The sequence below is a fragment of the Diospyros lotus genome, chromosome 7, assembly GCF_014633365.1.
Source record: "Diospyros lotus cultivar Yz01 chromosome 7, ASM1463336v1, whole genome shotgun sequence".
In the NCBI taxonomy this organism is placed as follows: Eukaryota; Viridiplantae; Streptophyta; class Magnoliopsida; order Ericales; family Ebenaceae; genus Diospyros; species Diospyros lotus.
This window is the reverse complement of record NC_068344.1, coordinates 12,494,632-12,566,720: the sequence shown is the minus strand read 5'-3', so window position 1 is coordinate 12,566,720 and position 72,089 is coordinate 12,494,632. Positions and strand designations below refer to the sequence as shown.

Here is a 72,089-nt window from a genome sequence, read left to right as displayed (position 1 = left end):
TCCTGTATCCAATACCCATGTGGATGACTTATGTCCAACTAAGTGAACCTCAATCATGAATGCATAATTCTCTTTCCTTTCATTCGAAATGATGGAAGGATAGGTTTGGAACGTTTCCAAGTCTTCTGTTATGTCATTCATATTAATGGAATGTGGTGCCATAATGTATTCTAAAACAAAGAAGAAATGCATGGCAAGTTTCATGTCATGATTAATAATAAACATGGTCTTTAGATTTAATATTATACTCCCACTATTTTACTCAAGTCAATAACCTTCACCATTGGCTTAAGAAGTCCCATTGGAAGACTTTCTAATGGCTAGGATCCCTCTCTAGCTTACCTTGACTTTAACTTTGGCCAACAAGTCAAGACAAATTTGATTAGGTAGGTACTATCACCATTCCCATCTCGCAGAGTAATGTTAAACCATTCGTCCAACCCTAACCTTGACTTTAGCCAACAAGTTATGATAGATTTGGGGGCCATTACCCACTTCATGGAACTCCTAGATAGTTAGGGTGATAACTATTATCACATGCATCTCACACATCTCCCTAACTAAGCCTCTAAAAATCCATTAAACTTGACTTTGGCCAACACATACAAGCAACCAATATCACTCACCAACAGTGATGAGGAACACACTAAGAGTAATGGATCACTAATCTGAACATTACTTAGTATGCATCTATATCAGGACATGTCAACTCTTTGAGGTCGGTTGATCCCTATTGACCTACTAAGAGGATCTCTCCAAATCCTTAGAGCACCTCGAAAGATCCTGGTATCCTCTAGCCAAGACTCAAGGCGATCCTAATGATAATGAAGTCAAACTTTATATGAACCTATTAAGGCTCCTTGATTATCGTGCACTATAGTCCTTGCATTGACTAACATCCTAAATGAGTGAGAGTCATGGATTGATTAAACTCACAAGACTTAGTGAGTATGACAGATCCAGTACGGTGTGTGATATAGGTAGCATGTCATATCCAATCTGACATTAGAACTCTTTCAAATCTCATCCTCACCCTAGCCTGGGGATTTTCAATCACTACCACCAACATAAATCGTATAGGATGTTCGTCCCCATCTAATGGAGATCAATTGATCCCATCAGTGAACATCTGTCTCCATATACCACTGCACAAAGATCGCACAGAGAGCATTTTCACCTCTTACACTTGATGGTTCAGCTCAATGACAAATCCCTAACACTAGTACACAAGACACTATGTTGCCTCTAATCGAAGGACCAGATACACAAATGATAGTCAGCGACAAATCATTAATCCTCAAGCCATGTGATCTATCACAAGTGTCACATTCAGTGAATGTTCTCCAACACCCACCCACATGTCTACTATATGCATCTCATGCAATCTAGCATGTGACTCACCACCCCATCCCATTAGCATCTCCACACTAAACAATGATAGTAGCCCATGTACCAGTTCACTAATCAATAAATCATAGTCCCCTTTTGATAAGTCTATGCACTGGGAATACCTTTAAGAAATCCTGAAATAGGGATCCAAATCATATAGTCTCAACACCTTGAGGGTAGGAAGTTTACCAAGAAGTCTAGGGACTCATTCATAGAAATGAGATAGAGAGATATGAATGAATATATGATCTTATATAAATATAATGAACAATCAACAGCGTCATTCGCATACATCCAATGTAATGTAAATTTAGCTTCTAGGATACTATCACGAATAAATAGGTGTTTGTTAGAGAACAAGTTCACTAAACTGTGACTTGACTTGAGGATCTTGAATGGATCTTGCAAAGAATGTCTAAGGAAACCTCTTAGGGCGATTGTACAAGTGATCCTTTGACTTGAGATCACCATAGTGCCTTGCGCGTGGATTCGTATACTTTGACATTGTTATGGAAGCATTTCAATAAAGGTGTGTGAGTGTGATAGTGATTGGATATGCCATGAAGTATGTGAAAGTTGTGAATGGTCAAAATAGAATTCATCGACCCCAATTAAGGGGAGATATGTCTTATGATCCATTTTGGTGAAAGATAACCTAAAGTCTATAGCCATAGTTGGATGTTAATTCAAAGGAAATCATTCTTTCGAGAGACCAAAAAATATCATGATCAAATTGAAAAAGGACTGACACTCTTTCCATATCCTTGTTTAATCAAAACACTTTAACCGATGAAGAGATTGAATTGCATGGCAAACTAAATAAGTCTTCGAGGGACTGGCCCTTAAAACCTCTTTCGAGAGAAGGCCTTCTCTTGGGTGTGATTACCTTGCCCCTGGGAAACCTCCCCGGAGAACCTCTCCAAAGACCTTTTTAGGGGAACTATCCTAGAGGGTAGGTTACAACATTAACCAAGGAGTAAAGGAGAGAGAGACACTACAAAAAATCAACGTTTTAGCGATGGAAAATTTCGTCGCTAAAATTTTTAGCGACGGATTTAGTGATGAGCACATTTCCATAGCTAAAAAGGGCGTCGCTGAAATTTAGCGACAATATTTTTTTAGCTACAGAATTAGCCATGGGGTTGACCCCATCGCTAAATTTTAATTAATTATTTATTTTTTTTATTTTTTAGCGACGGGATTGATCCTATCGCTAAATTTTATTTTATTTTTTATTTTTTAGCGACGGGGTTGACACCCCATTGCTAACTTTTAATTTTTTATTTAATATTTTTTATTTTTTAGTGACGGGGTCGACCCCGTCTCTAAATTTTAATTTTTTTTATTTTTTAGCAACGGGGTTAACCTTGTCGTTAAATTTGAATTATTATTTTTTTTATTTTTTAGCGACGAGGTTGACCCTATCACTAAATTTTAATTATTTATTTTATTTTATTTTATGTTTTAGCGACGGGGTTGACCCCGTCGCAAAATTTGAATTATTTATTTAATTTTTTAGCGACGAGGTTAACCTAGTAGCTAAAATTGATTTTTATTTTTTTATTTTTTAGCAAACATGATTTCCATCGCTAATTCCGTCGCTAAATTAATAAAATATTTTAAAAAATTAACGACAAAAATTCTGTCGCTAATTAGCAACGGAATAATTTTGTCACTAAATTTCATTGTTAAAAATTATTTTTTGATAGTGAGAGAGAGAGAAAAGGCATTAAAGAAAATAAAGAGGACAGTGTTTGTGATTATGAGGGTGTTTGAAGTGGAGAAGATAAAAAAAGTGTGGACTTTGCTTCAACTCCTACTTTGACTGTTGTGGGCATTGGCTAACATCCATTCGAAGCTCAACATAGTTAATGACTACCACTGTAGTAGTCTATTGTGCCATTATAGAAAGGAGGAGCCCAGTCGTTGTTGATTGATAAATGGAGAGGCAGTCTCAAATAGTTAACCATCAATGGAGGAAGAACATTGAAGAAAAGTGGAGAAACCCATTTGTTTTTGGGTATTTTTGTCATTTCAACACACCTTAGTGTGTTCACAAAAAAATAAGTGTTAATATCACCGCTTTACTAAAATTATGGTTGCAATGTACACACAGTGCCCAACAAAGTTGAAGTGCTCTGATGATGAGTACAATGTAATACATATCATGATCATGCCCACCATTAGTAGCTGAGGGTGGCATTTGAATTTTAGGGCAAAGTAATATATATCAAATATATCTCTACTAAACCATCAATGTCCAATTGAATCATGAAAAATGTGCCCTTTATTTTTTGACATTCTTGTCAAAATCATGTATCTCAATCTAACTTAAGCCAATCATAAAAACTCTTCTAGTTTGCACCCACATCCTAATAATTTTAGGTTAGATTTGATATTACTTATTACACCATGGTTCTTCACCCAAAAATTTTAATTGAAGATGACCTTTTAAGTTTACCATACTCAAAACAACCCAAAATTAGTGTAGCTTATTAATTAACCCCAAATTCTCTTTAGTCAGTTTCATGTGGACCAACATTGGTGGCCCTTGCTATTTCCTCCCAAGTCCAGGTGCTGCATCACGCACGCTGACAAAACGGACGGGGCATGTATAGCTATCATTGGAGACTGTGAATTGAAGCAACGCACGGGGAAAGCAAATATTAATCCGGTTTTATAATTATAGTGCTTAGCGTGTTAATGAATCGTCCAAGGCAGTCAGGATGGCCGAGTGGTCTAAGGCGCCAGACTCAAGTTCTGGTCCTCGTGAGAGGGCGTGGGTTCAAATCCCACTTCTGACAGCAAAACGTTGTGAATACAATTTATTATTGTTATTTTTTATGTTCATTTGAAATAGGTGCATTAGCTGGATCTCCCAGCTCTCTGCCATATATTGGTTTTAAATTCCAACAATATCTGGAAAGTGGAAGACCGGTGTAGGAAAAAGTCTACGTTGTGAAGCTGGATTATTAACACAGCAAGATATATGGCCATTTCTCATAAAAGATGTGCATTGGTTGTTTAGACTAGTGGAATGGTCTTCCCTCGTGAAAGAAGAGATTCTGGAGGGCCAGAAAGCCCTTACCGACGGCTTTACTGAAAGTCTTGATTTGACAAAAATGTCCCTAACAAGTTGGTAATATTTCCCGCAAACCAAATAGGGTCGGTCTTCCTCCTCCTCATCCTTTCAATTCCTAACCAGGAGCGGCCGTCTCTCTCAATCGCACCCCATTCCTTTCCATGCGGCCATTCCCGTCCTCGTCAACTGAAGGACTGTTCTCGAGTCACTCCGTCTCTCTCATCTCCGTCGACGAGACCATCAGAACACCAGGAGCGGCCGTCTCTCTCTCTCATCTCCGTCTGTTGTAGTAGTTTCTGAAACAATGATAAATTTGTGGGTGCGTTTTTTTGTTTCTTAAGACTGAATCTGTTTCTGTAGATTTATCCTGTTCTTTTATCTTACGCATGTTTTGAGGTATCTGTCAATATCCAAAGGAAACTAACAGATTTTTTATGTAAAAAGCTCTCATTTCTAAAATTCTGATGAATAATGGTAGATGCTTTAGTTTGAAATGAAAGATCAATTACAGGAAGCCGTATCATTTCGAAGACATTGGGATTTTCCTGTGGATTTACTCTTGTTCTGATTTTATTCTCTCCCCTTTGTTGACAATCTCAAAAACCCACAGTTTTTTCCTCTTTTCAGCAAGCAGATCTTTTAGATCTAAATAAAATTAGCAACAAATCTCTCTTTTAAGCAGAAGCCTCTAACTAAAATCTAAAGATCTTGACAAACTAAAAGCCCTTGACAAACTAAAATCTTAAGGAAGAAACCTAAAAATTTTCCCGGTAAGCACTAAAAATTTTCCCGCAAGCGCTTCTAACCTAACCAATATCTCGCGATATTTCATCAGTCAAAATATCGCGAGATATCACTTCTGTAAACCCGTCGGTAACCGCGTCTGGCCCTGTAGAAGAGCTCTTTTCCGTGAAAGAAAGATTGCAGTCACTCTGTATTTTCCATCATCACATCACATCACATCACATCACCAGTAGTTGTTGCTTAGATTGGGAGACACTACCAAAACAAAATCACCTCTCTCGTAAGTGATCAGTTTGGAACCCTTTAACGTGGGGTTTATTAAAATTAATAAAATAAAATCATATTAATATAAGATTAGAATCAAAATATAAAATGATTAATATAAAATTGTAAAATATTTTAAAATTTTTATTAAATTTTTTGAAATACAAAGATAAATTTATCTAAAATCCTAAATAAGAAATTCTTTGACTTTTTGCTAAATAAATTTAATAAATATAAAATAAAATATTTTTTTCTAAAATATTTTTTATATTTTATTTTATTTTTTTATTTAATCTTAGTTAACAAATACTATTTAAATTTAAAAGTTTATAAATTTATCAAATTCTCTATTTATCACATCACATCACACTAAACTCATGTCAACATGGGCATAAAAGTCAAAGAAGCTCTCAGTCAAAGAACAAAAAAGGTGACGGGAATTAGAGAGAGAAGCTCTCTCAGTCAAAGAAGGGAATCCTCATTTGGCGGCTCCTTGTGCAGTTGTTTCTTGTTCTTTGTTCAAATTTTGAATTTTGAAGTTCCACCTCAATTGAAGTTTGAAATTTCGTTGAAATTGAAGCTGAAATTTAGTGGTTTAAAGTGATTTTTGCTGAGATCCACTAATAAGTTTAATAGTTTTTTACTTTCCCGATTTCAGCTTTGGCTCCGTGAGAATGTCCAAATCGGCCAGTGGAGGGGTCGGTTCTCGCTTGCAAGTATTTTGAACCTTCTTGTCTGCTTCCTGCTAAGCAGCATTTATTCTTTCCCCTATCTCCGTGATGGGTAGGAAGAAAGTCAAGGCTACAATCAAGGATGTCCCAACTAAAGGGTCTTCGACAGCATCCAGTTCCAAATGTGTTCAGGTGGGGTCTAGATGCGATGGCCCAGAATCTCCGAGTGTGTCCAGAACGCTTGGGGATCTGGATACCGAGTCAGGAGAATCTACAAAAAGCCCTCAGTCTGCTGGAGTAAAGGCCCTCAGTTGAGGTTGTTCAAAGACAATAGGCAGCAAGAACAGGGGCTTTCTCTCCAGTCCATTGAAATCCCAGGAGATGTTGTCGTTCTGGAGGATCTAGACGTTGATGATGTAGAAGTTGCTTGGGGCTTCTGCTTGGCGGGTCTCTTTATGGGTCATTTCCCAGGTAAATCAACCATTCTTAAGCTGTGTGAGTCTTGGAAGGTTAGATTTAATTACTATGCCCACTCAAGCGGATGGTTAGTTTTCAAATTTGAAGATGAAGTATCCAGGGATAAGGTTTTGTCTGAAGGCCCATATTTTGTTTTCGGTCGGCCCTTAATGCTTGAAGCGATGCTGGCGTGTTTTGATTTTGAGGATTCCAACGGCTATGCCATGCCAGTGTGGATTAACCTACCGGGGCTCCCTCTTGATTGTAAAAAAAAAAAAAAAAAATTATGATAGTATAATGATAAATATGTTGCAATAATTCAAAGATTCCAAGACATAAAAACTCGTTTTTCTTAAAATTTTGTTTGTCTCAAAACACAATACACAAGAGATCCAAACAAGCCTCCAAGATATAATAGAATCGAGAATAATGTTTGTCGACGAATGTGCAATTTTCGACAACAAACCCGAACACACGGAATTAATAACAAACACGAGAACCTTTGTATTCTAATTCTACAGTAAAAGAATATAAAGAGTTGGTTTTTGTATACACAAAAATTATGAAATTTTATGTAAGAATGTAAGAGAAGAACAAAGAGAAATGAACTATATGAATTTTCAAGTGTTTTGATCAATAACACTCTAATATATTTATAGATAATGTTACAACCCTTTACTAAAGGTACAATCATTCATATGTATTACAATCCTTCATAAAAGAATATAACTAATTCTTGTGTGTTACAACCATTTACTAAGGGGGCGTTTGTTAAAATGAGCAAGATAAGGTGATATCAAGATAAGATTGGGATACTTTCCGGACCAAGATATGGAATGATCAAGATAAGGCCGGGAAGCATTCCAAGATTTCTATCAGACTGTTTGGTAAATTTTTTAGAATCCATTGGTAACTATATTTTTTCTTTCCACGTGTTTGTTAATACATATGATAAGCACCAAGATAAGGGTTTTTTTACCAAAATATCCCTATTACCAAATTTATGATTAAAATAGTATTTTATGATTAATATGAATTGTCAAAAAAATTAAGATTAAAATTAAAAATAATATTTTATTTTCTAAATTCAAGTTCAAAAATAAATTTAAAAAGAGTTGAAAAGTATAAATAATAATTGTTAGGATTACAATAATTCCACCTACATAATTAAAAATAATCAAAACATATTTTCATAATAGATAATAAAATATAAAATTAAATAAAATAATTTAAAAATTGATGAAATGAATTATATTAGTTAATAAAATATATATAGAGAGAGAAATTTAAATTTTAAAAATTAATGAAATGAATAATATCATTTAAATTTTAAAAATTGTCAAAACATATAATAATTTAAAAATATATTAAATAATATTAATTATAAGAGATAAATAAATAAGCTTTTTAATAAATTTAAATCTTTAAAATGCATTAAATGGCATTAACTATCTTACAAGGGGTAAATAAGTAATTGAGGCTTATCTTGAAAGAGCCAGATAAATTTATCCGATGGGGGAGGTCGGATAAATTTATCTTGAAAGAGGGAGATAAGAGGTCACGTGAGGCCTTTTCCGAAAATGACCAGATAAGCTTAACAAACACGTTGGAAAGACCAAACATCCGGAATGCTTCCCATATCTGACCTTTTCTCCCTCTTATCTTAGTTAACAAACACCCCCTAAAGGTACACCCTTTCACCAAATGTTATAATCACTTAAATTAAATTTAAAACAAGTAAGGCACAACTTTTTACTAAATGTTACAACCATTCATGTGTGTAAATAGAATTTGAAATGTTACAACCTCTAGTTCTTTGACTTGGATCTCTTCCTATACAAGTGAAAGGTTACAACCATTCTTTTGAAAATCTCTCAAACAATCCTCCACTATTTTCAAAATGAATGAAGTTTTGAAAAACTCTTGTGTAAGTTATAGCCAAACTTATGCATAAATGAAGGTGTCTTTTGGACTTGAACCTTCACGTAGTGAAAGCATTTCAAATGTCAACCAAGGTAGCATGGTAGACAAGCTTTGAACCAACAACCCATATCTGATTAATCGAAAATACCTCATGCATTCGTTTGAATGTCCTTATTGTGTTCATAAGTACCGACACGTGAATAGGCCATTTGTCCCATATTTTGGTTTTCCTTTCATGAATACCTTGAGTAGTTTGCCAAACCACATTGGAGACGGCACCATCCCCAATATTCATATAGGTAGGCTTATCAAAAATGCCGACGTATTTAAAGCATTTTATAGATATAAGCCTATTAAGAGCAAATTAGCTCAACCTCCCGTTATTGATACGTTCCCAAACATCTCTACCTTAGGATTAACTTAAATGTTTATAATAACTCATATGACGTACTTTACTCATTAAACCTAAGATCTTGATATTTCAAGTGTTAGGTTGAGTTTCCATCATTGATGATTCTGAATTGGCCACAATCTCATTCCTTTTGACGTTTTAGAAACTAAATCCCTTGTAAGGCCTTTTGTCAAAGGATCTGCCAAGTTTTGACTTGACTTCACATAGTCCACGGTAATGACTCCATCTGAGATCAATCATCTAACCATACTATGTCTTAACCCAACGTGTTTAGACTTGCCACTATATATTTGGTAATACGCTCTAGACAATGTAGCCTCACTATCACAATGGATAGAAACTGGGGGCATAGGTTTAGGTCAAATCAAAATTTCAATCAATAAATTCCTTAGCCATTCCGCTTCTTTACCACATGAAGCTAATGCTATAAACTCAACGGCTGTAATGACCCGCTCCCACTTATGGGTGCCACCAGTAAATAATCGACCAGATTACTCACCCGACAAACCACAACTGAAGGGTTGGACTATGTTTCAATAGAAAACGCCCTAGGTGGGAACTAGGCTTCGTCCTCCCCTTCGCTCCACTCAGGAACCGGTCCCAACTCAAACAAGAAAAATCCAGCGACCGAGACCCGAAACCCGAGTGAGCTTCACCTCTCTTTAGCTCACCCCATAGCAAGCCAGAGGTGACCCAGGCACAAAGCTAGCATACAAACACTTCACTGAGTATTGGGGATTTATGAGAACATACATTGCCGATCTTTACTCAATCTGAACTTGGCTTCAACAACTCAAGCCACATATAATCACACAAACTCACAATCATCTAACACACTGGTGATTACAACAACTAGATACATCTAACGCTCATTAACACATACATTTTACTCACAATGGTATACATACACAATACCACATGGCTACATACAAGAGATAATAAAATACACAACTCGGGCAGCACCGCTAGTTGCCACAACAGCCTCCCGTCACCATCTATGCTTGCATATGGTCTTGCATCATCTACAACACGAGGTAAAACCTTATGAGTCATAAAGACTCAGTAAGGGTGCAATGCATGTAAATATGAATATAATCATATTTATGTATGCCAATGCATGCAAATGAGGCTAGGACCACACATCCTCACAACCCACCAAAGTTTGAAGCATCAACCTATCAGCCCCCACAACACTAGTCCTCCCTACAGCCATAGGTTCACTAGATCTTGCATCACACAAGATATAACCACTACATGCCAATGCAACATAAAAATATTATCAAACACATTTACCAACTTGCAAGGCCACCTCCACATGGGGTCGTTCCTTACTTGGCTCGAAGCTTCATCTCTGTCTCGGCATGAATTCCAGCCTGAATCTTAAGTTCCTCTAGGATCACCGCCTTCTCGGTTGAACCTAGAGACAAATAGACAAAACCCCACCATATCAAACATTAATCAACGTCTTCGATTTTGCTTACACCGCAGAATCACCCATTAACACTATCTCTAAACAACACCAATCACGACTTATACTTGTAACGCCCCAGATTTTTAAACTGAAATATAATGTAATACTTGAGATTTTTAGCTTCTAATACTTGAGGAAATATGTCCTTTCAAGGGATTATAGAAGCCTTGAGATAAAGGTTCAGTTTTTGAGCCAGTGGCAAAATTGTAAATATTGAGATTCGGGATAAAAGTGTAATTTACCTAAAAACCAGGAGTATTAGCATAATTAGTCATTTCTTCGGGGACTAAAATGCAATTAAAAATTGGCCTAGGGACGAAGTTGGAAAGGGTTTAAATGCAATTACCTGAAAAGTTTGGGCCAAAGTGTAATTCTTGAAACCTTTTTACTGAGGGCATTTAGGAGATTCAAGAAAAGCCTCATAAATGATTTTAGAGATAATGATGAAGCCTCATGATGACGTTAGAAATAAGATGAAGGCTCATAATGACTTTAGAGATAAGATAAAGGTTCATGATGACTTTAGAGATAAAGATTAAGCCTCATGATGACTTTAAGGATAAGATTTGATTTGGATAAGATTTGATAAGATCTTATTTAGATAAGATTTGATTCAGATAGGAATGATTACAGAAAATCTAAGAAGATTTGGAATGATTAGAAAATATCTTAGAAGATTTGGAATGATTAGAGAATATTTTAGAAGATTTGAAATGATTGGAATATCTAAAGATTTAGAAAAGATTTGAAATGATTGTGACTTACTTGGTGGCCAAGTTTCCAAGCCTATAAATAGGGCTCATGGCCAAGGGTTTCCTCATTCTAAGTTGGGATAAATTCGTGCTAGACGGGAGTGCTTCGAGCTTTTTGTAAAGGTGAAGCCTTCAACATTCAAATCTCATCAAACCAAGTTAAGGTAAGTACATTATGAACTATTTATGATGTTTAAGCATGACTATGAACTATGTTATGTGGTCCCTCATGTTATGTTATGTTCACGCAAGTTTCAGGACCGGAGCTCAGTAGCGCTACGCGCGAGGGTTCTTACCTCTGCAAGTTGGTGGAACCTCTCGTGTCTCCATATGATATGTTATGTTATGTCATGACTTGTTTAAATACATATGATGGTTCTCTTGTACTTACTGAGATTTGCATAATCTAACCCCCCCTTATGTTCCCCCCCCCCCCAGGTGAGCATGAATGAGGAGATCGGGACATGGACGTGGAGCGTGGTGGCTTGTTTAAAAAGGATTTTCAAGAATTTATGTTTAGTTTCCTTTTGAAAACAATGTTTTTAGGGTTGAACTCTGATCTTTTCCTATATGTATGCCATAAAACATGTCTTGGAATTTTATTTGATTTAAAGGAAGTATGATTTTGGTTTTAAGCTCCGGATATTTTTATATGAATATTATTATCATTAAGCATGAAAGTAAGTTACGGGTGTCACAACACCAGCCGTCTATAATTTCTGAACAACCCCGACCTAAGGGTTCAATCCAACAACACTACACAATTTAATATTTCACATAAAAGAAATATTCTGAAAAGAATTAATTTACTTACCTCAGTTAAATCGGGAAGAGAAAATCGGTTAATCGCCCGCATTGGCGTTGCCTCCTTGACTGACATCTCATACCCAAATCTCTGATTTCAAGCCTCTGGCACGCTTCACAAGCCTTGAAATAATTTCCAGAACTTTTTCAAAATTTTTTGGAATTTTTCTCCTATTTTTCCAGATTTTCCCTTATTTCCGTTTCTTTTTATTATTATTATTTTTTTCTTCTTTTCCATTTCTTCCTCCCCCGCACGAGGCGCCCTGTTCATCGTCTTCTTCACCATTTCCCGCGCGCGCACAGCGCCTGCGCACACCGCCTCTTGCTCCACCAGCTCGCCTTCAACCTCCAGCCGGCTGCTGCTCAACGCGCGACCCCCGGCCATGGCTGCCTTCGGCGCGAACTGCCATGGCTGGACCTCCCCTGCGCACTGTCATGGCCATCTGCCGCTTCGGCCATCAATCACAGCAAGCCACCAGCTCGCTTTCGGTCGCCGGCGTTAGCCCAAGATGGCCCCCACCGCGACCCCTCCATCCGCCTTCGCCATTGCTGCTCCGTCGTTGTTGCCTTCTTCTTCCATCATCGGGCAGCCATGGCCGCTCCCCCGAGCTCCAGCACACGGCCATGGCTACGGCCTTTAGCCGCTGCCACCCTCTCTCTCGCGAGCTCACTCTCCAGTTCGGCCATTACGCCCTCCCTCGATCACGAGCTCTATCTCTTGATCTCTCATTCTCTGTTTCTGATCTCACATTTTCAGAGGCGCACACTATAGAAGGCTTGGCCTCCAAGCACGCGGGTAACCTATATATATATATATATAATTTACACATTAACCCCAATAAACATATTAACTCCACTTAAGAATTTTAATTACACTTGAAAATTTTATTTATTGCACTTGGGATTCTAATAGTTATACTTGGACCCTCCCAAGATTTTAATTAATTTCCCGCAAGCCACCAACACCTTAATTCTCCAAAATTAATAATTGACTTTTACTTGAAAATGTCGATTTCATCCCTGCCCCTACACGGGACTTTTATTCAACCCGAAAGCGCTTAAGGGTTGCCTTACTCAGAAAACCGAACAACCCCTAGGGTCCCCTCAGCTTCTAGGAGGTCCCCTACGACTATTCGGTATTGGCACCCACTCAGGCTTATACAGAATTTATTCCGAAAATTATTCCCGGTCAAACCGCTTCCAGCGTCATTATCCTCATCTCGAGACGCTCACCAATCTCTTGCCCTCTTCCCTAGACATCCAAGTCCTAAGGCACTCCTTGCCACTAATTTGGTAATTTTATTAATTAATTTCTCGAAACCGACCCTTGGGCTTCCCGGATCACCCGAGGTCCTTTCAAAATAATCAAAAATTATTTATTCTCAATACCATGTAATACTGGGTATTACAGCGGCCATAGTGGAATTCGTTATACAAGTTTGTTTCTTTGAATCCCATGATATAGCATCTCCACCAAGTGTGAAAATCCATCCATTTGTTGATGCATAATCTTCTCGATCAGTGATCCAACTAGCATCTGTGGATCCTTCTAAAACTAAAGGATAACTGGAGTAATGTATGCCATAATTCATGGTTCCTTTTAGATATATCAAAATTCTATAGACTCCTTGCCAATGTAATAGGATTGGATTGCTCGTATACCGGCTCATTTTCCCAATGACGAAAGCAATATCCGGTCTTGTAGATGTCATCCAATAACACTAGCATACTCTAATTGAGATATCGTTCTACCAGTGTTAGAATACATTCTAACATTTGGATCAAATGGAGTAGATACAAATTTGCAATCAAAATGATCAAAATTTTTCAACACTTTTTCGATATAGTGTTATTGAGTAAGAATGATCTTGGTATCTTCTCTTATGATTTTAGTTCCCAAAATCACATCCGCAAGTCCCATATCTTTCACATCAAAGTTTGATGATAATAATGACTTAGTAATTTTTATGACTTCTAAATCCGTTCCAAATATTAACATATCATCTACATACAGAAAAATGATAACACCATTGTGCCCATTAAACTTGCTATACATACATTTGTTTGATTCATGGATTTTAAATCCATTGGTAACAACAATTTTTTCAAATAGCTCATGCCATTGCTTAGGTGCCTGTTTAAGTCCATATAGTGACTTAATCAACTTACACACCTTTCTTTCTTGTCTCGATAAGATAAACCCTTCCGGCTGCTCCATATATATTTCTTCATCCAACTCTCCATTTAGGAAAGTTGTTTTAACATTCATTTGATGGATTTCAAAATTATATATGGATACCAAAGCAATCAATGTTCTTATAGTAGCCATCCTAGCAACTGGTGCATAGGTATCAAGGTAATCAAGGTCTTCCTTTTGAGTGAAGCCTTTAGCTACTAACCTTTCTTTGAACTTGTCTAAGGTTCCATCTACTTTCATCTTCTTCTTGAAGATCCACTTACAACTAATAGGTCTAGAACCCAGAGGAAGATCTACCAACTTTCAAGTCTTGTTGTTCATAATAGATGACATTTCTTCATCTATTGTTTCTTTCCAAAAGGCGAAATCATTAGATTTCATTGCCTCTTCATATGTGAGAGGATCAGACTCAATTGATTGCGTAATTGCAAATTGATTTATGTGAGTCCCTAGTACTTTCCACTAAATGCATAATGAAATCGGTCCAAAAGTTTTCTCTTTTCTAGCCCTTTTACTCCTTCTCATGTAACATCCCGTTCGAGCGATAGGAAGATTCAGAACAACTTACCCTGATGGGCCTACCCAAACTTCCCAGGAGGGTCACCCATCCCTGGATTATCCCAGGTCAAGCAGGCTTAACTTGGGAGATCTTTGCCAACATTCAGCCCAAAAGGTATCCAGCTAGTGTTGTTTCCTTTCTTACACTATCCTCGATATATACTAACTTCTCTGGGCTCTCGGGGTATTACATTCTCTCCCCCTTAAGCACATGATACCACCTGTAACATCCCGTTCGAGCAATAGGAAGATCTGGAACAACTTACCCTGATGGGCCTACGCGAACTTCCTAGGGGGGTCACCCATCCCTAGATTACCCCAGGTCAAACACGCTTAACTTGAGAGTTCTTTGCCAACATTCAGCCCAAAAGGTATCCAGCTGGTGTTGTTTCCTTTCTTACACTATCCTCGATATATACTAACTTATTTGGGCTCTCGGGGTATTACATTCTCTCTCCCATTAAGCACATGACATTCTCGTCATGCGACCTTACAACCGGTCTCAGATCTCCCCCCGTTGCATGGCCGATGTGGGATTCGCCTAAGGTGCCTACACGCACCCCCCATAGGGGCCAACACCCCCCCTCGGGACTCGGCCTCCTCGCTGAGGTTTGCCCCACCACCGCGCTTAGAGGCTCGGGGGTCGGCTCTGATACCACCTGTAACATCCCGTTCGAGCGATAGGAAGATTCGGAACAACTTACCCTGATGGGCCTATGCGAACTTTCCAGGGGGGTCACTCATCCCTGGATTACCCCAGGTCAAGCACGCTTAACTTGGGAGTTCTTTGCCAACATTCAGCCCAAAAGATATCCAGCTAGTGTTGTTTCCTTTCTTACACTATCCGCGATATATACTAATTTTTCTGGGCTCTCGGGGTATTACATCTCAACTCTGGAGGTTCTTCATTAGCATTTCTTTTATTATCCTCTTTTACTATCGGTACAATGACATTCGAATTTGTAGGTTTAGGAATAGTAGTAAAGTTATTCTCATAAAATATAATATCTTTAGATTCTATAACGGTATTGACTTCAATCGAACTATTAGGTTCTATAACTAGAAACATATACCTTTACTATGTTTTGCATATCCTAAGAATATGCATTCTATTGAGCCGTTGGAGATCACTGCCTAGGTGATTCACCGCAAGGCCAATTGTAAGGTATCATCGTTGTCCTTCCAGATTAGTTTTGTCTATGCATTACATACTACTGTTAATAGGAGGCCTCTATCTAGTATTGTGACCTTATTCCAGCATGATAGGGCTTCTAGGAAGCCATTCAGATTCTTCAATATGTGGGCTAACCATAAAGATTTTCAGAGCTTGGAGAGCTCGAAGTGGAATTAAAGTGTTATTGGATCTCACCAATACGCTCTCTGTAAGAAGATGCAGTATCATAAAGGGCCCCTTAAGTAGTTGAATGTGAAGCATTTTAGCCATATTTCTGCTCAATTTGAGAGAGCTGTTGTGGACCTAAAGGCTGCTCAAATGGATTTTCATAATAATCCGTTTGATTTAGAGCTCCAGAGTATAGTAGCAGATATGAGGAAGAAAGTTATCTTCCTTAGTGAAGCCGAATGACATTTCTACTTCTAGTAAGCTAAGTGTGTTTTCCTTAAAGATAGCGACAAGTGTATCAAGTTCTTCCATGATCTAGTCAAGAGGAATTATATTTCGGAAGTGTGCAGAATGGATGGATCTATTACCTTCTCCTTCCAGTAAGTCTCTGATGAGTTTATTAGGTACTATGAGAAGTTATTGGGTATAGTTGAGAGGTGTGAGGCTATTGAGTTGGATGTTCTGAGATCAGGTCCACTGGTCTCATAGGAGCAAGCTGTTATCTTGTTGAGGTTCATCTCTCTTAACTAGATTAAGGATGCTTTCTTTAGTATTGGAGAGGACAAGTCTCCAGGTCCAAATAATTACACATCAAGCTTCTTTAAGAAGGCTTGGCACACTATGGGTGAGCAATTTAGTGGAGCTGTGAATGAGTTCTTGTTGTCAAGGTCCCTTCTAAAGCAAATCAATCATATAGCTATAGTGATGAGGTTCGTGTGTCTAATGAAAAGGAACAAGCTCTTGCATTCTTGGTACGTTACGACGGCTGGTGCTTGAAGAAATAGGCGTAACTTTCGCATACGATGTCCATTTTGGGCCCACGACCCCATTTCAGAAAGGTCTCAACGAGACGAATCAGACCCACTGCTTTGCTATGACGTGTGATGGATTTTGGCCGTTTGAGATCGTTTATAGTGTTAAAAATGCATTTTTATGTTTTTAATTCATTATTTTAAATATTTCTTTATTTTGTTTTGAAAATCCTAGCTTGTTAGAGGATTGTGGCCCAGTCGATTTTCAGTTTTCACATATTTAAGGCATTTATTTGTATTGTAGGGTTTTTGGTTGCTTATGAAATAAGAACGATATTCGTTTTCTTAGTGCAATCTGTACTCAAACGTGAACGTTGTAGGTGCGCCTACATCATATAGTGTTGGTGCCTAAGTCTAATCACTCGCAATCTGTGGGAGACTTTAGGCCTATAGCATATTGTAATGTGGTTTATAAAGTCATATCTAAGATCCTCGCAGCTAGGCTAGGTCCCATCCTTGGATCTATTGTGGACAAGGCTCAATTAGCCATTGTGGAAAGGAGATGCATGTTGAAGAATATCCATTTGGCTCAGGAGATGCTCAAGAAATACAATAGGAAAAGAGTCTCCCCTAGATGCTTGATCAAGGTGGACCTCAAGAAAGCTTATGATTCCATCAACTGGAATTTTATCAAGGATGTGCTAATGGGGTTAGGTTTTCCTTCCATATTTGTGCAGTGGGCCGTGGAATGCATTTCTACTCCATCTTATTCTCTAATGCTACATGGCAACATGCATGGTTTCTTTAAAGGGAATAAGGGTTTGCGGCAAGGGGATCCCCTTTCCCCCTTCCTCTTTGTGCTTTGCCTTGAATATATCTCTCCAGATCCTTGAAGGCCTTGACTAATATTTTTGATTTTAACTTCCACCCTAAATGTGGCAAGTTGAAGATTACTCATCTAGCCTTTGCGAATGATTTGATGCTTTTGTCTAGGAGAGATCCTTTATCTGTCAAGATCATTAGGGATTGTTTATCAAGCTTTGGGACTATGTCGGGGTTGCGTGCTAACACTCTTAAATCTAGTCTCTATACTGCTGGGATTGTGGGGCAGGACCTTGAAGCCATCCAGAGGATTACTAATTTCCCTAGAGGCAGCGTGCCTTTTTGGTACCTAGGCATTCCTTTGGCTGTTGTAAGGTTAAGGGTGATTCACTATGCGCCTTTTATCTTCAAAATCGCTACTTTTATAAATTCCTGGCCAACTGTTAGGGTTGAGTTAATTCGTGTTGTGCTACAGGGTATTGATTACTTTTGGCTATCTATTCTTCCTGTCCTGGCTACAGTTATAGATAGGGTCAATCGGCTTTGCAAAAACTTCTTGTGGTAATCTAAACTCTCTCTTGTTCCCTAGAAGGAAGTTTGCCTTCTTAGGAATGAAGGTGGTTTGGGCTTCAAAGACGTCAAGTTCTGGAATTCAGCCCTGTTAACTAAAATCTTGTGGAACATTCATAAGAAAAAGGATTTGCTATGGGTTCGCTGGATTAACCATGAGTACCTTAAAGACGTTTCTATTTGGGATTGGTCTCCCAAGGACACCCCTCTGCTTAAGAAGATTATTGCTACCAGAGACCTTCTCTGTCAGAAAGAGGGATCCATTTTAGCAGCAATTCAGAAGCTCGACAGTTGGGACAAAAGTGGCAGCATATGTATTGTTGGAGTGTGATTATGTTCAGCATAAAGCGCCTAGGAGGGTCTGGGCTCCGTATGTGTGGAGTTCCTATATTACTCCTAAGCATTTGGTCATCCTATGCCTGAGTGCCAAATCGAGGCTGCTCACAAAAGATAAGTTGCTTTTCATGGATATTGCTTGTGCTTTCTGCAGCTGTGCTGACGAATTTGGGCAGCATTTATCTATATATTTACCATTTTTCGGCAAGAAAAAACATGGGCATAAGCTCAATGCCAAACTGGCCTAAGGAATTATTAAAATAGAAAATTCAGAGGGTCTAAAACTGACAAGTACGGGTTCTGGAAGCAGGCAAGCCAACCCACGGTGACCTGGTCCACCGCGAAAGATGAGGCATGCTTTCCAAATATTTTACCTGCCAACTCTGTGCGCGCGCGCGATGGTCAACAGTCGATAGCAGAGCAAGTGACTTTAACGTGGTGGATCCCATTCTAAATATTTATTATTACAAGTTGAAAATGATCCCGACTTGACGTTAATTGAAAATTCTCACTTTCCTTCCTTCTAGTTATTTCCACGGCGACCAATTATCCAAGAGCATGGCGGAGTTGACCATTCACTGATAGCAGTTATCACTAGATGGCTAAAGATCAAGACCCATAAACTTCTTCCCGATTCTTAATCTAGAAACTTGTGTATACAAAGGATAAAACTTGGTTCTATCCTAATCCACTACATCATCGCCCACCCATTTTGAATGGGGCAAAATTAGATACAAAGCACAAATTTATTCTGTCCTTGTTATTATTACAGCTGCAAAAAACAATCTCCAAGTTAAGTGTACTAGTATATCTGTCGTGCATCAATTGTTTTCCATAACAGTGATTTTAAAATGTTTACAGAATATATTATTTATAATATTTAAATAAAAATATATTATATAAATAATATTTTATTACTCATCGATATTGAAAAATGTTATGCCTATTAAAATAATAGTCCAAAAAGAAAAAAAAAGGGCCACATGGCAGTCCTAGGGGTCGCCACATGGCAGCCCATCAGGTTGCCACTTGCAGCTGCAGCCAGGAGGCGGCCTGGATGTAACACACCCCCCCCCCCCCCCCCAACTCACACCTTACATGACGGTATATACACACAAATTGTTTAAGAGGTGTTAGGAAATCCCGATCAAAGAAAGCTATGAATCGAACCTGTCAAGAGAAATAAAAGAGTTTCCTAGGCTGAAATAAGCACATACAGGTCTTTTCCTTCAAGTAGTACCTAAGTCTAATACAAATAGTACATCATTAAACTTATACAAAGTTTTGAATATAACTTGAACAAGACTACATATCAAGTTACAAGTTCTATAAAAACACTAAATGTCCACAACTTCCTTGCCACTCGCCTTTCTTGCCTCATCAGTTCCTAACACGTTAAACATACCTAGAACGTGGAACGTTACAGGGGCATCAACCCAAGTTAGATAATGAATATCCAAATGAAATAGTTTCATGAAAGAAGTAAAACATGTATGTTATGCACATATGCAAAGTGAAATTCTCTTTTGTGGAAGCCATAACAAGGTGTTGCAATCACCCTCGCGCACGTCATTCTCACATCAAACACAAGTATGTGACCCCACAGAGCCACCCATGACGGCCATTAGCTTGCCACAATACCTCATGTTATGTAGTGAAGAAATAAGTAAAGAAACATGCTATACAAGAAAATCAAGTGAGTAGATTCACATCCAAGAACAAATGACTCAATAAATGGTCAGTATGTAACAAGAAATATGCAAGAAACCATTCACCTTGGTTGTTGGCCTTGTTGGGTTACTGTTCACAGGGGTTTCGGTTCGATTTTGCTGCAATTTCACAAAGTTCAAGTTACCAATCTAAAATATTTTTACACAGGATGATAGGAAATAAATTAAAGAAGAAATTTGGAAAATTTCAGAGGGAAAGGCTGTCTCACGAGCCGCCATGCGCCACTAGAAGGGTGGCCACACGCGGCTATCCGCAGCAGTAGCTGGCGCGTGCGATGCACGCGTCGCCTTCTTCCTCGCATCAGACCCTGCTACTGAAGATTAAAAATGCCATAACTTGCTTATTTTAGCTCCGTTTCACCCCCCTCCCCCGTTTGAACCTACGGACTCCCCTTTTCGTTCTCTACAACTCTACGGAAAGAAAACAAACTTACCTTTTTAATTTTCCCTCTACATTGACTAATTTCTGGTGAGACGTTGATTGCTCGCCACCACCTTCTTCCTTCTTTGCTTCTCTTGATTCTTCCTCTTTGTTTCACTTGGAAAATCTCTATACTTAGTACACTCCACTTCCACGGCAAGTCTCCCCCTTTTATAGGCTTTCAAGACATCCATATCTCCTTAAGTAATCATGACATGATCCTTTATTATCTTTAAAATATCTCTTAACTCTAAATTTCTATTTTTCATCCAATCCTAAGCTTCCAAATCATGCCCCATATGTCCTTAAGATAAGAACTCATTATTACCATCATTAACTTCTGTTAAAAACAAACTAACCTTTAACAAGTTGCAATATTTACACTTAGGCTTGGTTCCCTTCTTTCTCTTATTATGTCAACTCCCGAAATCCACTTCTGGTGACATTTTAACCCTCAACTTCCATTGGAAACACTTTTACCCCATTAAACATAAAATCTTACCTTGCAAGCTCTTTCCCCTAGGTTACTTCTAGCCCCTTTTCACATTCACAAGACAATAAAATCAAAGGTTTCTCTATTTTTTTTCCCGAATCAAATACCATTCATTTCGTCACTTCAATTTTCATTACAACTTCCAATTTTCACATCAAGCTTCGGGGTTTTACACTGGAAACCGCATGGAAGCGACCACAGTGGACGCTTCCCCCCTTCCCCACACTACCACTCGGCAACGTGGGCCAAGGGACAGTAAGAGGGGTGCTTCCCCCCTCTCACGCTACCACGCAACAGCTTAGCCAAAGAAAAGCCATACTGCTGCGTAGCAGCGTGGCTAAGCCCCCCCGAGAGACCTCTCTCAGGGGTACTTCACACCCCCGATGGAGGTCCCTCAGGGGTGCCTAATGTGTGCCTTAGCGCGTGCACCCACGTACACTTGCATGTGCGCTCGGCCATGCCCCCTCGCGTCGATAACCCCGCAAGACTTTGTCAAAATTGCCTCCGAGATATTCGCTAAGAAATTGGGTCACTTGACACATGGATGCCCATCCCATCGCTATAAATAAGGGGTCTTTTCCTCTCATTCTCGTACTTACTTTTTGCCTTCAAGCATTTCACTTTTGTGAGGGACTGACTTAAGTATCGAAGGGTCCGCGCGGGGATTCTCACCTGCGTCCCTAACTGATTTTCTTTCCAGCAGGTCATCCATTGCTCTCATCCTAGCCAAGGGACTCATCCATCGCTGTTATGATCCCCGAGAGACTCATCCATCATTATTGTTACCCCTGGGAGCTCATCCATCGTTGTCACTCCACCCTGGGAGATTCACCCATCTCTCCTAATAATTACTCATCATTTGGTCAATCCACATGTCATCCATCCCCCGAGTGAATCATCCATAGCTTAGATACACCACACGAGAGTCATCCATCGCTCGAATCAACCATACGAAGGTCATTCATCGACAGTTTCCCATTTTACAAATTTATTGTTGTAACCATATAACAACAATTGACGTCGTCTATTGGAACTTGAACAAAAAGCTACAGAACAACTCCCTTGCTATGGTACAAACCCGAAGTAATCATCAGACTCTCTCTTGTGGTGTCCAATCGCCCCGATGAGAGACCCTCTCTCGGGTGGAAGAACAATATCAATCTATTCATGAAGATCAGCTACCCCTCATCCATAGGGGCCAACCACCCCTCATCCATGGGGGCCAGCCACCCCTAAAGACTTTGTGAATACTCTAAAAAATTTATACTGTGGACTTGAGCTAAGTTATCTGTTTTTTTTATTGTCTTATTTCGTTTATATTTATTTAGTATATTTAATCTTAAGATTATATTCGAAAAAAGAAAAACATTGTGTACATAATAAATGCTTTATATTTTTTGTCAGTTTATTTTCTGAAAACTTTGTGAATATAATCTTAAAAATTTCTATTGTGGACTTAATCTAACTATCTGGTTTTTTAATTGTGTTATTTCGTTTGTATTAATTTAGTATATTTAATATGAAGATTATATTCGAAGAAAAAAAAACATTGTGTACATAATAAATGCTTTATGTTTTTTTTCAGTTTTTTTTCTGAAAACTTTGAGAATATAATCTTAAAAATTTATACCTTGGACTTAAGATGATATTCGAAGGAAAAAAAAATGTTTTTTTTTATTCATTTTAAATTTATAATATTTTTTCAAATCAGAAGATGAACCCCGCACAATATTTGAAATTTCTGTTTTTGTTTTTACTTATGTTCAAACATTTCTTCATTTCAAATATTCTCGCTTATAGTTCAAGGTGATTGATGTTTGCAAGAATTCAGAGTTTTTACTAAATTTTACAATTATAGTTAATTTGGACATTTCTTTGATGAGCTCCTGAATTCTATTCAAGCGTGTCTTATTAGTTCATATAATTTGGTTCCCATGAGCTTTGTTTAGCCTAATTACTTAATGAATATTTGAGTTATTAGTAGCGGCCAGCATTATGTATTTCTTCGTATGTTATTTTTTTTTAGTAGACTTGAGGTATAACTATCCCTTTGTGATTTATTCTTGATCTAAGCTTTTCCTTTGTTCAGAATCCTATGGAGGCCCTAGAATCTGAGGTGGACTTTGGTTCCTTTAGAATACTACAAGGGAAGTGTCACAAGACTAGCCTTAATTTTGGCCAACAACCTTGTGAAGGCTCTAAGTTCACCCACTTAGATCAGACAACAACCCTCCAAGGTTTATGCACAAAATAAACAGAAGCACACACAAAGAATATAAGAAAATCTCAATTTTATATTCAAATTCGAGAATACAAAAAATGGCTTGGGCTACGCTCTCTAAAGCTCTCAAAATCGCCCCTCAAGTCACATATATATAGAGTACACAATTACAAGTAGTTATGCCCCATAACCATCCCCTCAGATCCAAAGGTTGTATGCACCACGTGGGAAAATCATCTACTAGGTCGCTTGGCTGACACCTGTGGCAACTGCCTCGGCTGCGCGGGCCCACATGGCCCTCGTGGGCACACATTGCACGGCTATGACCGCATGTTGCGAGCATGTGAGGGCTACGCTAGCATGGGGCTGTAACTGTTTTCGCCTGTTGGCCTTGCCTCTTGCCAAGGCACGCATATTGTCCCCTGTCCGGTACATCTCGGCCATCTCAACCCTCCAACGTGCCCTCGTCTCTTGGCCTGTGTGACTGCCTAGTGGCATCCGCCCTACTCAATCGAGTCTAACCGCATTCGTGTGCGTATGCCATGCCAACCGTCGACTGGTGTGCGGGTGCCTTAGCCATTGAGGACCATTCTCCCGCACATGGTTACACGTTGCTACATTCCCTCGCATGCCAAGGTCGACAGCCTTGTGCCATCTAACACTTGAGCTTGCCATCTGCCCATGACATGCCACCCTCGTGCCACGATGCTTCACCGAAGCCAGGCAATTTTCGGTGAGCTTGCTGAAGACGTCACAGACCACCCCCACCAGAAGGTTCTGATGACCTCATCAGAAGTGAAGACAAGTACTATTGTATGATGTTTTCGAACTACCATAGAGTTGTATCCCTTTCCCAACTTTCTTCCCCCTTTGGGGCTCCCTTCCATCTTATTAAGTATTACACACGCCTATTTTTCTTGCTTGTCCCTAACGTGCAATGATCTAAGATTGCCTCAATCTCACGATCATGCTGCACTTGAATTGTTGAAGGGGCCTCTTGGCCTGTACCCGATCAAGTGTGTTGTCTTCATAGTAAGGCTTCAAGAAACTCATATGGAAAGTTGGATGTATTTTGAGCCTCTCAGGTAATAGAAATTTATATACCACAACACCAACTCGTTGCACTACCTCGAAGGGTCTATCAAAACTCAGAATCAACCCACGATGCACCTTCTTGTTGGTGATTTGCTTCCAAATCTAGGGAGTAAGTTTCATCCATACCTTATCCCCCATAGTAAATTCCAAGGGTCGTCTCCCTTGATCCACATACTTCTTTATGCAGCGAGCAGCTTTGTCCAAGTTGTATTGCTCTTCCTCAAGCATGTCCTGCCTTTCTTTGGCCCATTAATATGCAGTAGGGCATCGACTTGTTGCATCTGTCCGAGCCACTTCATGAAGCGTCAAAAGGCTATTGGCCCATGACCAATTCAGACGGACTTCAACCTGTTGCTAAAGACTTATGCAAGTTATAGCAAAATTGAGCAGTGTCCAGGAGATTTACCCAATTTCTTTGTCTTGTTGTCACATAATGTCTGAGATATTCTTTCAATAAAGAATTCACCCTTTATGTCTGACCATCAGTCTAGGGATGGGTTGCTGTTGAAAACTTTAACTTAGAACCCATCATGTTGAACAAGGAAGTCCAAAACTGACTTGCAAATCTTGCATCCTAGTCACTAACCACGTGTTCAGGCAGCCTAAAATACTTGACCACATGCTTGAAAAATAACTCAGCAATGATCTTGGTTTTTCATGTTTTCTATGTAGCCATAAACACTGCATACTTTGAGAACCGATCTACCACCACCATGATCATGTCTTTCCCATCCACCTTAGGAAAACCTGTGATAAAGTCTATCGAAACCGACACCCACGGTCGTTGAGGGACTAGAAAAGGCTACAACAAACCTGTTTCCCTTCTTCTCTCAACTTTGTCCTACTGGCACACCATGCAGGTCCTAACATAGGCTTCTATGCCATCATCCATCTTAGGCCAATAGTAGCTACGAGCAAGCAATACCTTCATCCTTGCGGTTCCCCAGTGGCCAGCCCATGCTGTGTCATGGGTCTCCCATATTAACAGCTGTCGCAAGCCTGCGTTATAAGGCACATACAGCCGATCCCCCTTGGCACATAGCAAGCCGTTACCTACTGCACCAACTTCTGATACTAGCTATCGCCTTTGCCTACTCCCGAACTCAGTCCAAGAACAAAGTATTAAAGCTGTTAATTGTTGTCACAACTGCTTGCACCTGCTTCCTACTCAAAGCATTAGCCACCCGATTGTTGGACCCTACTTTGTGCTACTACACAAAGTCGTATTTTGATAAAAGTTGCTACCAATGTGCCTGCTTGGCTATCAACTTCTTATGTGTTGGGAAGTAAGTGTTGGCCACATTGTCGGTGCTTACCAAAAATATTGTCCCTTGCAAGTATACCCTCCACAACTGCAAGCAATGCACCACCGCCAGCATTTTCTTCTCATATGCTAAGTATCGATGCTCAGTTTCATTTAAGTTTCGACTCTCAAATACCACAAGATGCCCATCCTGCATAAAAAAAAAAAAAAAAAAACCCACCAATGGCCCTATTAGAAGCATTAGTTTGTACCTTAAAGGGTTGCTCAAAGTCAGAAAACTTCAACACCGATTTGAAGCTATAGCTGCCTTCAGCTCGTCAAATTCCTCTTAACATTTGGCAGTCTACTACCATGCCTTGTCATTCTTCAACAGATCGGTTAAGGATGCAACCTTCTTTAAGTAGCCTTGGATGAACTTCCGATAATAGTTCGCCAATCCAAGGAAAGATCTAAGCTTGGACACCTTCGTAGAAGCAAACCAACTGATAATAGATTGCACTTTCTTTTCATCCATCCGGACACGCCCTTTTCTCACACAATGCCCCAAGAACATAATCTCCTTCTGGGTAAACTCGCATTTTTCCTTCTTTACAAAGAGCTGGTGTTCCCTAAGCCGAGAAAACACCTTTCTCAAGTGAAACAAATGATCTTCCAGGGTCTTCCTGTAGATCACAATATCATCCAGATACACCACAACAAACTGATCTATATATTCATTAAGAACATCATTCATCAAGTTACAAAAGGTAGCTAGGGCATTGGTTAAGCCAAAAGGCATCACCAGAAACTCATAGGGCCTATACCTGGTTACACAAGTAGTCTTCCCCTCATCCCCCTCAGCTATTCGCACCTGCTAGTGTCCCAAACGCAAATCTAACTTGGTCAAGAAGGTGGCCATTGCTGGCCTATCAAACAGGTCTGCTATCAGCGAAATCGGATACTTGTTCTTAATGGTCACCTTATTGAAGGCCTTGTAATCCACACACATTCAAAGGGACTCGTTCTGCTTTTTTTGAAAGAGCATAGGGGCTCCATAGGGTCCTTGGATGGCTAGACTAGGCCTGCATCCAACAAATCTATCAGTTGCTTCCTCAACTCGGCCAGTTCCGATGGTGCCATCCTATAGGGAGCTTTAGCTGGAAGTCGTGTACCAAGCAGTAACTCAATGTGATGATCAGTTGGTCTCCTAGGCGACAAGGCCTTTGGCAGCTCGAGTGGTATGAGATCCGCATACTCCGCCAATACGTCTGCCACAGCATCTGGGACTTCCACCCATTGATCCGGCTTCATCTCTATCAGTGCTGCCAAGTAGGTCGTTTCCCTCCTCTTAAGGCCTTACTTGACTTGGATGGTAGAGAGCATGTTGCTCCTGCCCTTATCCTACAACCGGTTGAAATATCATATGTCGTACAAAGCATGGTTACAACTCATCACAAAAGATTACGCCTTCAAGGTGTACCATGGGCGCTGCCTTGACCCACATTAGAAGTCCACTCAAGGATGATGTTGAAGTCATCTAGTTGCACCACCATGAAGGGCAACGTGCCCCTCCATGGATCAACCGAGATAGGCACCTCTAAGGCTAAGCCCAACACACCTTATGCTGCGGAGTTAACGACCTTGATACGATTTTGGCATGGCTCTACTCGCAGCCCGAATACCACTGCCATTCTATTAGCAATGAAGTTGTGCGAGGCTTCACTATCCACTGACACACAGCAATCTTCTCCGTTCATAACCACTTGCACATAGATTAAGCCACCAACTAGAGTTGAGGCTTGGATTGCGCCAATTAGCACCTAGAGGGGGCTCACCCGAACCTGCTCCTCCTCAGAATCATCACTCGAGCCTTGCTTCTCATTAGCAATTAAGGCATTCAACCGCTCCCACCTTGGACACTCGCATGCCTTATGCGACCCATCGCATATGAAGCACCCACCAATCTTGGGTTTTCTTGCTTCGCCCACCACGATCTTCCCTTTGCGCTAAAAGGTGCTCTTCTATTCAGACTTGCGGCCATCCCTCTTCTTCCTTTTGTCCTTCAGCTTGCCACTACTAGCATCGTCTGTGGCTCTCAGGGCTCGAAGGTCAATAAGGGCTTCTGCCATAGCCATTGTCGAAAAGAGGTCCTTCACATCTTGTCTCCTCAATTCTATGTGAGCCTACGCTTGGAGACCCGACATGTAACAACCTGCCTTTCCAAATTCTCGGGGTTTCTTTTTTTTTTTTTTTCATCATAAATTCCTCAATATAGAATCCCCATATATAAACACATTCAACATTCCATATGGAAGCTAAGGAAAGGTAACTTAAACACTTGCGGAAGCAGAATCGAAACCTAACGAAATATTGCAATTTCAAAGGAAGTAAATCCATACAAAAATTGTTCAATAACCACAATATTACAATATTCGACATAAAGTAGCTGAAACATGCTACCTATCTCTGATACTAATTGTAACACCTCACTTTCTCGAGCGTGTTATAACTTAGGAAATTTCGGCTATAGTTTTTTTTTTTTTTTTTAAATAACTCAACATGATATAAACTCCCAAAATTTCCCTTGTACCTACCCAACATTAGTTTCCTAATACATCATATATGCTAGACTAGGTATTCATCAAAACGGAAGTAAGAATCAAACCTAAACATACATCGAATCATAATGACATTACATGATCATTCCTTAAACATCATCCATATAATACAAGACGATTCATTAATGAAACATAAGTTTCTCAACATGACTGAAAATATAACATGACTAGTACATATTTGGATCCTCATGAAGAAGCAAAATACAGGAAATAACTTTATCAAATCCACGCCTTGAGTCATTACATCTCAACCATTTCGGTGCCCTCGCTGCAAACCCCAACTAGAATGTTTGAATATTCTAGGGGCATTAATGTGTGATTTATGCACAATTAATTCAAGCAAGTGTACCCTAGTCAAATATGCATATAGTGATGAAAAGAGTGTCGATCCCATGAGAACTAGATCACAATACTAAAATAATTTTAATTAGCCTAAGTTGAACTAATTAATTAATCAAATAAATAAAAAATAAATGAAAAACTGAATTCTTTGTGAGAAAAATTAATTAATGAATGCACTAAGGTTTAGATTTCATTTAATCTGGGTTATGTAATTATCTATTCAATCCGATTCAACACCGAAAATACCCTTACAGTATTTTATAATTATTTGCATGTGATGGTAGATTTCCCTCAATATTAATTAATAAACTTTCTCAAGTCATATTAATCCTTTATTAATTCAATTTCACTATTAGATTTCTGAACAAATATCAACGAAATAAATAAGCATTAAGTTCTTTGGAAACCTTTAATCTCATGAGGGGATTTGACTCACTAAGCTTCCTTGAGTTCCACACATGAGCTAATCATCTTTCGATCTCATAGTCTATCATGTGATTTATATTGCCTATGGATTTAATTTATAACAATCATTTAGGCAATCATGGATAAATCATTAAATCATTAAAATGTGGCCAATCTTTTAAAGCATTAAACGCTACAATAGAAATTCCTCACGCAAATAATAATCGGGTTTTGAATCGAACTAAACAAATAATCACATAATCCCAAAATTAAAATCTATCCAAACCCTAATTAAAATAAATTAGCTAGACATTATTAAAATAAAAATAAAAACTGAGATTTAATGAAGAAGAGAGGATGCTCCCTGCCCAGATCTAAAATAGATCCAGATCACACTATTCCAACGGATCTGCGCTGTAGCTGATTCAGCCGTCGTGCCTGCCTTTCGTCCACCAAGCTTCGTGTGCGTCTTCTGCTTGGGCTATGCCAGGACGTGCGACTTTGCTATTCCGTTCTTCTTCGCCGCTTTGATTCTCAAAATCCTTCACTGTGCGCCTCAGTGCTCGACCGCTGCTCCTCCAATTTCATTATATGTTATCAGGGGCAGATTTAGGGGGGGCATGCATGGGTTGCAACCTCCCCTAAATTTAGCCCTCCCCCAGATTTGCAAGGCAAATATGGCCTATTTGAAAGGAGGAAGGCTAAAATGGCTTATGGATTTGGGGGCCAACCCTCCCCCAGATCTGCTCATAGATCCACCTCTGTATGTTATAGTATATATATTAACGTGAGATAGCCCTAGCCTAAGTGTCCTCCTCAATTTTAACTTCAATTCAAGTGCTCCTCCTTCATTCACGTGTAAATTTTATAATATAATGTAATATAATATAATATATATTTAATTATTAATAAATAATTAATTAATTATAATACAATATATAATATATAGATAAAGTATTATAATATATCTTTAATTATTAATAAATAAACAATTAATTTTTTAATTATATTATAATATTAGTTTAATATAATATTAACTTTATAAATTACTTTATAATATTTTTATTTTTTTGTGCCCAAATCCTCGAATTTATTTCCTTTGTTGGATTCCTACAAAAAAAAATTAAAATAATGTAAAATTCATATAAACTGTAATACCCCAAGAGCCCAGAGAAGTTAGTATATATCGAGGATAGTGTAAGAAAGGAAACAACACCAGCTGGATACCTTTTGGGTTGAATGTTGGCAAAGAACTCCCAAGTTAAGCGTGCTTGATCTGGGGTAATCCAGGGATGGGTGACCCCCCTGGGAAGTTCGCGTAGGCCCATTAGGGTAAGTTGTTCCGGTTCTTCCTATCGCTTGAGCGGGATGTTACATAAACACACATTTATGTAGGAAAAATAGCACAAGGTTAAGATAAAAATATGTATACAATTAACCTCTATCAAGCATAGCCTGAGTTAGATTCTAAATCATCTAAGTAAGGGTACATTATTTAAAAATTATACGTGTATGCAATGCAATATTTCATCATTACTCTGTGTTTGGGTCGAACGCACCCAACTGTTGCCCATCATTTTTACAGTCTCCCTACCAGGTTGAGGTGTATGGGTGCACCCTTAGTAAAATATCGGCGCCAGTCCCTAATCCCAAACCCATGCGACGTATGACCAAAAATCTCATCGTACACATATGCGTATTTTATTATCAAAAAATATAAATGCACTCTACGTGATGCATAATATACCAAGACATGACAACATAATATCAAGAACGTTTGCATAAAAATGGATTTATTTTGGCAGGACCATTTACCTCGAACGTATCTCAGAATATCTTGATTCTTGTGCCAGACTTCTAACGTACTCAATTCGGAATCTCAACATACATTAACCATCATATTTATTCAAAGATATCAATATTTTATTTTTCCTAATTTTCTTATAACTTTCCTTTATTTCTTCCTATTTTTCCTTAATAATTTTCCTCTATTTCCACACTAGATAATTCCTCAAACATCATTCCAATTTTTTCGCTACATTCCAATTTTTTCGCTACCACAATTCGTAAAAATAATTTCTAAGAAAAATGACTCACCTTAACTTAGCATCTCAGGCTTTCTCAATATGCCTATACTGACCTCGAAAAACATGTCAGAATAATTTTCCTTGCTTTGGCATGCTTCTTTAACTCAAATAAATTCTCTAGAATTTTTTGAAATTTTCGGAGGCTTTTTCTAATTTTTCCCACATTCTTCCATTTTTCTTTTCCTTTTTTCCTTTTTCTTCTTCTTCTTCTCTGCTTCCTCTTCTCTAAGCACGAACACTGCCATGCACTAGCCATCGTGTTGTCGCCGCCTCCGCCAACTAACTTCGGCCACCATCGTCGACCATCTCTCTTCTCTCTCTCATTCCTTCCCAAGCTCTCAACTTGCTTGGAATGTCTTTGAGAACAACCCAAAGACCCTATTTATAGGCTTGGATTCCAAATTGATCAAAAGTTAGAATATATTAACTTTTGAAATTCACAATCATAACTCTTACTAACTCACCATACCTTACATCACATCACCCTACCTCACATCACCTCACCATATCTCACACCACCTCACCATATCCCACCATACCTCACATCACCTCACCATACCATAGCTCACATCACCTCACCATATCTCACCATACCTCTCATCACTTTAAGGCCATACCCTCAATTAATTTTATAATCCTTATTTTAGACTTTATACAATTGCTATTACACCCTCAAATATCGAATTAATAAATCATCGGGATACTTAAAATCCAAAATAAATAATTCCAACTTTACTCAATAGGTATGTTTCGTCCATGTGCCCTCAGATGACCTTTGTTTCATCCCGAAACCACTTTAAGGTTGATCCTTATATAAAATCAGAGCTCCCTCAGGATTCTGTTGTCTTTTCAAAAATCTCCTATGATAATTTTGTTAGTTCCAAATGATGGCAATTATAGCCCAAGAGGGGGGTGAATTGGGATTAGGGTAAATTCTTCAATAGTTTAAAGATCTATTGTTTGCAGAATACTATGTTTCAAAATATAGAGAAGTGTGTTTCAAAATCAACTTTTCTGTTAAGTATGTTTCAAAATATAAAGGAGTATGTTTCGAAATCAACATTTATGTTAAGTATGTTTTGAAACCTACTATATATGTTTCGAAATCTTGCTCTCTGGTTTACTTATTTTGAAACTTTTGGCTTTTGAAAAAGAATTCTTTTGAAAGCTTAAACAAAAAGAACAGGTAAGTAAAATATTAAAGCAAGTGCACACGAGATTTATAGTGGTTCGGCACCCCACCTAGTCCACTACTTTCAAACTTACCCACTTGAAAGATTTTCAAACACAATCACTTTCACTAGTGATCAACCACAACAAGAGTTTTACCATAGTTCACCCTAAAACCTTGTACACGATGAGTTTTTATAGCTTAACTCAAACCTTACACCACAATGAGTTTTAAGGTTAAACTCAAATCTTACAATCAATAACAAGATAAATAAAACTTATCTTTTACAGCCCAACAGATTTAATGCAATAGAATGTCTTACCAAATGGTTGTACAAACTTTTTGGTTTTGAGGTGAGGAGAGCTAGAAGGATGAGACTTCGGATTTCAACTTGCTTCTCCTTTTCACACCACAATGTACATAAAGGATTGTATGTATGGATCTTCTTTGAGAACTTGTCAGAAAGATTTCGTCCACAAGTGCTTGAATATGTATCGTGTGTCTCTTGTATGTGTGTTCTCGTGTATGTGCTTGTAAGTTGGTGTCCTTGTCTTCAAAGAACTGCTATATATAACAAGAGATAGAGATTTGGCTAATTATAATCGTTTGAGACAAGATATTAAAGTAGGTTTTGAAACATAGGTTATTGGTTTCAAAACAACAGAATTTTACCCTAAGGTTTCGAAACATACATCACATGTTTCGAAACATCCAACTTTTACAGCTTGTTATGCACTTAGAGATAAAATGAGTAGGAGACAATGCTTTATGCTTACTATAATTTTGTTTTGTTCTCCACTTACAAAATTTGAAATTGAAATTATGGAGATAAAATAAAAAGTAAGTTTTTTGAAAAACTTTTCAATATAAAGAGAATGAAAAGCAAAAACATCTCGAGTTTTTAAATATTTTGCTAACAGAGTCAGATGTTTTGAAACATGCAATAAAGGTTTCAAAACATACTTCAAAAACTTATTTCAAAACATATGCAACTCAGATTTTAAATGCTCTGCTGAAGGAATTGTTAGAGGTTTCGAAACATACCATATAGGTTTCGAAACATATACTTAAATCTCAAATAGGTTTCGAAATATAACATGCAGACTTATCAAACATAGAAACCTTTTCAAAAAGCATCTCGAAACAAGTATAGAAACATGGAAAAATAATGTTTCGAAACATAGAGACTAAGTTTCGAAACATGATGTATGAACTTTGGATTTTTCGAACATTTGAACATTCGCACCAAACACTATTAATGCGTGTTTCGAAATATGAAAAGCTTATTTTCAAAATATGAGATTCACATAAAATATTTTTAATTCTAAAATAGGTTTTTCATCAAACACATTTTCTCATATATCAAAAAATATGATACAACAAATTTGATTTTTTAGCCTAAATCACAACTGTACCGAAAACTGTCTCGATTTTGATTTCTTTTATTACCATAAATCCTATCTCGGGATACTCGTCAATACCATATCATTTTTCTTAGACATCAAGGTTCCAGGGCACTTCCTGCGGTTGATTCAGCTGATTAAAATTATTAAATTATCTTCTAGATCCTTAAACTTGACTTTTCTAACATCACGAAATATGGGATATTTTGATATATTAATTATTTTGATTTGGGATATTACATTATGGGCTGAACGGTCAAAAACTTTCTAAAAACGGTCAACAGTTTGATGTTCTACCCTTGTGCTTAGTTTTGATGATGAAAAATATATTTTATTAAATCCCTAAGTCATGAATCAAGGTGGTGGTTTTCAACAAAAATCAATTTCAAGTGCATTGTTAAAATGAAAACCAAAAAGATTTATGATTTTCTATTTTAGTTAGAGATTTGCAAAGTCAAGTTTTTAGTCTTAAAAGAATCTCCTAAAATGATTTTCAAATTAGCTTTGAAGTCATTGGTCAACATAGAGCTAAAATTGTTCTAAGGCAAAAGACCAACTTGAACATAAATGTGTTTAATGAAAATTCAATCTTAAGTATGAAAAATCATTTATGTTAATCTCATTCTTCAGAATAAGCTTTCATATTTTGAAGCATACATGAAAGGTTTTGATTTGAAACTTAATCGTATGAAAAAATCTTTTAGTTCATGCATCATGTCTTGAAACTCATTTTGATAACGCTTCAATATTTTTCTAAGTCTGGAAGACTAGCACCTTATAAGGAGACATATATGAAAATGTTTCCTTTTAGAAAACTAACTCCCGGTAATTCAATAGCTAACATTCATTAGTGATAAAATAATTTTTAACGAATTTTTCAAGAAATAGAAAGTGTATATCTTGGAGGTGGTAAAATCGTAAAATCCTAAGTTCCTACTAAAATTCAAATTCTACTTTTTTATTCTTATGGATTTTGATTTTTTAGATATTTTTATTGAATCCAAATAGGGGGTACTTTCTTATTTGCATTTATGTATTAAAGTAAATGGAAGGTAAAATATAAATTAAACAAAATGAGGACATTTACTTCTGTCGACTATATCTTGCATCTGTCGACTATTATGAAAGGATAGTCGACTATGCTATTTCATCTGTCGACTATGTTTGTTCATGAATTTCAAAATTTTCTTTGTAATTTATGATCTGTCGACTATGAGATTTTTGTGTTATAAGATAGTCGACTATGCTTTTCTGTCTGTCGACTATGGCTAGTTTTATTTGATAAAATAGTCGACTAACCTATTTTCTCTGTCGACTATGTGTTTCGCAGAAAGCTTCCAACAGCTATTTTTTCAAATCCCAACGGCTCCAAACGGCTATATTTCTCTTCAACTTTGTGGGACACTTATATATACATGTCATGGATGATCAAGAGAAGGCTAATGGACGGAAACGAGATGATCTAAATATTACAAATCATTTTATTCGTGCTTACAGTGTTCTCTGTGATTTCATTGTTATATTTTTCTATGCAAGGCTTTGTTCTATCATTGTAAATCTATTTTTAAGCCTAGTTTTTATTGTGAGAGAACTTGTAACTAAGAGTGTTAACTCTTAGCTTCTCTCTTTCATTTGTATCGTTGTTATTTTCCTAGCTTGTGTAGCTAGAGGGCCCATTTGAGTGGGAGGTTGTAATTCCTAGTCTCGGACTAGAGGACCTACTCGGGTTGAGTAGGGGGTTGATAGTGGATGGTTTGAAAAATCCTTAGTGATGAGCTAAGGTAGTGGATTAGGCTTGGGTTAAGCCGAACCACTATAAATCTTTGTGTTCTCTCTTACTTATGTTTCTTTTTATTTGTTTATCACTGCTAGCATTTCATTATCTTCACGTGCATTGAGTTTTTTACTTTCAATCAAAAGGATTTCAAAGTTCTATCAATTAAGTTTTTTTTAAAATCACCAATTCACCCCCCCCCTCTTGGTGTGTGCCATAGAACCTACATATTCTAACACAGTTCGCCCCTGTTAAGCCAAATGGTCGGCAGCTTCCTAGGCATCTATCAATCAATAGAATTCCTTGACTCAAAACATGCAAGAAACACCAAAATTCTTGTATGATCTACATCCTAGCAACCAACACACCATTCTCGATGGATTAAGAAAGGTTTACAATCCTTTCTACACAGGCTTTACCTAAAGTCTTCTTTCTAAAATTAGGATGTTTTTTGAAGAACAAACCCCAAAGACTCTTTGATTCATGAGTTGAAAAGATCATAACAAGATTAGAACTTGCCTTAGTGAGCTTCTCATTTGATTTCAGCTTGTAAGAATCACCACAAGAGAAGAAACATTCCAACCACCTTCAAACCAAGAGAAAATCAACTAGAAAGGAGGAACAAGATAATGAATTAACTTTCCACGTGCTCACAAGCTTCCTAAACCCTTGGTGAGCAAGGAATATGGAAAAGAAGAAGGAAATTTGGAAGCCCTAGCTTCCCCTCTCAAAACTGTCTGCCGTCTCTCTTTCTCTCCCAATTCCCTTTTATCTCTCATGCATCATCCCTCATTTTATACATATACCATTTTCCTTAATTATATTTATTTACATAATTCCACACTTAAGCCATTACTCGCTTATATTAGTGACAAAAGTCCATAATCCCACATTCCAATATTTCTAATTACCGTAAATCCCATAGCATAAATATATATACATTTTGCCCTACTTTTGACTTTCCAAATTTCCCCTTGGTTTAACTTCCACCTTTGAATCAACATAGATTTTAACTCACTCATTTCTTTCCATTTATCATTTTCCCAAAATACTAAGGTGTTACAAGAATTCATCCTAATTAATTCATATGTTGGTTTTTTTCAAAAATACTTACCTTATCAAGATTATCCCCCAACTCATTAGTAGTCTTACCATCAATTGCAAACCCTCACGATCCCATAATAAGGAAGCATTTCCAGGCCCATCGATAACCCTTACATGAAGCTTGAACCTAATTAGTGACCTAGATGATCATCAAAAATAGTAAAATAAAAATAAACAAAAATACCAAAATAAAGATCTGGATTATAATCATGACTTAAAAAAAAAAAAAATGTATGATTACTTTACTTGGGAGTTCCATTGAAATCAGACTTGTCACATTTTTCACAATAAAATCGTTTGCCAACTGGACAAACTTTCTTCGAACAAAATTTACATGATAAGTACCACCAATCTCGATCACTTTCTAATAGCAGCAACAACCCAATAACTACCAACCAATGAAATCTGATAGTTAATAACAATAATAAAATTACACTAATTCGAATCAAACAAAAATAGTAAATTAGTTTCCATGATTCACATTGCTTACAATGAGAAAATAACAATTGTAAATATTTAGGAAATTATCTAACTACTTTGCCTCCGAAGATTTTACCAACTCTTCAATTGTTCTCACATTAATTAGTTACTCCACTTGCCAAATCATTAGATATGAAGTAAATTAAAGAAGAGGATATCTAACTTATTCTTTGGGAGCTACACAACCCCCCCACCCCCCCCTAATTCAAGAGCCTTTTATATGATTATTATTATTATTAGGACAATGCTTGACGGACGAACGGCTTGACGCACGGGTTGACGAACCCGATTTAAATTACAAGTTTAACCCTTGCTGAAAATTACAATTTAACCCCCAATGTCTTTTCAATCCTCGCGCCAAGAAATGTTGTCTATCTTAGGGTTTAGCAACATCCTCACAACATCTCTCACGCTCTCTCTCTTACCGACTGAAAGAAGAAATCTCCCCCTCTCACCTCACTCGATTTTTCACACTCTCTCTCTTACTCTCCAGTCGAACTCTCTTACTCTCTCTCACACTCTCTCTTACCGACTGAAACTGCCAGCGTCTCCCCCTCTCGCTTGCTCTCTCTTACTCTCTCCTCCGTCACCATCACCGTCACCGTCTGGAACCCTATTGCTGCTGACGACGAGCTCTCTCTCTCTCTCTGTGTATTTGTTAACCAATCTCGTCTCCTCCTATCGCCAGCGAAGAGGTCTGATATTCGGCGGAAGCAAGAACCCTAGGTATATTTTTATGTTGCTTGTATATTTTTATGTTTCAGCCTCTAATAAATATTTTCCTTTGATATTTTTATGTTTTTATGTATTTTTATGATGCAAGTGATATTATGTTTCTTCTGTATGTGCATTACTTAGCTACTAATAGACATTCTCTTATCATCTACTGGAAAGCTAGATGTTGGATGTGCAGATTTAGTTGAGTCATATCTGCTGAGCTCACCACCAGCAAGCCTTAATCTCACTGGGTTAGTTCCAACATTCGTATTGTTTCTCATGTTAATTATTGAAACAAAACAATGCCATGTCTTTGTTGCAATAATTGTGAAAACCTGTCTACATAGCTACCTATTATAATCCTTTTTTTTTTAAAAGGGCTATCATTTCTATTAATTTTCGTGCTTAGTATTATTATTACGCAGACATAACTTGGTAAATTGTTTCTGAGGTATGGTTGAGATAGACTGCTTGGGCTTGGTTGTCTTGGTTTGCTGTTAATACAAGTTGTAATGGTATGCTTAAAAAAACTTAGGAGTGTTAACGATTTTGTATATTTATGCAGTCTTTAAAATTGTGCGGTGCATTTGCATATTTTCGAAGACAATCAATTTAATTTTAGAAGACGAAGGAAATCAACAATGAGTGACATAGGTATGTTTGATTTTTTCAGTATATTCTAATATGAAGGAAACCAACAATAATATATGTAATATTATATTTTGATATGATATTTTTTTTTTTTTTAAGAAGGAAATCCTATCGTGCTTGCAGAATCATTCGAAGATAATGAGGAAACTTTCGTTAATAATGAGGAAATTACCGAAAATAATGAGTGTACTGCGTTAGAAGAAGAGAGTGATCTTGTCCCTAAGGTTGGAATGAAGTTTAATGAGGAGAAAGACGTTTTTGAATTTTACAAAAGATATGCTTACGATGTGGGTTTTCCTGTTAAAAGAAGGAGTTTGAGGACGGGTGATGACGGCGTTCTAAGGTATGTGGGATATACATGTAGCCAAGAAGGAAAAAGAAATATTAAAGCTAGCACCTCTTTGAATCCTCAACCAACTGTTCAATTAGGGTGTAAAGCTAAGATAGCAGCATGTTCAGACATTTTAGGAACATGGAAAATAACCATTGTCCATCTTGAGCATAACCATAAAACAAGTCCAACCAAATCTAGGTTATATCGATGCAACAGACAATTAAGTGAACATGTCAAGCGACAGCTTGAAGTTAATGATATAGCTGGAATTCCATTACATAAAAGTTATAACTCAGCTGTTGTTGAAGCTGGTGGATATGAGAACCAGACGTTTGTGGAAAAGGATTGTAGAAATTACATTGATCAGGTGAGGAGGTTAAGACTTGGTGAAGGAGATGCTGCTGCTATTCAAGCTTATTTTTCGAAGATGCAAGCCTTTTGTCCGGGTTTTTACTTCAGTGTGGATTTGGATGAAGATGGCAGATTGAAGAATGTCTTTTGGGCTGATAATAGGTGTAGACAAGCATTTAAGGAATTCGGCGATGTTGTCACATTTGACACCACATACTTAACCAATAGATACGACATGCCGTTTGCTCCATTCGTTGGTGTAAATCACCATGGACAATCGACACTGTTTGGATGTGGTATTATTTCCAACGAGGACACCAGGACTTTTGTGTGGTTGTTTAGGACATGGCTTGAGTGTATGGAAGATCAGGGACCTGTAGGAATAATCACTGATCAAGATAGGGCTATGCAAAATGCTATTGAGATAGTCTTCCCTAACACAAAGCATAGATGGTGTCTATGGCATATATTAAAGAAGTTACCAGAAAAATTTGGTAACCATAGTTGTAAGCCATATATTCTTTTAGGCGTACATGAGATGGTGTATGAATCATAGAGTCCTGAAGAATTCGAGCAGAACTGGAATATCTTCATTGAGAAATATGCACTGCATGACAATGATTGGTTGTCTGGACTTTACAAAGAATGATGTCGATGGGTCCCATGTTTTGTGAGAACTAGTTTTTGGGTAGGGATGTCAACAACGCAACGGAGTGAGGGTATGAACGCATTCTTTGATGGATATGTACACTCGAAAACCTCATTGAAGCAATTCGTTGAACAATATGAGCGAGCAATGAGGTGTAAAGTTGAAAAGGAGTTTCAGGCCGACGTAAGATCTTTTTCTCAGATGGTCCCATGTGTATCGAGATTGGCCATTGAGAAACAATTTCAAGAAGTGTACACAATCGCAAAATTCAAAGAGTTTCAAGAAGAGTTAACTGGAAAGATTTATTGCTCGATTGTGTCTACTGAAGAGGGACCGCTTGGTATGAGGTATGAGGTGCGAGAAGATATCATAATTGATGAAAGAGTGAAGGAAAAAAAGTTTTCAATTTTTGTTGAGAAAGACAGTTGTGATATTGTTTGCAACTGTCACATGTTCGAGTTTAAGGGAATAATTTGTAGACATGCTAGCACAATATTGATACAAAATGGTGTCAGATCCATTCCTGAGAGATATATATTATGGCGATGGAGGCGAGATGTTAGTAGATCCTACATGAGGGTGAAGATCAATTACAATGGTTGGATTAGTACGCCTAGCCAATTAAGATACGATCAACTGTGCAGTGCATTTGCCAAGGTAGCAGACAAGGTAGCAGATGACGAAGAACGAACCCGGGCAACTATGGAGTGGATCCAGTCTCAATTGAATGGATTGAGCATATCCAATGCAAATCCAAGCTATGGTGGTAATATATATGCTCAACACAGTATGCAAGAACAAGTTCGTAGTTGTGGAGAGATAGCAACGGCTTCAAGCAAGCAAATAATGGATCCGATATGCTCCCAGAGAAAGGGAGCCCCTAGGAAGCTTCGCAGGAAGGGCCCATTGGAAACACGTACAAAGAAAGCTAAGGTATGGGTTTTATATATTTTTTCTTGCTTCAAGGAAAGATGTTGTGATTGAATAATACATTTTAATAACAATTATTTTCGTTTGATGTCTAGGTAGGATCCTCAAAATCAAACAAAGCCAATGCCCCGAGTCAAAACATTGTCGAAGATGCTCAAGCTTTCAATCAAACTTTTTCACAAGATGCACAGTATCAAGCGCTTCCCCCAATCTCCCACTCACAACAATTGATGGTAAGTAGTTAGATAAAATTTGGGTCAAAATGTTTTCACATTGTCTTTTAGGTTGATATGCATGCATCTTTTTACAGCTAGTCTCTTAGAATGCTTCTCACGGAGTGCCTATGGTGCCTACCTCTAGCAAGGGTCATCCTTGTATGCCAATATACCCGCCCCATCTATAGCCCGATGACAACCCACCAGAATTTTGAGGTAGATTACCCTGTTTTTGGTAGTTGCAAATATTGAACCTGTTTTAATTTGACAGATGGTATACTTATGCCACCGAACCTTGAAGCATTATTTTAATTTGACAACAATTCAAAGCTTCAATAGTTACATTTTATTTTGCAAACATCTTTTCTTTTCTCTACTCAAATTGCAGTTGCTTCAAAATGATTGAGGCATGAATTGTTAGAATTGTTCTCTTGAACCTGGATCTTCTATAGACTTTAATTTGCTCTGTTTTTCTAGAAAATGAGTAAAACATAAAGTAAGATACAAGAATTGATTCACAATTAATATTTATGCAAAATGCTGTGCGTTGTTTTCTACCCCCCCTCCCTCTTCCAACACAACTTCAAAAACTGCAATATAATAAAACAAGAGGTTCTGTAACTAATGATAAAATACAGAGAAATGTTTTTCCTTTTTCTGCTTGATGAAACAAAGGTTTTGTCAATTTAAATGCAGACTAATGCCATAATGCTGGTTAACTATTACAGCAAGATTTACAGGCTAGCACAACAGAAGATAATTCTTAAAGTTCAAATTCTTATGCATCAAGAATCCATAATTGCCTTTTTACATTCTATAGGAGGTCGAATTTGTACAACAATCAGAAGTGCTATTATTTGGTTCAATCAGTCAGAACTTGCAAATAATGAACCTGTAACCTTTATAAAGGATAAGAGCTGCATCATTGGTCCCTGTGTTGCTGATAATGTTTGGCTGTCAATTCTGAAGTTGCTTATGATCTTTGAGATCCATTTAAATTAATGTGTCAATTTTTATTCTGATTGAAACTTCCTTAACTTACATGAAAACTTACTCCTGTACTTTTACATGAAAACTTCCATCTTTTCCCATTGGATTTCTGGCTTCTTTCATTAACTTACTCCTGTACTCTCCGTCTGCAGGCCATGCATTTTCTGCTCTTGGAAGGAAAGAGTATGCTCTTCAGAACAAGCTGCTTTAGCTTCAAAGGAACAGCCTTGAGATTCAGTTCTAGCATCTTGGTATACTTAAATATGCAAGTCTAATCCTTTTTCAAAGTACAAAATGGTTCAATAGGTGAGCCATTGGCCACGAGTGAAAATTAGGTAACAGGTTGTGGGGCTCATCTCATCTCCTTGCATTGTCTTTGTCTTGAGAAGGTGAAGCCCTTGTTTGTATTCTTGTTAGTGACTTCATCCTAACAAGGACTATACTAGTTGTGTTTCATGGGAGACCCAGTGCCTGTTTGTGTTTGGTTATAGTTTTTGTATTTTCCTTTTGGTTTTTCCTGTTTTTATTTTTATTTTGTAATTGAAAGATGCCCTTTTATATTTTATATTTTAATTAATTTTTGCCTAATAAAAGTTATTCTTTTATAATTAAAAAAATTACAAATTAAAATAGTAAAATTAATCTGTTATTTTATCTCTTAAAAAAATTACAAATTAAAATATTATGTTGTAGATATATAAAACTTTTATAAATACACTAACACATTGAATAATTATTGTGAAAAGTTCCATTATTATTGAGAGAGTAAATGATTATAAAAGTAAATATTTTTAATGAATGTTGATTACATCAGACTCACCTTAGATTGAACTAAGTCGGAACTAGAATTTATAAAAAATTTAGATTGAAAATTAGATAGATTAAGATTGATTTGGTTTATATAATTTCTTTTCTTTTCTTATCAATTTTAATACAAATTGGCCAAGACTAGTCTACAGATTGGCCAAGCCAAACCTAACCCATGTAGTTGACAAGGCAAAGCTTGGCACTAAGGGACAAATATCCCGTTTCATCTCTTGCTAGTCCACATAGCAAGTGTATATGTTCACATATAGATAGTTTCAACCTCAATTGGCACTACCCTCTGCAAACATGAATTTTTTGAAATATTTTGCACAACATTCCCAACAGCATAACAACTTGAGAAATTGAGACGTCCACTGTTTTTAGATGAGGTATTCTAAATTTCCAATCATTTTATCATTTCAGGAAAAAAAAATAAATATAATTGACATATTATTTTTTCTCGATAGAATGGATATATTTTATGTAAACACATATGAAGGCACAAATATGTAATCACTAGCAAGCAAAATTTTATCATGATTTTAAGTCCTTGATACACAAACAAACAACTTGCACATAACAAACACATTTTTACTAACATAGATTATCCTTTACATTAAAGGAAAATACCTAAATCTACTGCCATCGTTTTTCGACAGCCATACAATTAATAAAAAACAACTCAATCCTAGCACTATTAGAACCTTAACAAACTTCATTTTTTATCATGAAGCTTTATTTTCAACTGAAAGTTCGCTTCCTGAAGCGTCAATATTTTTTTTTTCTCCTTAAAGCTTTTTCTTCTAAAGCCCTCACTTGTTCTTGAAGTAATCTCTCCTTTTCATCACTATTCTTTTCGTTACGTTTTAACTTATCTAACAAAGCTCCGCATAATTTTTTCTCACGATTGGTTCGTTCATCATCGATCCATTGAAACCATTTGCAATCATCATCCTGTCCACCAAACCATCCAACAATCAATTTTAAGAAAATCATTAACAATTATTTCATTTATAAGATAAAAATTACCTTCCAAAATCGACATCGCAAGAATCTCCTTCCAGGATTAGGTTTAGTCCATGAAGTCAAACACCAAACAGGCACACCATGGTTACACATGATTCCTTGATGCTCGATTGAAGAGTTAATTGAAGCTTCACCCATTTCTAAATTGGACGTCATCTTAACTAAAATATTTAAATTTACATCTAATTGTTAGCTTGGGCTCCAAAAACAATCAAATAAGATAATAACACAACTATCCCAGACCAAACTGAGAAAATTAATTGCTAGAATGCCAGCTAAAATATGTTAGAATACTACAAATCAATCCTCTCTAGAAAGCACTAGATAAATAAACACCATCCAAGAATAATAGGGCTTAGTAACAACATAATAGATAAATTTATCCTTTTAAAAGACAAGTGTAGCAAACACACTCATGCATACAAACACGCAAAGAAAGAAGGAAAAAAGCAAAGTTATAAATGTAAATTACAGGCATTCAACAATCACAGCATTCAAAGACAAAGAGCACAAGATTTATAGTAGCTCAATGCCAACTCTCACCTGCAAGATTGATCTTGATCTTATGTTCCACTATCCAATATCGAGTTTTTTCTCACCCAATCACACTTAAAAAACTTGTCATCCCTAGATTCACAAGCTTTAAGCAACCACTCCAACACAATGGTGAGCAACCACTTGCCTTCAAGCTAATAAATTTCTTTTTTTTTTTTTTGGCTGAAAAATCAATAAGTTTTTAAGTAGGAGTAATAGGATTATTCACACTTTAGACAAGATAAAGCACAAATATGAACAAGAATGATAAAACGTTGCAACCTAATAATGAAGATTCAGGAGCTTTATCTTATTCTTCAGAACTGAAATATCAACACAATAGCAAGCCTTGTTTTCTCTTAACGGGAATGTTCTTTCAACATTAGTAAACATAGAGCGGTATGGTTGAATGTGTTTGATACTGTGTTGTGTCTTCAAAAATATTTGATGGTCGATTATCTTTATCCGGTGACCTAAGTACCTTAACTATTGATATTAACAGTTGACAGATGGTCCTTAAGTTTACAAGGTATATTTTCGAGCAGAAAAACAGGGAGCATAACTGATCATCTGTTTGTCCAGATTATTGGTTGCCTTTTGAAAATAATGACCAAAATACCTCCACTATTTTGGTATCAGAGAGAGAAAGAGAGAGAGATTATCGTCGGCAATGGGGGAATAGACCATGAAATCAGAGAGAGAGAGATTACCGTCGGCAATGTCTTTACAGCCCGTGATAGTGAGGACGGAGAGCGAGCGATAGCCCTAAATCAGAGAGAGAGAAAGAGATTAACGTCCCCCATGTCCTTACAGCCCGTGATGGTGAGGACGGAGAGCAAGCGAGAGCCCTAAATCAGAGAGAGAGAGATTACCGTCAACAATGGGCCAACAGCCCCTGAAATCAGAGAGAGGGAGATTACCGTCGGCAATATCCTCACAGCCCTCTACGGTGAGGACGGAGAGCGAGCGAGAGAGAGAAAGAGAGTCGTCGGCAATGGGGGGTGAGGACAGAGAGAGTAAGAGAGAGAGAGAGAGGGCAACCTAAACCCTAATTTTTGAATTTGGGCGAGGATATAGTGTGGGCGAAGAACTCAAAATTGAACCCCAAGTTATCGCGAGATTTTAATACTAAAATCTCGCGATAAATCGGGTTCGTCAACCCGTGCGTCAAGCCATTCGTCCGTCAAGCATTGTCCCTACATTAAATTAAAATCCAAAAAATCCACTCATACTTATTACGAAAATCATTGACTTCATCGATAGGAGCATTCACTATAAGCTTAGTAATGTAATAGGTGTTAGAAATTCTAATCTCCCCTGCAATCAATTATCACAACTATACAGATTGAACGCTATCACAAAATAAAGATTCCAAAAATAATTATTAATTTAAAGTATTTTTTAAAATAATCTCTTAATCATTTGGTATGATACATTTAAAGTATGACTATAACATGTTCTGATTTTTCACTTTTTAAGAAGTTATTAACATAGTCTCCCCCACATACTGCATGAAAGTTTATTTTTTCTGAAAGAAAACAGATCACAATGTTATACAGAAGTTTATATAGATAAAAATAAATATATTTGTTATCTAATAGTGAAATTTAAAGGTATATACATACTCAAGGTTCTCAATAACAACGTCAATTAGTTTATTTGTTCTTTCACATGATTTTTGAAACTTAGCATTACCTTTGCCGACAACCTCCCTAATAATGTCCGCATTAAATTGGGCCAAGATGTTAACTATAATATAATTAAAATCATAGTGTTAAAATATTATGCATACCAAATATTTCGATTTCATCAACTTTTGTTACACCCCACCAAATGGCCTGAACACATAATTACTTGATGAAAAATTTTCATCAGTAGCTCCCACAACAGTCGTCTTTGGCATGAAATTCAATTTATACTTATGTCTTGTAGTCTTGAACATCATGTTATTGTATCCGACTACGAAGTTGCAGGTAGCGTACAGCTTACCCTCACATATCAATGTTTTGAACATCCATACCAATGAATGTTTTTACCGTTGCATGAATCCTACTATCCTGTTTTTTTTTTAAGGTAAGATATTATTGAATGACACTTGAAAATCTATTATTTTCTAGAATATATATTTTCTCCTTTCCATCCAAATCTCAATAAATTTTTGAAATTATTATTTTGTCAATTTAAAGATTGAAAATCAAGTTAAATGTATTTTTTTAATTCTGTCATTGAATGATAAATCTGTTTTTTTGAAATATATTTACCTTTTCTGTCGATTTATTTAACAATAAAACTCCATAATTAAATTTTTTTTATCATTCATTAATTCACAATATGAATGGGATTATTATTCTATCTATTTAATAATTTTCACCCAAATTAAATGTTTTTGTAAATTCCTTCATTGAATCATAAATCTATTTTCTTGATCTCTGCCTCCATCATTTTTTTTTTTTTGTGTGCCTTAATAATATATTTATCTTTTTCTGTTAATTTTGTATATATCATGAAGAATTAAATGTTTTTTTTATTCTTAATGAAATCACAGTAAGATTAAGATTATTATTCCGTCAATTGAATAATTTTCACCCAAATTAAATGTTTTGATTAGTTATTTCGTTGAATCATTAATCTGTTTTCTTGATATTTGTATATTTTATTTTTCTTGTGTACCTTAATAATATATTTACCTATTTCTATAAATTTAATATATATAATGAGAAATAAACTTAATATATATAATGAAGAAATAAATATTTACCTATTTCTGTAAATTTAATATATATATAAAATTCACAATATACATATAATAAAGAAATAAATGTTGAAAATTAAATTACCATAATAAATACCTACCGTGCATGTATGGATGACGTTTTGGGATGGAAAAGTCAACAACTTTTCCCTATCATTATCTTTCTTTTATATATATATATATTAAGATAAGATATTAAGATTAAGATAAGATGTTAAAACCATTGCAAGATACAATTGGTGGAGCTCCTTCCATTAAGACGCCTTATTGGACATCATCATTTTCCAAACATACCAACAAATAACAAAATTGGTATGCTAGCTTCCAAGGCTACAAATTTGTTGAGAACAACACACATAATTTGAGTTGCCATGACACCCTTTGTCCGAGCTACGTCTTATGGAAGAAAACGGGCTAATTGAATCACCATGATGGTTATGTCATCGGTAGAACCTCGATTTACAGATAGGCCAGCAAGCTTCTTACAAGCAGAAAGCGGGTCGGGTTTGCCCACTCCTATGCATAATGGGTGAACAATATCAACTGCCTCCTGAGCAGAGACCTAAAGAAAAGAAAACTAGCATCAACTGGCAATCCTTCTGAAAAGATAGTACCAGATATTATATAGTGAAATCACACCCAACTTAAGAAGTACGGTTTTTTCGCAATTTACCTTTTCCCAAAGTCCATCAGAAGCAAGGACTAAGAACTGGCAGTCGGGTCTAATTGTTAGAATAGTTGTTTCTGGCTCTGCTATTACCCATTGTTTAAGACGTCGATCACCAATTCCCCTGGATACAGCAAGAGACCCTTGTATTCTCCAAACTCCATGATAACAGTCCACATACCCACCCTACAGAATAGATGTTGCAAGGATAATTAATTTTCATGTTCTGCACAGCAAGAATTTATACTTAATTTTTGCTTGAGGCATAAAGCTGCTTACCTGATTTTCAATCCGATCCCTTTCATCTTTCCTAGAAGGCCGGTGATCAACTGTCAGAGCCTCTGCAACCCCTCCTCTACTCATAACAGCCCGACAATCGCCAGCATTGGAGACAATAAGATTACCTTCACGTATCAATGCAGTGACACAGCAAGTACCCCCGGTAGCATCGTCTTTTAGAAACTCCGCGTCTGTAATACAATAACCTTCCTTCACTGCTAATTCAATTTCTTCCTTACATCGTCTGGTCACTTCATTAACAATGTTCCTATCCAAGTTCTTTGCAGCAAAATCAGCAGCTTTGGCCCCTCCATGTCCATCGAAGACCCCAAATAAAGCCTGCATTTATAGAAGATAAACTTAGATTTCGTTGTAAAAAGTTTAAAATTTTGTTCATGTCCCGTACAATATAATCGATCTATGTTATGAAAATAAGGAAGTTCCAGTATAGTATCCTTGAATTTTATCCTAATTGCCAAATTTTCTCTTTTCAATTCTAAAATCAATGGTTTACGACTGAAATAGCCAAGGGCACTTGAATCTTGGTTCTGTAAGTGACCTCGTTACCTAATTCAATTATTAGAAGTTCAATTTTAGGATTGTAGTTTTCCTTTTTTGCTACAAGGCTACAACCTGAATTGATGATCTAGGTTTTCTATTCAATCCCCAAATTCAAAGTAAATCCATCAATCACCATATATCATCCCCAAATTTAGCAATCAAAGTTCCTTCCGCGCTTTAAATTCAGAGGTTCCGCCTTTGACTATGAAAACAGTTACGAATCAGGCCACCATTGATCCGCCTCAAACTCCTATTGTTCCATTACACATGTAACAGAGATAAATGAATGAAAATAATCTCACAATTTTCAGCTGGAAAAAACTACAGCATGAATACCTGTTTAGAATCTCCATGAATGTTAACAAGGGCGGAGTAGCGATCCTCCATTATACCCCTCTTGCCTCTCTTACAGTACACAGAATACGCCTCGCCCTCAAACTCAACCTCGTTCAATCTATCAACCGTAACCGGTGTCTCAACCGCCAAAAAGCTCAAAGAAGCAACCGGAATGTCGATCCTCGCCGGTCTCTTCCTCTTCAAAACCGTAGGCGAAGCACTACTAGAAGAAGAAGAAGAAGAAGAAGAAGAAGCAGAAACTGACACATCGTTCAGTTGCCGGTGCACTTGGAGCGCCAGAGGCGGTAACAGAGACGCGGAAGACGCAGCAGAAGGAGACGGGAAACAAGACGGCCTCGGAGGCGACGGCGACGACTTTTCATTACGGCATAGGCTCGCTGGAGAAGAAACGGAGGGCTTGTAGAACATTGAAGAAACCCTAGGCGAGGGCGAGAATACAGGAGAGTTGGCCATTGATAGGGCGTACTTCATCCTTGTGATTTGTGATCGGCGCCTTTTGCGTGAGGGTGTGGGTGTAGGAATATATAGGGGAGCCTAATATATACACACAATGACACAGAGGGAGATTCTTTCTTTGAGGACTACTACGGCGTCGTTTTGGAGCAGGAAGGTCGGTCGGTCGGGCGGGCGGACTGGGCCCTGAGCCCTGAGCCCTGAGATAGATAATTGGTTTGGGGAATGGTGGATTTCACGCACGCGCTATGAGGAGGCGTAGTGGTGGGAGCACGCGCTGGGTCCGAGAGTGGGCAAGGAAGAGTGCGACGGTGGTGAATGAATCTGCCTGGGTCAACTGTCAACGGTCAAACACGTTAAAAAGGGGAGGCCAGTGGCTTAGCAGGCTGGCGGGGGGATGGGGGGAAGTTTGATAACTCATGTATTAAGACTTTGCCCCTCTGATTTAAAAAAGAGATTGACATTTTCTCTGATTTGATATTCAAATAAATTAGATGGCATTGTAAATTTATATACTTTTAATTAGATATACAGTCAGTATTTACTAAATAAGATATTTTTATCATCATCAAAAATTAACTTTTTATCACTTTTAAAGGAAATATAAAGTGCGTTCTCTTTACTTTTTAATTTTCAGTTTTAAATTTTGAATTTATTTTCAGTTTTCTGTTTTGGTAGTCTGTTTTTAAAAAATTAAAAACGCGTTCTTTTTGTCATTTTAAAAAATTATTTTTCAAAACAGAAAATTAGAAAACGTGTTCTCTTTGAAATTTTGAAATTATTTTTTTAATGACATTTTATTCAATAAATTTAATTATTAAGTAAATTATAAATATTTAATATTAATATATTATTAAAAATATATATATTTTAAATTTAATAAATTTTATAATATTTTTTCTCTTTATAATAATAAAATATGAATAAATAAATAAATATGTTTTGAGTTTTGAGTTTGTTTTGGATGAAAACACTCAAAACAATTTTTTGTTGTTTTGAGTTTTCTTTACAATATTTTTTTTGTTTTCAAAAATGCATTTTTAAAAAACAACAAAGAGAACGCGTTTTCATTATTTTAAAAAAATAAAAACTAAAAATGACTTAAAAATAGTAAAGAGAACGTAATTTAAGAGTTTTACACCATATCCTAAAAGTAGAACAAACCTTAACTTTGTATGATAGTAAGTTATTAGCTAATTAATTAATTTATAATCGTCATTTGTGTCTGGCTCAACTCTTAAGAAAGAATTAATCAATTATTCTACCAGCTGAATCGTATTGGCTCGCCAACATTAGCGCTCCATGTTCCAAATTGATGGAGTTGTCGAGTTAAAAACGTATATCATAGATGGCAGAGCGACGTGAGCCCCAGTAGGGGCAGTTGCCCTCGCTGGGTTAGATTTTTTTTAATTTAATTTTTTACAATAATTAACTACTAAAAATAAAAAATATATATCTTATATTTTATTATTAAAAATAAAAAAATAAGTATTGAAGAAAGCAAGTATATAATGGTCCAGTAGTAACTAGCATTTTTTTATAATTTACTCATAATTTTATTTTTTTACAATGATAATACAAATAAAGATAAATATTAAAAAAATTGTGAAGCAAAGATAACAAGTATGGATGAAATTTATATTGAAGAAAATGAATAAATTAATAAAATAAGTGTTGACGTTCGAAATTGGTCGACGGAGATTTGTTGGCCCGCACTGATATGGTAGATCTGAGAGAGGAACAGTGAAGTATCTAGTCCAATTTGCTAAGTCGTCGGCCCGTCCCTGCAAGATATTCCGAAGCTCAAGTTAGCGAGCAAGAAAGCAAGTATATCGGGTGTTCGTAAGTTAGCAAAAAGTAGTACATACCCCAACCTTCAAGAGGGCTGGTCGATATATATATCAGAAGGACCCTTTCTGCATGCTCCGTACTTACACAGGTGATGGGATAGAATAGCCGACGGGGGCGTCCCTACCGCAGCAAGGTGTCGACGAGACCCTCATTAATGTGGATGGGATCCGCCATTAATGAGGACGGGATTTGCCATTAATGAGGATGTGATCTACCAATAATGAGAATGAGATCTGAGGTGGATGCCTGAAAATCCAAGCGTGGCTGTAATGATATTGTTGCAAGAGGGCCAGGATGGGATTGGAATGGGCCATTCAAATGGGCTGAGAAAATGGGCCTGAATAGTCTAGCCAGGGCGGCCCTTGGCCTGCCGATATACCACGACATACGTCCTTTCAATAATACGAGCTGACGAGCTAACCCGGCGAGTTACAGAGATTGCTAGGAACTCGCTTAGAACAAAGTTGGGAGCCTGCATGAATACGCTGATGAGTTAGGGGCGTTACCGGGAGCTTGCTTGGTCCTAACGTTTGAGCCTGGGCTTCAGCATTATACGAGCTCGCTTTAACGAGCTCAGTTCAATTTTTACTAAGCCTTGAGCGTTCGAGCCGAATCATGGCATTAAGTCTAGCCCACACAGAGTAGAGCGAGAAATACCCATAACATTAAGCCCCCCCAGCTCGCAGCGCGATCTTCGAGCTAGGAGCTGACACGCACGCGACTACTTCAGCCATCAATACATCTTTTCAGCTTTCCCCCCAATCGTTTCAACTCATGTTGTTTCATGCAGCACGTCTTGTCTGCAACGCATTTAATGCGCACGTTTCCCGTAACTGCCAATCATCATGTCCGTAGTCCCCACACTTTTGCGCACTACCATTGGATCTAGGGAAGCTCTTCAGCTTCTTTATCCAACGACGACGGGTGTCTTGAGCTATAAAAATGGGGAGGGGATTACTCTGCTCCCCTTTTACCGTCTTATTTCAAAAATTTTCCTTGCTCTTGCAACTTGCTTTCTTTCGACTTCGAGATTCCATTGCCATCGGTCCCGAAGTCTCTTTGCCCTAGCTCCTCAACCAATTCTCGTTTCCGATCGCTGCAGCAACTGGCTTAAGAACAATAAGTTCCTCATGTTTCTTTAATGTATTTCGACTCTGTTTTCATTCTATCCATTATTTCTGCCTCTGCGCCCTGCCACTTAGCAATGGCGGTGCGGCTTATGGAAATAGGCTTGGCCTATCTCAAGAGGTTCGATAAACTTAGAAACCTCAACCCCTTTTTTTCTTTCGAGTGATGCCCTATTGCGAAGCGCGCAACCTGACAGGTAGAAGGTGTCTCTAGGAACTTTGGTCCGACATTCTAATTCTTTTCCTTTTTTTTTTCTCCCTTTTTTTTTTAGATGTCGACATCAGGTCAGAAGCGTTGCGACCACAGTGTAGAGAGCGATGACACCTCCAGCTCTTCGGAGCAAAGAGGAGTAATGCTGCCGCGGACTGTTCAGAACGTGGCTTCATCTCGTTTAGAGGTCGTTGAGAAAGTTCTTCAGTGTACCACTCTTGTACTAACCTAGCGATCTGTCGAGGAGCGTGCGGCTCGTGAGATCTTCAAGCGATATCCCTCGAGGCTGACAATCGGCGAACTGACATCGCATGCCACCACGTACCGCCTTCCCTGTGGGACTCGTCTGATGGTCCCTTCTCCTGGTGACCACGTAGCTTTTCTCCCATGGGATTTATTGCCATTAGCCCCCAACACTTAGAATTCAATTTTAGGTGTCCACTCCAGCCCTACCTCATCGATATTCTGAATGACCTTAAGCTCGCTCCTTTCCAGTTGACTCCTAACTCGTACGCCCAAATAACCTCCCTCGCCATTTTTTTCAAAAAGAACAAACTTCCTCTTGCAACCCCTAGAGTACTGAGGTACCTTTACTCTTTCAAAGGTACCAAGGACAGGCTGTACTACATGGCAGCTCGCTCCTCGAATTGCAAGAGAGTCTTGCCTCAAGGGAGGGCCAAATGTAGGTCCAATGTTGAAGACTACAAGTCCCAATGATTCTACCTGTCCTGTTCCTCTCTTAAAGACCTTAACAACTTCAGTTTCTTCTTGTGCCAAGTAAGTAGATTTTTTTTGTGTACCTGCAATCGTCAATTCGACCGCGCCTATCTTGGCTTCACATGTGTCTTTCTGATTTTACAAACGTCACCGAAGGGAAACCCGAACTAACCATCTCTGAGGCGCAAGATCTTCAAGCGGCTTCAGAAGCAAAGATCGACAAGGACGATTGTGAGTTCTGCAAGTCTCTTCTTTGTGACTATCAGCTCGCCCCTCCCTTTGGCATCAAGGAAATCAGGAAAGACGACATCGGAATACGTGGCCAAAGTGAGATAAGGTTAGTCTTCAACGAAACTAATTTTGACAGGAGCCCGGTTAGGGAGGGCAAAGCTCGTGGCGATGTTACTGTTGCGGCTTTACCAACACTATCAGAGGCGATGAGGCTCCAACTCGAACGACCCAGCTTTTCCTCCATCTCCGGTGTCCCTAAGGTCGTTCGTGCGTCCTCTTCCCCTGCAAAAGCTCAAGGGGCTAGAGTTCATACTGAAGCAGCCAGCTCGAGGTGCAATCCCATCAGTCTGCCTGGTGCTGACTCCATACCCGCAGTCGCGACTTCCTCAAAGCCAGTTACCACAGACACTTTCTCGCAGCTCAGGGCGGCCAAGACTGCTGCGAGTTGTGGGAAATCCATGGTTCGCGAGGAGACTTCTGGAAGTAAGAGGAAGGCCCCTCTGACCTCACAGCCCACTCTGCAAGCCCAGGCTGATAAGAGGAAGAAAACAAGCACCTCCGCAGGGCCGAGCACATCTGACGTCATGGCTGGTGGGACGTACTTCGCCCCCTCCTTGATAATTTAGACTGGGTCCTTGGTAATTATGCCAAGAACCTGGACAGGAGGGAAGTGTTGGGTGAGGCACTTGAGGATTACGTCGCTCGCCATAGTCTCCTGGTGAGGTTTTTTTCCCACTCTTACGCTTCTTTATTTTACCTTTTTCGAGCGTGCTAACCTCTCCAATTTTGTAGGCTTCCTTAGGCGTCTTTAAGAAGAAGGAAGAAAGAGCTCGTGCCATGAAAGAAAGAGAGAAGCTCGAGGATGCTACCGAGGTGCTAAAGAAAGACAAGAAGAAATTGGAGGAAAGCCTGGCCTTCGTGACCGGTGAATCCAGAAAGTATCAGAGCCAGGTTAAAGGCTTGGAAGACCGAGTAAGGGAGGCCAAGCGAGCCAGGAAGGAAACCGAAGATGAGCTGTATCCCTAGAAACAAGTGCTCGACTTGGCCTATTCCCAAGCCACCTTGAAGCTAAACAAGGCTGAAACGGACATGGTTGCGATGCAAGGCGAATTAGAGTGGGCTCGGTGGGAGGTTGAACAGCTGAAGGTCGACGTCGAGATCCGGGTCGCGAGGGAGTGTGAGGAGGTCGAATCTGATGTCTGCAGTGCGTTCCTTTTTATTTTGTGGAAAGCGCATCCAGATCTCGACTTCTCGTTCTTCAGTCTGGACTCGACCAGGTCGTGGTCAATCTTTCTGATGAGGATACCACCAACCCTGCTTCCCAAGATGCGGTGGCTCCAAGCCAAGATCCTCTAGGCCATTAGACCATTTTCTTTTTCTTCCTTTACTCTTGTACTTGAATTTTGGGAGCAATTCATTTCTTTCGTTCAATCGATTTTCTGCTTCTTTGTCATTTGCTGCGAACTTCGAAAACACAGCATAGAAACGAGCTTAAATTCAGTTAACTCGAGTATATCTTTAACTTGTAAACGAGAAATCTCAAAAACAAATGGCTTTAAATAACATATCGAATAAGATATCATTAGCTTGAGCCGCATGCTCAGTAGGTCATGATCACGGGATCAAATCCGAACTAACGTGTGGTAGCTTGATAGTCGTTAAATTAATTCATATTTTGCCATCAAGTTATACAACCAGGTAGGTCATAGCTTGCCTCCAACTAACGTACCATGACTTTTGAGGGTTTTGGCGAGGTCAAGATGAACACTCAGGTGGGTCACAGTTCATGAGCTTTGTCAAGATAGGAGGACCCCGGCTGGTGAACCATGACTCAGAAGTTTTAAGAATGGTGCCTCGTTTTAGCGCCAAATCATGACACCGTGGTTAAGATGAATGGGCTTTGTTTTGCCAACCACGACCTAGGGCGAAGACTAAGATGAATGCTCAGACAAGCCACAAACCATGGCACATTGGCCAAGTTGAATGGGCCTCAACTCGCAAACCATAGTCTTCTAACCCTCTCGTTATTTTCTGACTCTTGTTCTTAACAACCAAAGCGTAGGTGTAAAAAGATTTATCAGAGATAAAAGACACATTAATACAGTTCAAACAAAATTTTGTTGCTCGACTTAATGAAGCAAATATCAACTAAGTTGAGACGTCAATTGATAATTGAGAATGCAAGAAAGGGAAAAAATGTTTGCTTATCGAAAATACGGTCTCAGATGCTCCACGTTCCAAGCTCGCGGGAGAGCTGCTCCATCCATGTCGGCCAAGTGATAAGCTCTGTTGTCGAGGTTTTCCTTCACAATATAGCAGCCTTCCCAACTCGGGCCCAACGTGCCTTCGCTGTTCTTTCGAGCTCCGGGGAGGACAAGGCGCAGTACGAGGTCATCGACTTTGTAGCATCGGACTCAGACCTTCTGATTATAGTATCTTGCCACGTGCTATTGGTAAGTTGCCACTCTCAAGCAAGCTGTCTCCCTTGTTTCCTCAAGCAGATCGAGACTCGAGGCCAGTAGTCGGTCATTGTCCTCTTGGTTGAAAGTGGCTCTTCGCTGGCTTGTTACTTCATTTTCCACTGGGATCATCGCCTCATATCCATATACCATAGAAAAAGGGGTTTCTCCCGTGGTTGTGCGAGCTGTAGTTCGGTAGGTCTAGAGCATGGTTTGTAGTTCATCCACCCAGGCTCCCTTCCTTGATTCCAACCTGGTCTTTAATATTTGCTTGATTATCTTGTTTATGGCTTCGACTTGGCCGTTGGCTTGTGGGTGGTCCACGGTTGTGAAGCCTTTCTTGATCCCCAGTGACTCGCAAAATTGTACAAACTACTCACTGGTAAACTAGGTCCCATTATCGGTGACTATTTGTTGAGGGACACCGAACCTACAGATGATGTTGTTCCATATAAAATTTTCTACTTTTGTGGTAGATATCTGTGCGAGCTCCTTCGCCTCTGCCCACTTGGTGAAGTAATCTACGACCACAATAGCGTGCTTACACCCGCTACGAACTGTTGGAAGTGGCCCAATCAGGTCGATGCCCCATATGGCGAAAGGCTAAGGGCTTCTCATTTGTTGAAGATAGACGGGGGGAGCTCTTGGTACTTTCGCAAACCTTTGACATGTGTCGCACCTCCTCACCAGGTCCGTAGTGTCTCGCTTCATGGTAGGCCAGTAAAAGCCCTGGCGAAATGCCTTCTGAGCTAAGGATACTCCCCCAGCATGATTGCCACAGTGGCCGGCATGGATTTCATTGAGAACCACTCGGCAATCAGGCTCGTCGATGCATCTAAGTAACGGGGCTGAGAACCCTCGCTTGTATAGCATATCATCGCAAATACAATATCTGGCCACCCGGGCTCGAATACGCCGTGCCTCTAGTTTGTTGCTTGGTAACTGTCCTCCTTGCAAATAGTCCATGATCGGCTTCATCCACGAATCTGACCTTAGCTCAATTGTCAATGTCTCAGTTTTTTCCTCCGTGCTCGGAGCTGCTAGGAACTCTATAGGGATGGCTCCCAATGAGTCAGCTTCTCCAACCGAAGCCAAACGAGCTAGGGCATCGGCATGAGAGTTCTGGCTCTGCGGGACTTGATTTACTTCGCACTCCTCGAAGAAGTGAAACAACTCCTGAACTCTCTGGAGGTACGTTACCATCTTTGGGCCCTTTGCTTGATACTCCCCTTGTACCTGACAGACCATGAGCTAGGAGTCGTTGAAGATTTTTAATCGCTCTGTCTTAACTTCCTTTGCTAAATGGAGACCAGCTAGCAGTGCTTCGTATTCAGCTTCATTGTTGGTCGCTCTAAACCCGAACCTCAGTGCATAAGGGATTTTATGTCCCTCCGGGCTTACTAGGAGTACGCCATCTCCAAACCCATGTTCGCTGGATGAGCCGTCAATAAATAATTCTCAAACTGATGAGGTTGGGGGGGGCTGGTTCTTCCACTGGTCCTGTGAATTCTACAACGAAGTCTGTCAGTACTTGACCTTCATGGCCACCTTTGACCTGTACTCTATGTTGAATTGGGCGAGCTCAATAGCCCACTTGAGTAGGCGGCCGGATGAATCAGGCTTCTATAAAATCTGCTTCAGTGGATGTTTGGTTAGCACGCCAATCTGATGAGCTTGGAAATAGGGGCATAGCTTTCGGGACGCGATCACCAGGGAAAAAACGAGCTTCTCCATGGGGGAGTACCTTGTTTCGGCGTTGAGTAGCCTGTGGCTTACATAGTATACTGGGTATTAAACCCGGTCTTCTTCTCATACTGGAGAGGCGCTAACTGCATACTCAAACACCCCTAGGTAGACAATCAGTTCCTCCCCTTCCTTTGGCTTTGACATGAGGGGAGCCCGCCCCATATATTCCTTCAACTACTGGAAAGCAATCTCGCACTCTTCTGTCCATGTGAAGCTATATGCTTTCTTCAGGACTTTAAAAAATGGGATGGACTTATCAAAAGATTTGGAGATGAACCTGCTGAGGGCCACAACCTGTCCAATTAAGCTTTGCACTTCCTTAGTCTTGGGGGGCGATCGCATGTAAAGTAGAGCTCGGATTTTCTCGGGGTTAGCCTCGATCCCCCTTTCGTTCACCATGAACCCCAAAAACTTTCCAGAAGCCACACCAAATGAGCATTTGAGTGGATTTAACTTCATCTGGTACTTCCTCAGAACATGGAATGCTTCTGCTAGGTCGCTAACGTGGTTAGCGACTTGTTTGGATTTCACCAGCATGTCATCAACGTATACCTCCACGGTTTTTCCAATCAAGTCTCCGAACATCATGTTGATTAGTCGTTAGTACGTCGCCCCTGCATTCCTTAGTCCGAAGGGCATTACCTTGTAACAATATAATCCTCAATCCATCATAAAGGAGGTGTGCTCTTCCTCGTCGGGGTTCATAGGAATTTGATTGTACCCCAAATAGGCATCCATGAAGCTCAGAAGTTGGTGGCCAGCCGTTGCATCCACGAGTTGATCAATTCTTGGCAAAGAGAAGCTTTCTTTTGGGCAAGCTTTATTCAGATCCGTGAATTCGATGCAAGTCCTCCACTTTCCATTCTTCTTCTTCACCAGGACCGGGTTTGCCACTCAGGTCGGGTATTGGGCCTCTCGGATAAATCTACTAGCTAAGAGCTTGTCTACTTCTTCTTTCAAGGCCGCATACTGCTCAGCCGTCATAGGCCTCCTCTTCTGACGAACTGGCTTATAGTTAGGATTGACATTGAGCCAATGCTGCATTATCCTTAGGTCTATTCCCATCATGTCGTGGTGGTTCCATGCAAAGACGTCCAGATTTTCTTTAAGGAATTCAGTCAGCTGGGATTTTACTTCGAGGGAAAGTCCTTTGCCCACTTGGAGGCGCCTTTCAACACCGAGGTTATTGACTATAACATCTTTCACTTCGTCCCCCGGGCTGGCAATTCGGTCGCAATCCACGTTGCGAGGGTCCATGTCGTGGCTGACTCCCTGGCCATTAGTGACTCGAGCCTCCCCTCCGGAGACCATATTTATCTTTTTTCCTTTGAGGCCTATTTTTAGTGCTTCCTCATAATAATGCCTTGCCAAATGCTGCTCGCCCTTCACACAACCGACATGTTCAGGAAGATATGGGGCCCTCCATGAATAATAAAGATGGTCCTCACCGTGGGTGTTTGGTCGGGCTCTGGAGCTCAGTGAGGACTTTGTTGAGCCGGCTGTTTGGGCTATTTATCCCTAGGACGCACCACATAGTCACGTAGTCGACCTCTCCTGACTAGTTCTTTAATTGAATCTTTCAACACCCAACACTCAGAGGTGGTGTGCCCTGCCTCGTTGTGATAGGCACAGAATTTACTCTTGGTTCTGTATTTGTCGAGAGTCTTTAGAGGGTTAGGTCTTCCGAAATCTTCCTTGTTGCACTCTGTGGCGAAGATCCTGTCCTGGGAGTCAGATAAGACACTGTAACTTTCATACCGACCTTGGCGCGCTAGTCGTTCACCTCCCTACCCAAACCTTACCTTCTTGGTCGTCTAATCATTGGGGCTTCATCCTCGACCTTCCTTGCGAGAGTCTTCATCACCTCTCTTCTTGTTTTGGCTGGTGTGTTCTGCCCCCTTTTTCTGATCGCTCGATTTTTTCTGGCCGAATGCTTCCTCCCATCGAACCTCATTCGCAGCTCGCTCATAAAATTCACCGAGGTCTTTTACTAGGGACTTGTAAATGCTTTTGTAGAGTTTCCCATCCTTTCGAAACCCGACGAAGATCGCGGTCAGGATACTTTCGTTAGAGGGGCTCTCGACATTATTCACTTCACGTCTGAACCTCTCTATGTAATCTTTCAAAGATTCGCCAGACCGTTGGAATACTGTAGCGAGGTGGCATGTTGGGGAGAGCTGCATTCGGAGCGATCTATATTGGTCTATAAATTTCTTCTGGCATTCCTTCCAATTGTAAATACTGCGGGGGTGAAGTATTCTTAGCCACGCCCAAGGGATATCTCCCAGGGTCGCGAGGAAAACTCGGCATTTGGCTAATGAGCTAGAAGTTTGCAGGTCCATCTGGACATTGAAAGCGTCCAGGTGGTCATAAGGGTCGTTATCCCCATTATACTGGGGATGCTGGGACCCTTGAATCTGCGGGGAAAGGGCTCTAGCTCAATTTCCCTGGAGAATGGGGTCATTTCTTCGCAGCTTTTCCTTCGATCGTGCTTCCCATGGCCCCGTTTGTTGCAGTTTAATTAAAGAAATTATAACTTCTAGCTTCTTATATTATAGCTTTTAAAACTTAGAATAAGTTGTGAACTTGTTTGTTATAACTTCTCAGAAGTTTTAGTTAAACAATTGTGGTGTTTGATACCATAAGCTGTAAAATAACATATTTTTGTATAATTATCCATAATACCCTTAATAGTTATAGAATGATAATTTAAAAATTAATTAGTGTATATGTATAAATTTCAAGTGTTATAAAAAAATTAATTAGTGTATAGAGAGAAAGGGAGATGGCGAGTGAGAAGAAGAGATTTGAAAATAGAGATGGTGGTGGAGAAGAAAGACCCTTGATTGTGTGAACAAAAGAGTAATTCTTTGTTAAAAACAAGGGCAAAATTGTCAAAAAAATGTAACTGTTTAATCAGAAGTTGTAGAAGCTGGGGTACCCCAGCTTTGAAAAAGCCAGCTTCTACCCCTTCTAAAAGCTAGTAGAAGCTATAAGCTGGAATTCTAAAAGCTAAAACAAACACTACATACTCACTTTTTTTAAGCTAGAAGCTAAAAGTTGCAGCTTTTAAGCTGCAACAAACAGGCCCCATGTCTAGCCTCCAACTGCTGGATTCTCAGCAGTAGTTCCCCTACTATAGGATCCTGGTTTGCCGAATGCCCGGTGGGGAGTTGTTCTTTCCGCGTGGAGACTTGTTCTGAGTGATGGCAGTCCCGCGGGGGAGGTCGCCCCCTATTCTCCCGATTAGGGGAGCAGCGGTGAGCGGCATGGCTGCTGCTGATCCCGACTAAGGAATGCTGAAGTCGTGGATTCTCAAGTCAGCGACTTCCTCCATGAACGTCTTTGTGGCGATTTCTACAAGGGCTTGCACCAGTCCTCTGTTTGGCGAGGTGGACCACCGGCTCCTCATCGTAGCGTCGTCGCTCTTTTACCCTTCGAGAGTGTAGGTTGGAGGAGCGGACCGAACCAGCTCATCGCGTGTCCCTTCTATCTTCTCTTTCTTCTAGAGGGGGTCTTCCGCTTGGGGGTCAAGAAGCAGCCGCCTGCACCTGCGTTGTCTGGGCTTGTGTTTGTGCTAGCACCTTAATTGCATTAGCGAGCTGCATGTGTTAGAAAACATGATTTGATCATACGCAGCGAAAAATAAAATTTGATTTTATTGATATCACGTTTTTCAAATCTTACAGTTAAATCAAAGACACAAAAGCGAAAAATTACCTCGAAGCGAAATCTGATTTTGTAGCTGATAACCTGCTTGATATCTCCCACGTGTGAGATGCCGAGTTGGTCTACCCGAAACCGTCAAGACTTCAATAGACTTGAGAGAAAAAGGGACATGAAAATTTTCTCTAAAATTTTCGTTTTTGATCCAACGGACTGATTGATCGGATTCTGGGTTTAATGTTATATTTATAGACAAGAAACCCTAAAACCCTAAATGCTATTGGGCCGGGCTTTAAGTGCTAGCAAAAATGTAACAGCCCGCCTTCTTGGGCATGTTATGCCTTAGGAAATTTGGTTAAAAATTTTTTTTTTGAACATTATTTTAAAATTCCCTAAGACAGTGTCTAGTGCCAGATGAGATATCTAGACTAGAAATAAATGCAAAGCGGAAGTTGAATCGAACCTGCTCATGGAAATGCATAATTTAATAATTGTACATGGCATTTAATACAAGTTATTACATAAAGCATTTGATGATGGGACAATATACATAAATCTTAAACTAATCATGTTACATTTACTCGCATCTTGATGTCTCGTGTCACTACACATCACCACTCTCTGAATCATCTCTGCAAGTCCCGGCTGGAACGTTGAATGTTCCAGGGGCGAACCCATGTTAGATGATGAATCATCTAAGTAAGAATACCAAATGCAATGCTATGAGTGTATGCAATGTCTTTCATCGTAGGTGTCAACTACACCCCTCATGCTGCCTATCATTTTAGCAGCCATCTCTTCGAAGCCGGGGTGTATGGGTGCACCCTTGATAGGCCAGCGGTGTCAGTTTGTACTCCCTACGGCCTCATATGCGTGTGATCAACAGTATCATTGTGCATGTATGCATTTCATAGTCATGCCGTTGATGCAGTCTACATGATGGTTTCATATCATAGCATGCTAATATGATAAAAGCATTTACATTTATAACTGTATTAAATTCAAGCAGCATACTTACAGCTAATTTGTCTCGAACTACGTGCCAAGCAGCTATCCCTTAATCTCCTTGCTCACAAGGACACCTACAACATAGATTTATTTTTCCTTAAATTTATTCTTAGCATTCTGGAATTTTTCTTGGAATTTTCAGAATTAAAATTCTATTTTTCTTTATTTCTATAATAGAAAAATCTACTAAAATTACATAATAATTACCTAATATTTCATTTTATTCAATTTATTTTCACTAATATTTCTTAAATATCACTTATAACATTTTGAAATTTTTCTTGGAATTTTCAGAATCAAAATTCTATTTTTCTTTATTTCTATAATAGAAAAATTCACTTAAATAATTAATAATTTTGGCATTTTCAGAAAATTGCTTTACCAATATACCATAATTTCAGAAAATTGCTTTACCAATATACCATAAACAACATTTCAAATTTAATAAAATTTTTCAGAATTTTACTCTTTTTTTTTTTTAATTTTCCTGGCGGGCGCGTGAGTCGCACGCGCCTTCTTCCCACTCGCGGGCGCGTGCAGCTTACGCGCCCGACTGATTCTTCTTCCCCGGCGAGAGCTTCGCCTCCAGCCGGCCATTTAACCTCTAAACTCGATTTTTCTACTCCTAATCTCTAGATCTCGACATTACGAACACATTGATACAAAAATTACAAAAAAATAGGATCGAACTTACCTCGAATCGACCGAATCTCCCTCGGCTCCTGCGAGTCGCGCGTTTTCCGGCGACGCTTCGATTTCCCTTCTCCTTTGCTCCGTTGGCCTCCAAATTCTCCAGAAACGAAGCCCACATCTTGAAGATCAGAACCCCACTCTCCAATCTCACAAAATCACTCCCAATCGACTGATCTAGGCCTCGAAATTTTCGGATGGATTGGGTAGCGCGAACTTGGCTATTTATAGCCCATTTTCAACGTGCTTTGCTTCCCCATCGACGGCCACGCGTCCCAGAGGCCATTCCTCGGTCATATCAGCATTTAAATCCCCTCCTTTGCCCTCAAGAAACAATTTACAGGCGCGGCCATGCTCTGGCCGTGCACTGCTCTGCAAAATCTGATTTTCAGATTTTTTTTTAATATATATATATATATATATTTACATATACACGACATACATACGAAAGGAAAATTATGATTTTCATTAATTTTAAATCATATTATGATTTCATTTAATCCTTTTAATCATATTTATATATTTATTTATATTTTTCATAATCACACTTTAGGTAAATTTAATTAACTAATTTAATTACATACACCTAATAAATCATTTAACATAACTTAATTAAATTTATTTATAAAATTTAGGGTATTACATTTATATATTTTGCTTGATACATTTAACCAAATCATCCTATCCTACCTACACCATGTCTCTTGGAGATATTTTTTCCTCAATTTATGCTCCCAATATCTCTCCCATTGCAGCAAATCTCGGTCATTCAAAGCTTCTCAGAAGCTGGCCACGCGCACGAGCATATGTATATATAGGTATATATAACTATTTATTACACTTTAAATTAAGAGAAATTATTTATTAAACCCAAATTTTATTATAATATTACTTGGGTAATTTTCTTATTACAACCCTGCGGGGGAGGCAGTGATCGTGGCCGAGGGGGAGGTAGTGCGGGACCGTGGGATCGAGAGAGATAGAAAGCGAGGAAGCAAGAAGAAGAGAGAGAGAAGGAGATTGCGAGTGGCAGCAAGCGGCCATAGCCGCAAGCTTCAAGCGGCCATGGCCGTGGGCTCAAGAGGGGCAGGGGCGGCCGGCAAGCATCCAGCAAGGTCAGCGGGGCCATTGGAGGCTCGGGAAACAACTGGTGATGGCGATGGAGTTCGAAGGTGGCCGGCCCAGCCGTGGGCGGACGGACGCAAGCTGCTGTGCGCAGCCATGGCCGTCGGGCAACGAACAGGGCAGTAGCGAGGCGGCGATTCGAGGCGAGATGCAGCTTGCTGATGGTGTATGTAATTAATTTAGGGTGCGATCATACCAGCACTAATGCACCGGATCCCATCAGAACTCCGAAGTTAAACGTGCTTGGGCGAGAGTAATACAAGGATGGGTGACCCACTGGGAAGTTTGTGTAGGCCCATCAAGGTAAGTTGTTCTGGCTCTTCCTATCACTTGATGCGGGATGTTACAGGTGGTATCAGAGCCGACCCTTGGTGAAGGCGGTCCAATGAGGGCGGGGAGTGGCGCCGGGGCTCGAGTGCCTGTACAAGGAGCAGCTTCTGGCAGGCTTCTTGGATGGCAGCCCCCAAGGGGAGAAGGTCTGGGACCAGTTGTAAGGTCGCATGACGAGGACGTCATGTGCTCAAGGGGGGGAGAATGTAATACCTCGGGAGCCCAGAGAAGTTAGTATATATCGAGGATAGTGTAAGAAAGGAAACAACATCAGCTGGATACCTTTTGGGCTGAATGTTGGCAAGGAACTCCGGGATTAAGCGTGCTTGAGCTGGGAGCAGTTCAAGGATGGGTGATCCACTGGGAAGTTCGTGTAGGCCCATCAGGGTAAGTTGTTCCGGTTCTTCCTATCGCTCGATGCGGGATGTTACAAAAAAGCCCAATCCAAATTAATAATTAAATAAATAATCATATTACTTATTTAATTATTCTTATTTCTTAAATAATTACATTTATAATTTAGTAATTCCATAATTACTAAATTTGCCCATTTTTCTTTTAAAACGATTTCTATTGGGTGGGACTTTGTGGGTTCACAATTAAATTGACAATGAGAATTAATCAGTTATTAATTCTCGTAAATCACGAGTGACATCTAGCAATATGTCATGATTACCCAATTTAATGTGAAACGAGAATGTGAACCTTACACTACGGTGCCTTGCAATACAATCCCTCTATCATAATATATCCCGACGAGATATGAGATCACGGTCAGCAAGTCAAATCTCTCGATCTCGTCGTATGACCAAATCCAATAATCACACTTGACTAATATGACACAACCTCTACGGAATCCAAATTCCGTCGTCATATTACCTCGGTCAAGGATTTATCGTCAAGTGACTACTGGATCGCATAGGATATCCTCCTCGTATATCTCGAGGTGATAGATTCCATGTCTGATGCACACATACCTCGTGTGTCACTGAACGAGGCACATAGATACGTACGGTTATCCCTGATTAGGATAACCATATAATATCGCTGATATCCTAATCCACTAACACATAGATATCCATGTCATCTCAGGTCTAAGGACTAATGCAAATCCGTAGTTAATATTGAATCATTGACCCGTGAGATAAAATCCATGTGATTCAATATTAATAGTTCCGTTCAGTGAACTCGTTCCTATAACGAGAACCCACTGGTCTTCCTTTTGTATCTTATATAGAGTGGTATGAGACCCACCAATCTTGTCTTTCGATATCTTATACCGAACAAGGAGGAAGACGATGTGCCGGCCTTTGCGAGTTACTAATTATCCAAGTTAGGAACTCTATGGCTAGGAACATATTTATAGTATAATGTATTGTGGATTATCCGTCTCGATTATTCTTAACAATTAAGAATGGTATCCACTCTTTATTATACTAAAGGATATTTATATGTTCAATTCAAATCATATTGCAAATTAAATTAAACATAAAACTTGCCATTAAATAAGATTTAAATAATTACAAGAACAAGCCCTATTATGTCACTAGAACTAGTTTTAAGGGCTTATATCTAACAGCATGACAGTGTTCTCCAATGTTTCTTGACGTTGCTGCCACATCTGCGTTACTTCTGCGTTTGTGGTAGGAGTCACGGGCAGGTAGGGGCACCGTGAAGGGACTCTATGGATAGCTTCGGCCGAAGGAGGCATGGTGGTGGACGTCACAACTCCCCCAGCTTACGGAATCTTCAGCATACGGTTGGCATGGTTCACAGGTTGGTTGGTCGTTGCTCTGGAACCTCTCGTGTTTCTAGTTTTCGACATTGATGTTTTACCAGAGCGGGCCCTCCTTCTAGTGCCAAAATGTCGACATTCAGAATTGGTCAACGGAGATTTGTTGGCCCGCACTGGTATGGTAGATCCGAGAGAGGAACAGTGAAGTATCCAGTCCGATTTGCTAAGCCGCCGGCCCGTCCCTACAAAGTATTCCGAAGCTCAAGTTAGCAAGCAAGTATATCGAGTGTTTGTAAGTTTGCGAAAAAGAGTACATACCCTGGCCCTCAAGAAGGCTGGTCGATATATATATCAGAAAGACCCATTCTGCATGCTCCGTACTTGCACAGGCGATGGGATAGAATAACCGGCGGGGGCGTCCCTGCCGCAACAAGGTGTCGACGAGACCCTCATTAATGTGGATGGGATCCGCCATTAATGAGGATGGGATCTGCCATTAATGAGGATGGGATCTGAGGTGGACACCTGGAAACCCAAGCACGGCTATAATGATGTTGTTGCGAGAGGGCCAAGATGGGATTGGCATGGGCTGTTCAAATGGGCCTGAATGGTCCAGCCAGGGCGGCCCTTGGTCTGTTGATATATCGCGACATACCTCCTTTCAATAATGCAAGCTGACGAGCTGACTCGACGGGCTACAGAGATCGCTGGGAACTCGCTCAGAACATAGCTGGGAGCCTGCATGAATACGCTGATGAGTTAAGGGCATTATCGGGAGCTCGCTTGGTCCTGACGTTTGAGCCTGGGCTCCAGCATTATACGAGCTCGCTTTAACGAGCTCAATTCGATGTTTACTAGGCCTTGAGCGTTCGGGCCGAATCACGGCATTAAGTCTAACCCACACAAAGTAGAACAAGAAATACCCATAACAATAAGTATAGAGCACATTGATGTTGCATAACTTTCTGTGAATCTCAAGTTAAAAACTACAAAAATAAATTACAGTATTAATTTTCAAAATCAAATTAGAAGAGCCTACTTGTAAAAAGATCTATCTGAACGTCAAAATCAAGACGATTCATTTCAGCTTGGTTAAATGAATTTGATGATTAGTTGGATGTCGTATTTTGTTTATATTATTATCTTTTTAAAATAAATAATGGGGAACAAGGAGATGGTAATTCTTTTAGGAAAAAAGAGTTCAGTAATTTAAAAAAAATGATAGACTTTAAATTTATGTTGGAGATGCTAATAGTGCACACAATTAAGTTTGAAATAACTATGAGACTTTAATAAATTAAAAGTAAAATATTGAAACAATTTTCTTTAAATAATTAGAACAAATACTATGTGATTATCGAATTTTTCTAAATGCATTAATTGATTATGTTCGACTCATTCTACAGCAAAAACTAGCATTTCATGATCATGAAGAGTCTAAAAATTCAAATAATTAAGGTAACTTTCATGAACAATTATAATTTCTAGCATGAAAAGTTATAAAAAAATTATTTTAATAATAATAATAATAATAATATTATTATTATTATTATTATTATTATTATTATGATTATTTTATTTTAAAAATTATATTTTTTATATTTAAATTTGGCTCCACTGAATTAAAATTGCCCCTGTATATCATATCATAAATTGATTTATTTTTGTATATGGCATGAATATTGATATGGCATTGGGCAAAATAAAATAAAAAATTAATAAAGGGGTGGATCCAACGTCAACGCTCGAGAGCCCACAATCCAGCCAAGGCGGCTGCGAGGGCCCACGGTCTAGCGAAAGTGCCCTTGCGGACTGACCCAAAGCGGGAGACCTCCCGCAGGAGACATCCCATGCGTGGCACTGCCGCGAGGCCACCAGGGCACTTGAAAGTGTGACCCCTGCGGACATGGCAGCCGTGCCACAGTCACGGCCTCGAGAGTGTCACCGTCGGCAAAACATTTATCCAAAATACAGGGATCTCACGTAACCCGCAAAATATAATAATTTTGATATTTAAAATTTTTCTCAATATTTTAAAAAAATGATGATAATTATCTATAAAAAAATTATAATTATAAAAGAATTATGAAATATGAGAATAAATCTCATCTATAAGGATCCGAATCATAACAAGGTTTCAAAAAGTTAAGATATATATTATATGTAAAAATTCTAATTCTAGACTACTTGAACTTGCTCCATACCTCTCTATAAATAGGTATGCACTTATTCTAAAAAATGTGCATCTCTAATATTTATAAAAATTCTACTCTCTAGTTCTTTGCATTTTCAATGTTTAATTTAAGTATCGGGGGATTTGCAAGGGGACCTTTCCGGTTCTCTGACTATTTCTCTCCTTGTAGTGAGCAAACGCTAATGTTTTGAATTAAATAAATTTATTATTGTATTTTCATAATTAAGGAAGCTATAATATCACATATTTTCATAAGATTACCATGTATTTTAAATGAGTTTAAAATATTAAAAAAGTGTTTTGATAGTAAAATAAATCGCCGAATCGATGACAAGGAATGCCCTGGAGCGTAAATACTTGAGGATAAGGGTATGACATTGACGAACGTCTCGAGACGAGATTTATGATATCGAAAAAAATTAAATCCGGGATGATTTTTAGTACAACTAAGTTATAGCTTGAAAAATCTAATGATTGTAAGGGACCTTCAAGAAATCAACGGAACCCTGAGGGGGGCTCCAATTTTACATAAGGATCAACGCTGAAGTGATTTTGGGATGAAACAAAAGTCATGTGAGGGTGCAGAGACGAAATCGTCCTTATTGAGTAAGCTTTGAGTGATTAATTTTGCATTTTATGTATCGTAATGCAAATTAATTTGATATTTGAGGATGTAATTGTAATTAGAGAATTATCCAAGCGAAATAAGAATGAAATTAGGAATTCATGTGGTAAAATATCAAAACTTGAGAACTTGAAATCAAGACCAAAATGGCATTTGGAAGGAGGTTGGGGTCTTAGTGTAAATAAGTCACTTTGGATTTTAAATTATATTCCAATATGACTTTGGATTTCAAAATCCATTCCATTCTAGTTTTGGATTTGAAAACCCATTCAATTATAGTTTTGAGTCTTTGGAGTCCAAAGCTTATCAAGGATAAGTAGTGTCATGTGATTGGTCCGAGGAATCTATAAATAAAGGCTATGGGATTGTTCTCAAACCATTCCAAGGGAGTTGAGGATTGAGGGATTCTAAGGTGAGGATCCTATTCTTGAGAGACGGAAGGAAATTCTAAAAGAAGAAGTGAAGAAATTGGAGGAGAAGCGGGGGAGAACAAGTCTCGCTGGAGTTTTCGAAGCATCACCGGAGTTCATGCCAAGTAGTTAGAAAAAAGGTAAGGTAAGTCTCTTTTTATATATATATATATATATATAATCCTGTAGAGGGGGAAGAGAGAAACCCGTAGCTTCAAACGGGGGTTGAATCGGAGCTAAAATGAGAAAGTTATGGCCGAAATATAAACGTTGTGCAGTGTTGTCTTGGTAGCTCGTGAGACACACGCGTCGGGAAATGGTTACACGTGAAGGCTCCTGAGCCACTTTCCCAGGGCTCGTGTGAGGTTCATTTTCCTTGAAATTTTCTAGTTATAACCCATATTTAATGACCTTCAACTCTATATAAAAATATTGAAGGTTTGGTTTACCAAAACTAGTGTTTTCTGTAAAAACCTAGGTCATTTGCAATGAAACCGCAGCTTTCAGAGATAAACCTTCAAGGTGAGGCTCCTATACTCCAAACCCAATTTTTTTTTTTCTCTTGTGAGAGACTTCTATTGCATGAAACGTGTTTTGTGAAGTTCCTATACATAAACTCTTATTCTTCTCTTACGTGAAATCACGTTCCATATATGAAATGTGTTTTTCTGAAAATATATGCTATTGACTTTTTAACTGTTGCATTTATAAAATCTGTGTGGTCTTACTATTGTACCTATTTGCTGTTGGCTGAGGGCAAAAGTCCAGATATCCTCCGAGAGGCGCTATGTGTAATACCCCGTATTATATGATATTGAAAAATAAATAATTTTTGATTATTTTGAAAGGATCTCAAGTGGTTTAGGAAGTCAAGAAGTGAATCCCGAGAAATTAATTAATAAAATTGCCAAATCGATGGCAGGAAATGCCCCGGGACTTGGATGTTCAGGGAAGAGGGCATGAGACTGGTGAGCGTCTCGAGACAAGACTAATGACCCTGGAAGTAGTCCGATCGGGAATAATTTTTGAAATAATTTCTGTATAAACCCAAATAGGTGCTGGTACTGAATGATAGTAAGGGACCTCCGGGAAGCTGAAGGGACCCTAGGGGCGGTTTGGTTTTGTGAGTGAGGTAATTCTAAGGTGTTTTTGAGTGAAATAGAGTCCCCGTGCAAGCGTAGAGACGACATCGACTTTATCGAGTATAGCCGAATATTAATTTTCGAACAAATCGAACTTGAGAGTGGCTTGATGATAATTAATTAAGATTAGAGGGTCCAAGTGAAATTAATAAAATCCTTAAGTGGAATTAAGGAGATTCTTAAGGGGGATTAATGAAAGTTAAAGGGGTAAATATGTAATATATATATATATATATGGGGTGCACGAAATTGGGAGGAAGCTTCATGTAAGCACCCCCGCCCGGATAACCCCAACCACCCAGACTACCTGAACGGGAGCGCCTACGGGAGGAGAAAAGTAATAAACACAAGACAAAGACCACCCCGGCATGCATACACAAAAAAAATAAGAACAGCGGAAGCAAAGCTCAAGACATGCATGCACTACGGGTACCCCGCTAACACAGCGGTCACAAGATAAATAAATAAACTCAAACTCCTGTGCCGGCATACACGAGACTCGAGGAAAGACCTGGCACAGTACGAAATGACAAAGTAAACCTTACTCAGACATCAGAGTTAACAGGGATTGATGGGACTGCCTGTACACCACATCGACTCTGCCTCTAAAGCTGACTCCCTTGCCATGGCCCACGCCGCCACTACCTGGAATGATGGAAAGCAAGGTGAGTCGAGAGATTCAGCAAGCATAAGGAAGAAAAGGCTAAAGGCTACACAAAACCAGAAATCTCAACCCAGAATAAACCCCCAGGTACATACAAGTCATGAGACGCTACAACACAACAACACAATAGCATAACATAATAAAAGCACATACCGGTCCTTGGGGCCCACATAAGACACTTGGCATCCAAGTCCCATACCAACCTGTCGCTACCCTGGACGGTAACAAATACCTCCAGCATCCTGTGCCCGCCATCCAGGGTCGGTACTCCCGACAGCCGAGCCATAAGCTCCCTCAGAACGGTACTCCCGTCCGAGAACTAAATACTATCAGTAGCCATGCAATGCACATAAAATGCAATGGCGTAGTGAGCATCAACGTGATACAAGACACCCATACATCCAGGCATCAGGCCATGCTCCGCCCACATAATAAATCACACGCAATGCGTATGCCCGTGCTGGATGCAACCTAACCAAGCTAGCATGTCCGTGTCCAAGTATACTCAGTAAATGAATATCCCAATATGCAACCCGTACCCATGTGCATATCAAATCATGAACAGCAATATAATAAATCTAAACGTGCAGTAAATCACATACTGGCAGAGCTAGTCAGCAGTGCCCGGCACCAATCAACGGTCAGTGACAAGGAGTGTCCACCCGACGGTCCACTTCAGGGCCGTACAATAGTCTACCCCAACGTCACCAACAATCGACTCCTGCCCTACTGCTTGATAGCTCTAACCGAACC

General features: G+C 38.9%; 3 protein-coding genes, 1 non-coding gene and 1 pseudogene across 4 annotated transcripts; 4 read left to right on the top strand and 1 right to left on the bottom strand.

Moving 5' to 3' along the window:
• The first annotated feature begins 4,109 nt into the window (after positions 1 to 4,109).
• TRNAL-CAA (transfer RNA leucine (anticodon CAA)) lies at positions 4,110 to 4,193 on the top strand. The gene has a single exon. It is a non-coding gene; the product is annotated as a tRNA-Leu (tRNA).
• A 34,297-nt stretch (positions 4,194 to 38,490) lies between these two features.
• Positions 38,491 to 39,834, top strand: LOC127805559 (protein FAR1-RELATED SEQUENCE 5-like). The gene is made up of 4 exons (XM_052342312.1): positions 38,491 to 38,503; positions 38,603 to 38,843; positions 39,033 to 39,561; positions 39,742 to 39,834. The coding sequence occupies exons 1-4, from the start codon at positions 38,491 to 38,493 to the stop codon at positions 39,832 to 39,834; spliced, it is 876 nt and encodes a 291-aa protein (XP_052198272.1).
• A 45-nt stretch (positions 39,835 to 39,879) lies between these two features.
• LOC127805558 (protein FAR1-RELATED SEQUENCE 1-like) lies at positions 39,880 to 42,180 on the top strand. The gene is made up of 4 exons (XM_052342311.1): positions 39,880 to 40,767; positions 40,860 to 40,997; positions 41,676 to 41,907; positions 42,122 to 42,180. Exons 1-4 carry the CDS (start codon positions 39,880 to 39,882, stop codon positions 42,178 to 42,180), a joined length of 1,317 nt encoding a protein of 438 aa, XP_052198271.1.
• Positions 42,181 to 47,311: 5,131 nt separating this feature from the next.
• LOC127805849 (putative protein phosphatase 2C 53) lies at positions 47,312 to 49,451 on the bottom strand. Its single transcript, XM_052342657.1, has 4 exons — positions 48,932 to 49,451; positions 48,035 to 48,373; positions 47,762 to 47,941; positions 47,312 to 47,650 (listed from the first exon to the last, which is right to left on the bottom strand). Exons 1-4 carry the CDS (start codon positions 49,421 to 49,423, stop codon positions 47,486 to 47,488), a joined length of 1,176 nt encoding a protein of 391 aa, XP_052198617.1. The 5' UTR covers positions 49,424 to 49,451; the 3' UTR covers positions 47,312 to 47,485.
• A 14,967-nt stretch (positions 49,452 to 64,418) lies between these two features.
• On the top strand, positions 64,419 to 64,538 carry LOC127807020 (5S ribosomal RNA; annotated as a pseudogene).
• The last annotated feature ends 7,551 nt before the right edge of the window (positions 64,539 to 72,089 follow it).

What these genes read in the sequence shown, in the direction of transcription:
- LOC127805849 (XM_052342657.1), bottom strand. Translation starts at nt 49,423, where the DNA reads ATGAAGTACGCCCTATCAATGGCCAACTCTCCTGTATTCTCGCCCTCG. An exon ending in GGGATCGGATTGAAAATCAG is followed by an intron (nt 47,942 to 48,034) that starts GTAAGCAGCTTT and finishes TCTATTCTGTAG; the next exon opens with GGTGGGTATGTGGACTGTTA. An exon ending in CTGATGGACTTTGGGAAAAG is followed by an intron (nt 47,651 to 47,761) that starts GTAAATTGCGAA and finishes TCTTTTCTTTAG; the next exon opens with GTCTCTGCTCAGGAGGCAGT.
- LOC127805558 (XM_052342311.1), top strand. Translation starts at nt 39,880, where the DNA reads ATGTCAACAACGCAACGGAGTGAGGGTATGAACGCATTCTTTGATGGA. An exon ending in CACGTACAAAGAAAGCTAAG is followed by an intron (nt 40,768 to 40,859) that starts GTATGGGTTTTA and finishes TTTGATGTCTAG; the next exon opens with GTAGGATCCTCAAAATCAAA. An exon ending in CCCACTCACAACAATTGATG is followed by an intron (nt 40,998 to 41,675) that starts GTAAGTAGTTAG and finishes ATTTAAATGCAG; the next exon opens with ACTAATGCCATAATGCTGGT.
- LOC127805559 (XM_052342312.1), top strand. An exon ending in GGTGATGACGGCGTTCTAAG is followed by an intron (nt 38,844 to 39,032) that starts GTATGTGGGATA and finishes AACCAAATCTAG; the next exon opens with GTTATATCGATGCAACAGAC. An exon ending in GTATGGAAGATCAGGGACCT is followed by an intron (nt 39,562 to 39,741) that starts GTAGGAATAATC and finishes TATGAATCATAG; the next exon opens with AGTCCTGAAGAATTCGAGCA.